Source organism: Salvia hispanica, chromosome 4 (genome assembly GCF_029641045.1).
Source record: "Salvia hispanica isolate PSC_SH4W2 chromosome 4, Shi_PSC_v1, whole genome shotgun sequence".
NCBI classification, from domain to species: Eukaryota; Viridiplantae; Streptophyta; class Magnoliopsida; order Lamiales; family Lamiaceae; genus Salvia; species Salvia hispanica.
This window is the reverse complement of record NC_142695.1, coordinates 3,337,838-3,392,222: the sequence shown is the minus strand read 5'-3', so window position 1 is coordinate 3,392,222 and position 54,385 is coordinate 3,337,838. Positions and strand designations below refer to the sequence as shown.

The 54,385-nt window shown below is 35.3% G+C and overlaps 4 protein-coding genes and 3 pseudogenes across 6 annotated transcripts; 5 read left to right on the top strand and 2 right to left on the bottom strand.

Moving 5' to 3' along the window:
- The first annotated feature begins 848 nt into the window (after positions 1 to 848).
- Positions 849 to 4,940, top strand: LOC148927085 (TATA box-binding protein-associated factor RNA polymerase I subunit B-like). Of its 2 annotated transcripts, XM_089069555.1 has the most exons (6): positions 849 to 1,001; positions 1,121 to 1,677; positions 2,245 to 3,054; positions 3,182 to 3,309; positions 3,996 to 4,297; positions 4,395 to 4,581. In XM_089069555.1, exons 2-6 carry the CDS (start codon positions 1,122 to 1,124, stop codon positions 4,435 to 4,437), a joined length of 1,839 nt encoding a protein of 612 aa, XP_088925681.1. In that variant the 5' UTR covers positions 849 to 1,001; position 1,121; the 3' UTR covers positions 4,438 to 4,581. The 2 variants fall into 2 exon arrangements, with proteins under 2 accessions (XP_088925681.1, XP_088925680.1); XM_089069554.1 differs by having other exon boundaries at positions 3,996 to 4,940.
- A 10,141-nt stretch (positions 4,941 to 15,081) lies between these two features.
- LOC125197004 (TATA box-binding protein-associated factor RNA polymerase I subunit B) lies at positions 15,082 to 19,213 on the top strand. 2 transcript variants are annotated; one of them, XM_048095695.2, is made up of 6 exons: positions 15,082 to 15,230; positions 15,351 to 15,898; positions 16,500 to 17,309; positions 17,437 to 17,564; positions 18,252 to 18,553; positions 18,651 to 18,837. In XM_048095695.2, exons 2-6 carry the CDS (start codon positions 15,352 to 15,354, stop codon positions 18,691 to 18,693), a joined length of 1,830 nt encoding a protein of 609 aa, XP_047951652.2. In that variant the 5' UTR covers positions 15,082 to 15,230; position 15,351; the 3' UTR covers positions 18,694 to 18,837. The 2 variants fall into 2 exon arrangements, with proteins under 2 accessions (XP_047951652.2, XP_047951651.2); XM_048095694.2 differs by having other exon boundaries at positions 18,252 to 19,213.
- Positions 19,214 to 20,402: 1,189 nt separating this feature from the next.
- On the top strand, positions 20,403 to 22,387 carry LOC125193558 (pectinesterase 3-like). The gene is made up of 2 exons (XM_048091382.2): positions 20,403 to 21,027; positions 21,688 to 22,387. The coding sequence occupies exons 1-2, from the start codon at positions 20,478 to 20,480 to the stop codon at positions 22,365 to 22,367; spliced, it is 1,230 nt and encodes a 409-aa protein (XP_047947339.2). The 5' UTR covers positions 20,403 to 20,477; the 3' UTR covers positions 22,368 to 22,387.
- A 15,526-nt stretch (positions 22,388 to 37,913) lies between these two features.
- LOC125191723 (putative pectinesterase/pectinesterase inhibitor 54) lies at positions 37,914 to 40,613 on the top strand. The gene is made up of 3 exons (XM_048089128.2): positions 37,914 to 38,319; positions 38,649 to 39,245; positions 39,738 to 40,613. Exons 1-3 carry the CDS (start codon positions 38,031 to 38,033, stop codon positions 40,424 to 40,426), a joined length of 1,575 nt encoding a protein of 524 aa, XP_047945085.1. The 5' UTR covers positions 37,914 to 38,030; the 3' UTR covers positions 40,427 to 40,613.
- Positions 40,614 to 43,729: 3,116 nt separating this feature from the next.
- Positions 43,730 to 44,908, bottom strand: LOC125193553 (putative disease resistance protein RGA3 pseudogene; annotated as a pseudogene).
- Positions 44,909 to 49,343: 4,435 nt separating this feature from the next.
- On the bottom strand, positions 49,344 to 49,820 carry LOC125193551 (putative disease resistance protein RGA3 pseudogene; annotated as a pseudogene).
- A 1,933-nt stretch (positions 49,821 to 51,753) lies between these two features.
- LOC125193543 (putative pectinesterase/pectinesterase inhibitor 35) lies at positions 51,754 to 52,494 on the top strand (annotated as a pseudogene).
- Positions 52,495 to 54,385: the final 1,891 nt, after the last annotated feature.

Sequence of the window (54,385 nt, the reverse complement as noted above, 5' to 3'; positions counted from 1 at the left end):
TCTATTCCAAAATACTTCCTACATCCCGTAGTGCTGGGTATTCGATCGGTTCGGTTAGAACCAAACCGAATACCCGGTTAACCGAAATAAAATAGAACCGAAATTGAAGAACACGACCAGAACCGAACCGAACCGACCCCGGTTCGATTCGATTCCGATTAACCGAACCGGAACCGAATTTTTCAAAAAAATAAAAATTATTCAGGTATTGATTCTTGGACGTAGCACAAGGAAAATTACCACATTGGCAACCACTTGAGTTGCATTGCGTTTTTAGTATATAAACTTGTAAAAACAATTATGTAGGTATTTTTGTATTAGAAATTAAAAAAATAAAAACATAACCAAATCCTATTGAATCGGTTCTGTCGGTTAATCGGTTATAACCGTCGGTTTTCGGTTCCAAAACCGAGAACTGATCAACGCCTAAAGTCCGAAACCGACACCGACCCGAAACCGAACTTGGCGGTTCTCGGTTAACTGAGATTACTATTTTTCAGTTCGGTCATCGGTTAACCGACTAACCGATGACCGAATAACCAGCGCTAGGCCCCATACAAATATGTGCACTTTCCATTTTTGTCAATTTCACAAAAATATGTGCATTTTATTTTTTAAAAAGTTAGGTTTCATTATCCACTAACACTATTTTATCCATCGTTCTCCTCCTCTCTTTTAAATTACCAATTTTGTTTTAATTCCCATGCCATAACCATTGTCTATATTTTTATGGGACAGAGGGAGTACTACGTGATTACAAGCGATCCAATTGCAATTTTAGAAACCGTTTAGAAATGATATTTTTGGAAATTTTATACTGTTTTAAAATCAGTTAGTAGGAGTATTTTAGTCATTTAGGTTTTGAGAATTAGGACTTCTTCTCCAATTTTTTTGCAAAATCACGAATTGGGGCCGCCAATCGACGACAGCCGCCGCCACCGCGACCCGCTCCCATCCTTCGCAGCCACCCGCCCCTACCGCGCCGGCCCTCTCATTCTCCGGTAAGTTCGCCGCTGCCTATCTTACCTTGTTCTTGGATATTAGCTTTGGCCGTTATATCTCAAGCACGCCACATGTTTGATTAAACTCCCAAACCAATTCATATTTTTCCACATTGTAGAATGGCAAGAAGAGTCGCAGGGGTATGCGATGTTTGCCAAAGCGACGCCGGTTTCACCGAAGAACTCGACGGCTTCTTCTACTGCGTTTACTGCAACTCACAAGCCGAAGACATCCGCGACGCTGGGATCGATGAGGACGGTGTTTACTCTCAATACTCTTCCCGTTTCGCCCGCGCCCGCCCTTCCAGGCCACCTGCTGCTGCTGCTGAACCCGCCTCTCAGGTCAAATCCGCCATGTCTCAGCATCTGGACCGCTCTCACCTTGTGGACAACATTGGAGAAGATATAATTGAGCCTAATGAGCCAACGGACTTTGCCACTTCGCTCAAAGATTATACCTTGGATGATTATTACACAGATATTAGGTCTAGATATTTGAAGGGGCTTCAGTTGATGATGCAATTGCAATCCCAGGCTCTGGTTGAGAAATTTGGTGTTAGCCCTTTGATTGTTGGGCTTGTGGGTCCTCTATGGTTTCGTTATTTGGCTTCGACTAAAGTTCTGGCTGATGGATGGGCACACCGTGCTGTTCATGATTCCGAGACCCAGGTGCAAGGTGCGACTCTCAGTCTATCCTTTTCTTGTTATTGTTATCGAATTAGATTTTCTTGCTGAAAACCTTTTCTTTTGCCTTATTTGTCATGCATGTGGATTGGATATACACTTCGATGCATATATTTGCTGGTTAGATTATGTGGTTCAAACGAAAATTTGTGGAATGTACGTATTCAACATCTTTGTGTACCATTATGTTAGTTGTAGGATGGAATTTATGATGGCTAAAAAGAGAAAATGAATTGGTTGGATTTTTTCGTTGTATCATGTGTTGATTACTTTGGAAACTGAAGGTTATCCAGGTGATCAAAACTCTAGGAAAAAACAGTAGATTATGGCCACTTTGAAGACGGACAAGGCTAATTGGTAGTTTTATATCTATATGCATGTGTATGTGTAATATATCTTGTTCTTTTTGTTTTTCTTCTATTTGGCATTTTTTTTTCTCTATAACATTAACATAATGACAAGGCCAATTCACAGTTATATGTCTATATGCGGCACTGTGTTTCTCTATAATAATAACTTATTTTTATTATGTTTTTGATTCTCCCATCTCATAAACCAGGGGAAGAGGATGAAATTCAGCCCAGTCTTAACCACCCGTGGAAAGAACCTGTTAATATTTTTGGGAAACGCTTAGCATATATATGGTATAAATCTCTGAAAGTTGCATTGCCAATACCTTGTTCTTTAGCTATCTCCCTACTGGTTTGCCATTTGGCTAGGGAGCCAATTTTGCCTACTGACATATTGAAGTGGGCTCATGAGGGTAAGCTTCCATATATTTCTGCATACATTGCGATTGAGAAGCAGCTTGGATCTTGCACCCAGACATGTCCAATCACTGCCAGGCGTATGTTCAGACCTGTGGTAGTAGTGTCATCACAGAAATTGGAAGCAATGGCAGCTGGTATTGCCCGGGAAATTGGATTGAAATTGCCTCCTGTGAATTTCTATTCAATTGCTTCACGCTATCTTAGGAAGTTATCACTTCCAACTGAGAAATTACTTCCTTCAGCCTGCCACATATATGAATGGTCTATGCCTTCTGAGTTGTACTTATCAGCTAATGAGGCTCGGATTCCTACTCGTGCATATGTCATGTCAATACTGATTATTGCTATAAGGAAACACTTTGACATAAATGGGTATGGAGTGTGGGAATCTAGTTTGTCTAATCCCAGCTCCTCATCATCTCGGGTTAAAAATGGAGATAGTGAGTCTTGGAGCCATTTGAATGAGACTGAGACTGCTGATGATGTCTCATCTTCCCACGATGTGAAGCCTTCTGGTACTAAGGATCGTGATTTGAGTGCTATGGAGCTTTTGCAGATTCTCGACGCAAAATATCATGAACTTTCTAATAATACATACGGTAATTGTTTATGAATAGGCAATCTTATCTTGAACCACTGTGTAGTGTTTTAATATTCATTTTCTTTTTCTATAGGATATACCATATTACTTTAGCTAAGCTGGTCTTTTTTGTCTCTTCTTGACAGAATATTCTCGTGACTTGGCTACATACCTCCAATATTGCAAGGATGTGGTTTTCTCACGCCCGTCATTTGAGGATGCTGAAGACGAAAAGCTAATAGACGAGCTCTGGGCGATTTATCAGAAAAACAAGGTACTTCCTCAACATGTTTCCCCATTCAGGAGAGAAAGGTAGCAAATGAGTATGCTTATACTATTGTATATACACTAATATCTCATGTATTCTTTGAAACAATGAATATAACTAAGTCTACTTTCATATCGTGACTGTTGTCTGACTTCTGACTTAAGGAGATGTGGAACTTGGTTGTGGAAGTTCATATTCTGGCAGTATTTTTTATAGATTCTAAGTTTCCAGGTAAAAAAATGACAATAATGCATATGGCTGGAGTTAGAAATTATTATTACTCCCTCCATTCCGCCATAAGCGAGACGTTTCTATTGGGTACACGATTTAAGAAAATAAGGTAATAGAGATTAATTGTGTTATAGTATTTTGCTAAAAGAGAAATTAGTCAGTTTAGGTGATATGTCCCAAAAAGGAATATGAATTGCTTATGGTGGAACGGAGGGGGTACTATTTGAGCTACAGTGGTAGCTGTCGCTCGGTGCTTGTACCGTGGATCCATGCCTGGGTTTTAACTTAATTCCTGCAGTTTTTTGAACTTTTGTCATCTTTGTTATTCGTCAACACATTGTTATGCCTATTTTTGTTTTGTATAGTTAGTAATTTTCGAGGTCCAGTGGATCATTTTACTTTTCACGTATCTGTTTCTTTTTTTGTGCCTTTTTCTGCTATTTGACATCATCCAATTTCAGGGTGCTCAAACACCAGATGAAAACGAGAAATCTAGTGACGACCTCGAAAAGAAGGAAGATGAAGCTAGAAACAGGGGAAGCCAAAGTAGGTGCAGCACATCAAGAAAAAGTGGGGATAGTGACAGCGAAGACGACTGCTCAAAATGCAGCACAGACCGGGTCAACTGTCGTCACCGCGAACAAGATTCAGCATGTAGCAGTCGGATTCCAATAGGGTCCGCCAAGGAGAAGGCGTTGAAGCTACTAAAGGTGGATATGGAAGAGAACCACTTCTGTTATAGACCGCCAAGGAAGAGTATAAGGTGTAGAGACTATGTCCATTACTCTAGGAAAAGGCAGGGTGTGTTTATCTACGCCGTCCATGCTGATTATTACCTATTGGTTCGCTGTTGTGCGAAGGTTGCTGAAGTCGAAATTAGGATCATGCATACCGCAGTTTTGAGGATGGAAAGGAGGTTGAACTGGCTGGAGCATAGAATCGACCGATCATTGTTCTGCCATTCAAATCCAGGTAGTGGTTGTGAATTCTGTGAGGGTGATGTGAAAGATGCTGGGAACGACACTGATTATTCGAACATTTCATGAAATTCGGCTTATCCAAAGCACGTTCCCGCCAACCTATTTCGACAATCTGCCCGCACCGAATGATAAAATGTAATGATAATTAATCAACCGTGTCTTCAACAAAGAGTGAAGCTGAATATCGATGTAGTTATTGTTATTGTTTGAAAATGATCAATTGTGAGAAGAAATTTTGCTTGATTTGAATGTACAATTAATGATAGTTCTACAAAAAAACGAAAGTACTTCAACATTATTAGTGCTCTAGAGCTTCCATTAATTTTTCATTTTAGAGAGAAATGTGATTAGTTATCAAGAACATGTATAAGGGAAAATTTATCAAGAACTGATTAGTTACTCAATCATTGTTACATGTTCTTGTCATTTCGTACATGTTTTACATGTTGATCAAATTTATTCTTTTATTTAATTTGGTTTCACCTCGGAGCTATCGATTTTCTTTACATTATACTATTCATTAGTGTCAACAACCTACAAAGTGGGCTCACAAGAAATAAAGTTAGTATATTTATAATATGGTCTCAATCATAATAGTGACAAATATATATGTCACCAAAAGCACTTGATAAATTGGCATTTGGCATAAAACATACATCGCCTGCAGCTACTAAAAACAAATAATCATTAATATTAAAACCCTAAACTCAATTGAATATAAGAATTTTCCAATTAGGTCATTGCATGCACTAGTGATGGAAAAGTCCTACTCTTTGAAGAGCAATGACTCAATGGAGGAGGAGCGCCACCAGAGAAAGACGCGGAGGCGCCTCATCATCATCGTTGTATCCTCCGCTATCCTGCTGGCGCTCGTGGCCGGAGCCGTCATCCTCTCTACCCGCACCAAGTCGTCTTCCACAAAGGGTCAGCAGTCCATCCTCGAGTCGATATGCAACGTAACATTGTATCAAGAATCATGCTACTCTAGCATCTCCTCCCTCAACCAATCCACCAAAACCGCCAAACAGATCTTCACCCTCTCGTTACAGGTCGCTTTTGTTTGTTTTCCTTTTTAAAGAAGAGTCAATAATGATTCCTCATTTACCTGTAGTGACTCGAATCTCCAATTTATTAGCTAGAGGTGGCCTACCAATTAGACAAACATAGAAAAAAAATGTTGGTAGGCTCTATTACTTCTATAAATATCTAGGCATTAGTTGGGTAAGAGAACTAAAACATTAGTTTATAATTTGCACAAATCTTAAAGTAGTAAATAAAAAAAAAAAAAAAACTATAGGAGCTTAAGCCCCCCCGATACTTCCTTATTAGTAACGAGCGAGCACATAAAAAGCGTTAATAGAGCGCTATTTTTTCTAAATTTTAATTAAAATATACTCCCTCCGTCCACGAATAGGAGTCCCATTCCATTCTGGCACGGATTTTTAGAAATATTAAGAAAAGTGGGTGGAAGAAAGTTAGTGGAATATGAGATCCAATTGTATATATTAGTTTTAAATGATATGTGAGTGGAATGAGTTGGTGGAATGTGGGGTCTATTTACCATTTATAGTAATAATGAACCGAGACTCCTATTCGCGGACGGACTAAAATGGAAAAACGAGACTCCTATTCGCGGACGGAGGGAGTATTTTTGAGTGATACTACTACATTTTATTCAGATCATTAATATGGGCTTTTTTTTCGCGATAATTTACATAAAATTTGAATAAATTTTAAAATTCTATAAAAGGGCTTTAAAGTCTTTTGATCTCTTCCTTTGTGATTGCTAGTGCTTACTAGTCCCACTCATGATACCAAATAAGCTGCGGTTCGTCGTCCTTATTACAGGTAGCTCTAATAGAGCTAACATCCCTAAAATCTTCCATCTTCCCCGAAAACGCCTTGACCCCGAACACATGCCGCCGCCTCATCCAAGACGCCGCGGACCACGTCATCATGTCCGCGGCCTCCCTGAGTTCCGCCACCGCCCACTGGCCCGAGGACGCAAGAACTTGGCTCAGCACCGCGGTGACGGACCAACAAACATGCCTCGAATCCCTAACCGATCCGTCCGCGAACATCTCCGTCTCTGCGCAGACGGAGATCAGAGCGGCGATGGCGAACGCCGCCGTCTTCACCAGCAACAGCTTGGCGATCGTGTCGAAGATCCCAGGCCTCATTCGAGGCCCGACTAATATTTCCAGCCAAAGAAGAATGGGGGAATTTGTTGGACATTATTTATCATCATATATTCAAGATTACATAATTGAATATAAATAAAGCAAGATCTTCGAACATCATGTATTCCACGTAAAACCATAAACATAATAGGATCGAATTATACCTTGGCGATCCACAGCGGAAGCGATTGAGGAAGGAGGAGACGATTTCCTTGAACTCTTTTCGGCGTAGTGGCGCAACTCCAACTCCAAGGATTTGTTTCTCTCTCTTTCCCTCGTTTATGTGTTCTCTTAATGTGTGTGATTTGATGGGATCACCACACTTGTATTTATAGGCAGAGAGAGGACAAACCCTGATTATGAAACCTTAAAAGTCCTTTCCATCAAAGAGGCCCAAAATAATTAGTAAATACGTTTCTTATTGACCAAGAATATAATATTCCGTCTATTAATTTACTAATTGATCACAATCAATTCTAATCAAATCTTAATGATATATACGCACGATTCTTTACTTGATGGCCAATGGAATGAATATTCATTCCATAAAAAGATTATGTAATCAATCTTTTCCATTCATTGGCAATCAATCGGCACATATATATATGAACATATATTCTCTTTGGAGAAATATAATATGATTATTTAATTAATTGATATGTGACAATAATTAATTGATAGTCAATTAATTAGGGTAAAATGTGTCTTATACCAAATAATGTATTATACTAAAATCCAATTCTATTTAGGATTCTATCACATGTCACATATGTGAGACACAAAACTTACATTCTCTCACTTGGCGAACATGTGGGACACAAAATTTTCTATTCTCCCACTTGTCACACTTGACAGAGCCACAGTAAAATAGACATAATAAACATAAAGCGCACATAATATTGGACTTTATAAATACTTTCATCACTGGTAAACATAAGTATTATATTAGAGAGACCACTAATGCGGGTCATGACGGGCGTATATCATTCAATCGATATAGTTCCTTCCATGTACCACATCACCAATATCCACTCTAATATAATCTATAAGTGACATCGCGTCCGTAATTGTCTTATTTCAAGACCTCCTGCATTAATACTAAAAACGAATATATGCATATCAAATAATAAGTATATACAGGAAAAGTGGAAACAACTTTATTGAATTCAAAATATCCATAACTTAAGTGTCTGGACCAACATGGAAACAAAAAGATTAGACGTTTCCAAACCCAAGACCCATTATGTTAACTTATTCCATAAATGTCTTAGGCGGTAACGCCTTAGTCAATGAGTCAGCAACTATAAGCTGTGTGCTTATACATTCTATAGATATTCTTTGTTCCCAAACTTCATCTTTCACGACAAGAAACTTTAATTCCATGTGTTTAGCTCCTTGAATACTTGTCATACTTACAGAAAGATACGATTACACTATCATCACAATATAATTTCAACGGCTTGGATATTGAGGAGACAATACCAAGGCCTGAAATAAAATTTTGCAATCATTAATGCTTCAAAGCAAACCATAAATTTAGCTTTAATGGAAATCCAATAATTTCTAGTTGATCAGATTTCCGTAATGTGAGCATAAAATCTTTTGTTCACTTTAAGTATCTCATTATTATCTTTGCAGTTATCCAATGTTCAACACCAGGGTTACTTTGGTAACGGCCTAGCATTCCAACTGCAAAGCTGATGTCTGGTCTAGTACAGACTTGAGCATACATCAAACTTCCCACAATAGATGCATAAGAAATATTTTCCATATCCTTACGTTCCAATTCAGTTTTTGGACATTGATCCAAACTGAATTTGTCACCTTTATGAATTTGAACAACACTTAGAGAACATGCACTCATGCCATATCTCTCTAAAAGATTCGATCTATGTAGCTTTTATGAGACAATCCAAGAGTCCACGTGATTGATCACAAGATATTTCTGTCATATGACATAGGATGTCTCACACATATCTTTTATGTTGAAATTTTTAGAGAGATAATTTTAGTGCATGTAGTAATCCAATGTCACTATTAGCGAGCAATATATCATCAACATACAAAACCAAAAATATGAACTTGCTCCCACTAACCTTGAGGTATATACACCGATCAACAGTGTTTTCTTTAAAACCAAAAGCAGTAATAGTGTCATGGAATTTAAAATACCATTGTCGAGAAGCTTGTTTCAGTCCATAAATTGATGTCTTAAGTTTGCAGACTAAAAATTTTCATTCCATTTCTTAATGAAGTCTTCAGGTTGTTTCATGTAGACTTCTTCTTACAAATCGCCATTTAGAAAAGCAGTTTTTCACATCCATTTGATGTAGTTCCAAGTCGAAATGGGCTACAAGTGCCAAAATGATTCTAAGTGAGCCCTTCTTTGATACTTGAGAGAAAGTCTGTTTACAATCAATGCTATCTTTTCTGAGTATAACCTTTGGCAACAAGTCTGACTTTAAATCGTTAGATTAAACCATTTATGTCGAATTTGGTCTTGAAGACCCAATTACACCCAATACACTTTTGTTTATCGGGTAATTCGACAAGGTCCCAGACTTTAATCCATGGATTTTAACTCATCTATCATGCATCAATCCATTTATTAGAATTATTACACTTAATGGCTAGTGAATATGAAACTGGATCATTACGTATCCTATATCACATTCAGATTCTTGGAGATATGGCACATAGTCATCAGAAATGGTATTTCTGTAGATGCTTCTTCCACCCATGTTCAATGACTTTGGCATCATCATTAAGTGGTTGGTCATTCAAATATTGTTAGGCTGTTCAACAATATTTGGCACACTTAATTCTTGAGGAAATGAGGGAAGAAGGTTATACCCTTATCTCATTAATGACCGCATTATGAGTGTTAAAACTCCCACTGATCTCACCATTCTCAAAGAATCATATATTTCCAGTTTCCACAATTCTCATGCTATCATTAGGACAATAAAACCTATACCCTTTGGATTTTTCTGGTAACCCATAAAGTAACCACTACCTGCCTAAAATCCAATTTCATTTCTTGCGAAGAGTATACTCTAGTTTCCGTTGGACAACCCCAAACATGAAGGTGCTGCAAACTGAGTTTTCTACCTGTCCAAAGTTCATAAGAGAGTCTTTGGTACAACCTTACTAGAAACCCGGTTTAATACATAAATGGCGGTTCTAAGAGCATAAATTCACAACGATATAGGTAAGGTAGAATTAACATTCTTCTAACCATTCCCATGAGAATTCGGTTTCGTCTCTCAGTAACATCATTCTGCTGAGGCGTACTTGGCATAGTATATTAAGCATAAATGTCATGCTTTTCTAAGTATTTGGCAAAAGGTCCATGTAATTGACTTATTTTAGTGGTACGACCATAAAATTCACCACCTCTAGATCGAATAATTTTCACCTTTCTATTTAATTGCCTTTCAACCTCAGTCACAAAATGTTCAACTGTGCCTGAGATTTTTCTTGCGATAAATAAATTCATAACGCGAAAAAAATAATCAATAAAGGTGATAAAATATTTTTCTCCACCAAAAGTCGAGACATCAAAAGGTCCGCAAATATTTGTATGTATAATTTTATGGAGCTCATTGCTTCTTGTGGCATTTTTACTATTGTGTTTGGTTTGTTTACACTTAATACAATCCACACAAACGGTAATGCTTTGTAAAGTCTAAATTCGAATGAATATTATCCTTTGTAAGCCTCTTAATTCTTTCACTAGAAGTATGATCCAGTTCCTTTATGCCATAAGAATGATAAATTCGAATGAATATTATCCTTTAGACGCTCCTTCAGTTGCAATGTGAGCATGGGATGCACCCATTCCATACTTCTTCATCTTATGCTTCTCCTAGACCAATACATTTCCCAATTCTTTAAGAGTCCACTAATCTTGTATAGTGAATCAATTTGGAATAGTCTATATTAAGGAGGTAAGGAAGTTATGATGAAATGGACAAAGAAATCTTCATTCACCTGTAATCCTAACTTTTCCAGCTTAGAAGAGATGTTATTTATGTTCATCACATGCTCGTACATAGTCATCATATTGCATGCTTATGAGATCCTTCATAAGTTTTTTCTGCAAGAGAGTTATATGCAGTTGTGAAGCGATGCTCAACATTCTACAAACATTCTTTTGCAATGTCAGTCGTTGAGAGGTTTTATCTGCAACGAACATTCTAATGAACTGTAAACTTAGTTCTGTTAGATTTTTCCCTAGCATTATGGGTAATCAGCCAACTACTTTGATCATAAAATAATTGGCTTATCATTCAACAGTGTTAGGTCTAAGTCCATTATTTCAAGAGTGAACTTAAGTTTCTCTTTCCATGCAAAGAAGTTGGTTCCATTAAGTTGGGGAACGTTTGAGGTAAACATACTAGTCGCAAAAAAATATATATTTTTACATTATAGGAGCAATTAAGAAATGAATGCTCACATATAGAAGCTTTGAATAATAACACAAACATTAATTTGAAAACCCATATCATGAGACAATTATGAAAACTCCTTTGGGTAGTCTTCATACAATAATAAAAATCATGCTTTTAATATCCATATCTTAGTTCAATAATTGAGTAATAATAAATTGGCGTTACCTTTGGGTAATCGACACCAATTTATATTATTAACTCCATTAGTGTTCATTATGTCGCAAAGACTATTTCCTTTGGGAATCTAGACCTTTTATGACAAACAAACTATTTAAGATAATGAATAGCCCAACAAGCATGATGATTAATTGCATAAATGGATATTCATATCAACTTGATTATAAACTCTTCTTATTTTACCTCACTTTGGTGATTGCAAAATAAACATAATATAATCAAGAATGTATAGTGATTAATTGCTTAAGCATATTTTCACTTAATTTGATTACAAACTTTATTATTTTACCTCACTTTGGTGATTGCAAAATAAACATAATATAATAAAAAACATATAGTGATTAATTGCTTAAAATTTTTTCATATGAGTTTGATTATAGACTATCCTTATTTTACCTCACTTTGGTGATTGCAAAATAAATATAATATAATCAAAGACCCACCTTAAAACATGAATTGAATTATGTAATCATTCATTCCACCTTCTCGGTAGATTCATAATCATGAAACATTTAATTGAAATCTCAATTCACCAATGCATTTACATACAATATATACACAGTCAATATACCCAAATCTATTCCATATAATAAATCAAATCAACATGGAAACAATATATTTCAAACATAGAAATCATTAATTCTCAGCATACAAATATAATTGACAATTCATCAATTAAAAAAAAATTATCCATAATCAAAACTATGGAAACAAGATTTCGATTTATGAATATACAACATAATCAAAATCAAATCTCAATAAAATATCAATTAATTTCATTCTATACACATACATCACGTGAATATATATCAAATATAGTCACATAGAATGAACAACCATCAATTAATAAAGCAATTGACCAATACAATTCATAATTAAATCATGCGCATCAAATTAAATTTACCAATTCAAATATCTCACTGCCACGACGTGCAAGAACAATAATCCATAAAGACATCAGTCATATGAACTCATTAAATTTGAATACGAGATTCACGAATTGAATCAATTAAACTTAGAATTCACAATTCATTAAAATAAATAGTTAGGCGGAAACAATTTTCCATCAAGAATTGTCGAATCAAAACATAAAAGTTTAACTAGCAATGCATATATTGAAATCACAAATACGTAATGCACAATTTACAAAATATGAATTAATAATATGTTTGAGCATGTTTTAATAACAGTCGGATCATTCATAGCAATTTATCAAAATTAAATTCATAAAGTATGGTTTTCAATAATACGAAAATACATGAGTTCTCAACCATGCTCTGATACCACATGTTGGACATTATTTATCATCATATATTCAAGATTACATAATTGAATATAAATAAAGCAAGATCTTCGAACATCATGTATTTCACGTAAAACTATAAACATAATAGGATCGAATTATACCTTGGAGATCCACAGCGGAAGCGATTGAGGAAGGAGGAGACGATTTCCTTGAACTCTTTTCGGTGTAGTGGCGCAACCCCAACTCCAAGGATGTGTTTCTCTCTCTTTCCCTCGTTTATGTGTTCTCTTAATGTGTGTGATTTGATGGGATCACCACACTTGTATTTATAGGCAGAGAGAGGACAAACCCTAATTATGAAACCTTAAAAGCCCTTTCCATCAAAGAGGCCCAAAATAATTAGTAAATACGTTTCTTATTGAACAAGAATATAATCTTCCGTCTATTAATTTACTAATTGATCACAATCAATTCTAATCAAATCTTAATGATATATACGCACGATTCTTTACTTGATAGCCAATGGAATGAATATTTATTCCATAAAAAGATTATGTAATCAATCTTTTTCAATCATTGGCAATCAATCGGCACATATATATATGAACATATATTCTCTTTGGAGAAATATAATATGATTATTTAATTAATTGATATGTGACAATAATTAATTGATAGTCAATTAATTAGGGTAAAATGTGTCTTATACCAAATAATGTATTATACTAAAATCCAATTTTATTTAGGATTTTATCACATGTCACATATGACACAAAACTTACAGGATTGGCTGCGACGGAGGAGGCGGAATTGAGGCCGAATGCGACGGTGGCGAGAGACGGCAGCGGCGATTACGAGACGATTGGGGAAGCGGTGAGGGCCGTGCCGAAGAGAAGCAAGCGGAGATTCTTCATCTACGTTAAAACAGGGGAGTATGTGGAAAATGTGGAAAGTTCAAATTGTAGTAAGTAATTACTAACTGAAAAGCCATCAGTAAGGAGTCAGTTTTACAAAAATATTCAGCAGTGCATATTCAATTGAGGAAGGCTGAAAGTGCTAGTACAACTGATGAATACATCCAGAGAAGATCACTGCCAGCTCGTAGGCATGTAGCCGTGAATGCCATACCCGGTCTTCCAATTATCCAAGAAAATCACCTTCTTCACGGCCCAGAACGATACGAACAGCACGAAAAGCATCACAACTCTCTGCACAGTCTTGTTCTTCACCCTCACCAATACATGAATCTGATGGGGAAGATGATTGTGTAAAACTTTATCAAATTGGCATATGCAACTATCTATTGACGTTAGACCAATAAAAAACATATATGGATTAATGGATGTAAGCATTCACACATTACTTCCTATCACATTTTTGAGTAATTATATACAGACACTGAGACACGTTTATTAAATAATAAATACTCCATCATATAATTGGATTACGTTAAGATATGTACGCATGATATATTTTTTATGATTTTATTTACAAAATTGGGATTTTTATACTAATACATATCTTATTCAGAATTTCTCAAAAGGTCAACATAAAATAAACAATAGATTTTAGGATAAGGTAAAAATTTTTATTATTAGTATTCATCGTGGTGTATTTCATGACTAGACATTACATAATTTAAATTTATTATGTGGAATGTAAATTATACTCCTACTATGGAGTAACATTAATTTAAGAGTTTTGGGCTCATATAGCTGATTTGTTGTTCAAAATAATAAGCCCATAGATTGGTCCAATTAATTGAAAAAATAACCCTTAGAAGGAGCAATTTCAAAATAAATCATGAGGCGGAGTATATTACTTAAAAAATGGTTTCAACATGTCTATAGATGTATTTGAGTAATTTTATGTTAGTACTTATTTTTTTAAAAAATTTTTATTATCTAATTGCATAATAAGATTTTATAATCTGTTTATACTCTTCTTTCCATAGTAGTAGAGTCATTTTATCATTTTAGTACGTTCCATGGTAATGAATCATTTTTTCTTTTAGTAAAAGTCAACATATTTCTTTTCACTTACTTTTTGCCCTTCTTCTCTCTTTTTCGTTTCTATCTGCATCTCAGAAAAATTTCTTCGTCAACTTCTTCAACCATCAAACATCTCCATAAATCAGCTAATATCTTGCTTCTATCGCAAAATACTTCCTACGTCCCCATACAAATATGTGCACTTTCCATTTTTGTCAATTTCACAAAAATATGTGCATCCCATTTTTTAAAAAATTCGGTCTCATTATCCATTAACACTACTTTCACCATCATTCTCCCCCTATCTCTTACTTTACCGATTTTGTTTTAATTCCCATCCCATAACCATTGTCTATATTTTTATGGGACAGAGGGAGTACGTAATTACAAGAGATCCAATTGCAATTTCTGAAACCGTTTAGAAATTATATTTTTGGAAATTTGTACTGTTTTAAAATAAGTTATTAGGAGTATTTTATTTTTTACTAGTATTAAACTTATTCTAATTAGAATTTAGTCATTTAGGTTTTGAGAATTAGGACTTCTTCTCCATTTTTTTTGCAAAATCACGAATTGGGGCCGCCAATCGACGACAGCCGCCGCCACCGCGACCCGCTCCCATCCTTCGCAGCCACCCGCCCCTACCGCGCCGGCCCTCTCATTCTCCGGTAAGTTCGCCGCTGCCTATGTTACCTTGTTCTTGGATATTAGCTTTGGCGGTTATATTTCAAGCACACCACATGTTTGATTAAAGTCCCAAATCAGTTCATACGTTTTCCACATTGTAGAATGGGAAAAAGAGTCGCAGGGATATGCGATGTTTGCCCAAGCGACGACGGTTTCACCAAAAAACGCGACGGCTTCTTCTACTGCGTTTGGTGCAACTCACAAGCCGAAGACATCCGCGACGCTGGGATCGATGAGGACGGTTTTTACTCTTCCCGTTTCGCCCGCGCCCGCCCTTCCAGGCCACCTGCTGCTGCTACTGAACCCGTCTCTCAGGTCAAATCCGCCATGTCTCAGCATCTGGACCGCTCTCACCTTGTGGACAACACTGGAGAAGATATAATTGAGCCTAATGAGCCAAGGGACTTTGCCACTTCGCTGAAAGATTATACCTTGGATGATTATTACACTGATATTAGGTCTAGATATTTGAAGGGGCTTCAGTTGATGATGCAATTGCAATCCCAGGCTCTGGTTGAGAAATTTGGTGTTAGCCCTTTGATTGTTGGGCTTGTGGGTCCTCTATGGTTTCGTTATTTGGCTTCGACTAAAGTTCTGGCTGATGGATGGGCACACCGTGCTGTTCATGATTCCGAGACCCAGGTGCAAGGTGCGGCTTTCAGTCTATCCCTCATGGAATACATATAAATGATATTGTTATGTATTTTATTGTTATTGAATTAGATTTTCTTGCTGAAAACCTTTTCTTTTGCCTTATTTGTCATGCATGTGGATTGGATATACACTTTGATGCGTATATTTGCTGGTTAGATTATACGGTTCAAAGGGAAATTTGTTGAATGCATTTATTCAACATCTTTGTGTACCATTATGTTAGTTGTAGGATGGAATTTATGATAGCGAAAAAGAGAAAATGAATAGGTTGGATTTTTTCGATGTGTCATGTGTTGATTAATATGGAATCTGAAGGTTATTCTGGTTGATCAAAACTCTAGAAGAAACAAACAGTAGATTATGGCCACTTTGAAGATGGACAAGGCTAATTGGCAGTTTTATATCGATATGCATGTGTGTGTGTAATATATCTTGTTCTTTTTGTTTTTCTTCTATTTGGCATTGTTTTTTCCTCTATAACATTAACATAATGACAAGGCCAATTGACAGTTATATGTCTATATACGGCCCCTGTGTTTCTCTATCGTAATAACTTATTTATATTATGCTTTTCATTCTCCCATCTCATAAACCAGGGGAAGAGGATGAATTTCAGCCCAGTCTTAAAAGCCCGTGGGAAGAACCTGTTAATATTTTTGGGAAACGCTTAGCATATATATGGTATAAATCTCTGAAAGTTGCATTGCCAATACCTTGTTCTTTAGCTATCTCCCTACTGGTTTGCCATTTGGCTAGGGAGCCAATTTTGCCTACTGACATATTGAAGTGGGCTCATGAGGGTAAGCTTCCATATATTTCTGCATACATTGCGATTGAGAAGCAGCTTGGATCTTGCACCCAGACATGTCCAATCACTGCCAGGCGTATGTTCAGACCTGTGGTAGTAGTGTCATCACAGAAATTGGAAGCAATGGCAGCTGGTATTGCCCGGGAAATTGGATTGAAATTGCCTCCTGTGAATTTCTATTCAATTGCTTCACGCTATCTTAGGAAGTTATCACTTCCAACTGAGAAATTACTTCCTTCAGCCTGCCACATATATGAATGGTCTATGCCTTCTGAGTTGTACTTATCAGCTAATGAGGCTCGGATTCCTACTCGTGCATATGTCATGTCAATACTGATTATTGCTATAAGGAAACACTTTGACATAAATGGGTATGGAGTGTGGGAATCTAGTTTGTCTAATCCCAGCTCCTCATCATCTCGGGTTAAAAATGGAGATAGTGAGTCTTGGAGCCATTTGAATGAGACTGAGACTGCTGATGATGTCTCATCTTCCCACGATGTGAAGCCTTCTGGTACTAAGGATCGTGATTTGAGTGCTATGGAGCTTTTGCAGATTCTCGACGCAAAATATCATGAACTTTCTAATAATACATACGGTAATTGTTTATGAATAGGCAATCTTATCTTGAACCACTGTGTAGTGTTTTAATATTCATTTTCTTTTTCTATAGGATATACCATATTACTTTAGCTAAGCTGGTCTTTTTTGTCTCTTCTTGACAGAATATTCTCGTGACTTGGCTACATACCTCCAATATTGCAAGGATGTGGTTTTCTCACGCCCGTCATTTGAGGATGCTGAAGACGAAAAGCTAATAGACGAGCTCTGGGCGATTTATCAGAAAAACAAGGTACTTCCTCAACATGTTTCCCCATTCAGGAGAGAAAGGTAGCAAATGAGTATGCTTATACTATTGTATATACACTAATATCTCATGTATTCTTTGAAACAATGAATATAACTAAGTCTACTTTCATATCGTGACTGTTGTCTGACTTCTGACTTAAGGAGATGTGGAACTTGGTTGTGGAAGTTCATATTCTGGCAGTATTTTTTATAGATTCTAAGTTTCCAGGTAAAAAAATGACAATAATGCATATGGCTGGAGTTAGAAATTATTATTACTCCCTCCATTCCGCCATAAGCGAGACGTTTCTATTGGGTACACGATTTAAGAAAATAAGGTAATAGAGATTAATTGTGTTATAGTATTTTGCTAAAAGAGAAATTAGTCAGTTTAGGTGATATGTCCCAAAAAGGAATATGAATTGCTTATGGTGGAACGGAGGGGGTACTATTTGAGCTACAGTGGTAGCTGTCGCTCGGTGCTTGTACCGTGGATCCATGCCTGGGTTTTAACTTAATTCCTGCAGTTTTTTGAACTTTTGTCATCTTTGTTATTCGTCAACACATTGTTATGCCTATTTTTGTTTTGTATAGTTAGTAATTTTCGAGGTCCAGTGGATCATTTTACTTTTCACGTTTCTGTTTCTTTTTTTTGTGCCTTTTTCTGCTATTTGACATCATCCAATTTCAGGGTGCTCAAACACCAGATGAAAACGAGAAATCTAGTGACGACCTCGAAAAGAAGGAAGATGAAGCTAGAAACAGGGGAAGCCAAAGTAGGTGCAGCACATCAAGAAAAAGTGGGGATAGTGACAGCGAAGATGACTGCTCAAAATGCAGCACAGACCGGCTCAACTGTTGTCACCGCGAACAAGATTCAGCATATAGCAGTCGGATTCCAATAGGGTCCGCCAAGGAGAAGGCGTTGAAGCTACTAAAGCTGGATATGGAAGAGAACCACTTCTGTTATAGACCGCCAAGGAAGAGTATAAGGTGTCGAGACTATGTCCATTACTCTAGGAAAAGGCAGGGTGTGTTTATCTACGCTGTCCATGCTGATTATTACCTTTTGGTTCGCTGTTGTGCGAAGGTTGCTGAAGTCGAAATTAGGATCATGCATACCGCAGTTTTGAGGATAGAAAGGAGGTTGAACTGGCTGGAGCATAGAATCGACCGATCATTGTTCTGCCATTCAAATCCAGGTAGTGGTTGTGAATTCTGTGAGGGTGATGCGAAAGATGCTGGGAACGACACTGATTATTCGAACATTTCATGAAATTTGGCTTATCCAAAGCACGTTTCCGCCAACCTATTTCGACAATCTGCCCGCACCGAACAACTCGCCTGTACAAAATGTAATGATAATTAATCAACCGTGTCTTCAACAAAAAGTGAAGCTGAATATAGATAGATGTGTTTATTGTTATGGTTTGAAAATGATCAATTGTGAGAAGAAATTTTGCTTCATTTGAATGTACAATTAATGATATTTCTACAAAAAAAAAACAAAAGTACTTCAACATTATTAGTGCTCTAGAGCTTCCATTATTTTTTCATTTTAGAGAGAAATGTGATTAGTTATCAAGAACATGTATAAGGGAAAATTTATCAAGAACTGATTAGTTACTCAATCATTGTTACATGTTCTTGTCATTTCGTATATGTTTTATATGTTGATAATCAAATTTATTCTTTTATTTAATTTTCTACTTCTCTGGTTTCACCTCGGAGCTATCGATTTTCTTTACATTATACTATTCATTAGTGTCAACAACCTACAAAGTGGGCTCACAAGAAATAAAGTTAGTATATTTATAATATGGTCTCAATCATAATAGTGACAAATATATATGTCACCAAAAGCACTTGATAAATTGGCATTTGGCATAAAACATACATCGCCTGCAGCTACTAAAAACAAATAATCAATAATAAACCCCAAACAAAATTGAATATAAGAATTTTACATTTAGGTCATTGCATGCATTAGTGATGGAAAAATCCTATTCTTTGAATAGCAATGAATCAAAGGAGGAGGAGCGCCACCGGAGAAAGACGCGGAGGCGCCTCATCATCATCGTTGTATCCTCCGCTATCCTGCTGGCGCTCGTGGCCGGAGCCGTCATCCTCTCTACCCGCACCAAGTCGTCTTCCACAAAGGGTCAGCAGTCCATCCTCGAGTCGATATGCAACGTAACATTGTATCAAGAATCATGCTACTCTAGCATCTCCTCTCTCAACCAATCCACCAAAACCGCCAAACAGATCTTCACCCTCTCGTTACAGGTCGCTTTTGTTAGTTTTCTTTTTTAAAGAAGAGTCAATAATGATTCCTTATTTACCTGTAGTGACTCGAATCTCCAATTTATTAGCTGGAGGTGGCCTACCAATCAGACAAACATAGAAAAAAAAATGTTAGTAGACTCTATTACTTTCATAAATTTCTAAATATTAGTTTGGTAAGAGGACTAAAACACTAGTTTATAATTTGCACAAATCTTAAAGTGAGTAAAAAAAAAAAAAAAACTATAGGAGCTTAAGCCCCTCGGTACTTCCTTACTAGTAATGGGCGAGCAAATAAAAAAGGTTAATAAAGTGCAATTTTTTCTAAATTTTAATTAAATTATATTTTTGAGTGGTACTACTATATTTTATTTAGATTATTAATATGGGCTTTTTTTCGCGATAATTTACATAAAATTCTATAAAATGGCTTTTAAGTCTTTTGATCTCTTCATTTGTGATTGCTAGTGCTTACTAGTCCCACTCGTGATACCAACTAAGCTGTGGTTCGTCGTCCTTATTACAGGTAGCTCTAATAGAGCTAACATCCCTAAAATCTTCCACCTTCCCCGAAAACGCCTTGACCTCGAACACATGCCGCCGCCTCATCGAAGACGCCGCGGACCACGTCAGCATGTCCGCGGCCTCTCTGAGTTCCGCCACCACCCACTGGGCCGAGGACGCAAGAACTTGGCTCAGCACCGCGGTGACGGACCAACAAACATGCCTCGAATCCCTAACCGATCCGTCCGCGAACATCTCCGTCTCTGCGCAGACGGAGATCAGAGCGGCGATGGCGAACGCCGCCATCTTCACCAGCAACAGCTTGGCGATCGTGTCGAAGATCCCCGGCCTCATTCGAGGCCGGGCTAATATTTCCAGCCAAAGAAGAATGGGGGAATTGGCTGCGACGGAGGAGGTGGAATTGAGGCCGAATGCGACGGTGGCGAGAGACGGCAGCGGCGATTACGAGACGATCGGGGAAGCGGTGAGGGCCGTGCCGAAGAGAAGCAAGCGGAGATTCTTCATCTATGTTAAAACAGGGGAGTATGTGGAAAATGTGGTGGTGGGTAAGGATTGTTGGAATTTGGTGATGTACGGAGATGGATCGGAGAAGACGGTGGTTTCCGGCAGCTTGAACTACGTCGACGACGGACTCGGGCCTTTCGATAGTGCCACGTTTAGTAAGTTTCGGGTTTTCTACGAGTTTAGTTTTTTTTTTTTTTTCGGGAAAAAGTCTAGTATCTCGAAATGACTTGAAATTCGCAGATGTCACGAGAAGTCGGCTTAGTAGTTTGAGGGGTTAAAACATCAATTTACTATTTTTTTATTTTTTCTAATTTTTGTTTTAAATCATTTAGGGGTTTTGGTGTGTTTTAGGTCATATAAATAAGTGAAAATAGTTTTTTGAACTTTGGTTACGTTTTTACTTAATTCGGTCATTTTCATAGGGCTTTGGTATCTTTTAAGCTCCCACCAAATTAACCTTTTTGTTATTTTCTCTAATAGGGCACATTATTAGAAAAATTATGAAATTAAATAATATTTTGTCTTATGCAATTTTAAAAATCAAGTTGAAAAATCAAGATTTAACATTTTTTTGCTAATATCCAATGAGCTTTGATTAAAGGAATTTGCATTTCAGCCAAAATTGGAATTTTGTATGTGTATCTCCATTCTAAACATCGTGTTCAAAATCTTTCATACCATATTAATTTGATATATGATTATGATTTTTCGCAGTGTTATAATTGTATACTTTGTTATATTTCATACTAATTTTTAAATTGCGAGAATTTTGACCAAATTTCATGGGTTTTTTTTTAAAACTATACTCCTTGCAGTCGCAGAAGGCCGCGGCTTCGTGGCGATGGACATGGGCTTCAAGAACACCGCGGGCCCGGAAAAGTTCCAAGCCGCGGCCGTCCGTTCCTCGTCCGACCGCTCCATCTTCTACCGGTGCCGGTTCGACGCCTACCAAGACACCCTCTACGCGCACTCCAACCGCCAATTCTACCGCGACTGCAACGTCACGGGCACCATCGACTTCATTTTCGGCAACGCCGCCGCGGTCTTTCAAAACTGCCGCGTCGAGGCACGCCAGCCGATGAGGGGGCAGTACAACACCATCACGGCGCAGAGCAAGTCCGACCCGAACCAGAGCACGGGCTTCGCGATCCACCGCTGCAGCATCGGGCCGCGGGGGAACGTCACGGCCCGGACCTACTTCGGGAGGCCGTGGGAAAATTACTCGACCGCGGTGGTGATGGTGAGCGAGATCGGTGGGGTCATCGATCCCGAGGGGTGGAGCGCGTGGGAGCCCGGGAGCGACGCGCCCGACTCGATATTTTACGGGGAGTATCGGAATGACGGGCCGGGCTCGGGCCTTGGTGGGAGGGTGACGTGGCCCGGGTATCGGCCCGCGATAGAGGATGATGAGGCGGAGGGGTTTTCGGTGGAGAAGTTTATTCAAGGGAGTGAATGGATAGAGGGGTTGAATATTAGGTATGATCCACACATATGATATGAGATTCATTTGTTTTGATTTTGTGTAGCTAATCTCACATTTTTAATGATTTTTTTTGTGTATTTTATGACATAACTTTTGGTTTCAATCTACACCGAAACTTGCAATCCCGGATTAATCGCGTGTGTTTCTAGTGGAGAGCTCTCTGATCTCGAGTACCTTCTTCTATTGAAAAGGCCGATGTTTGAAGAATATGTCAAAATTTCCATATTGACACTTCGACAAAAACGTAACCTTTAATTTGAAAAAAATTGATTTTCGGGATGTTGTACAGGTAGATTATGTTCTTGCGATCAATGACGAAACCATGAATATTTTATAATACTAGTAATAATAAATGATTAAAATGTTTCATTTTACATAAATAGTCTTTATGATTTTTAAGCGACGCCGGATGATAATGATAATGAACATAAATGCAATAAATCTTCATTCTCAAATTCTCTTTAAGATATACTTTTGCCCCCATAGCTTACATATACTTTTTATAAGTATTTCAGATTTTCATTAAAGACTAAAACCTCTCCCTTTTCTCTTCTTCATGTTACATATTTATCTCACGGACACTTCAGGGGCGGTCATTGCGGGATTGGCATGATGTTCGACAAGTCTCGTGTTACGGACTCAATTCCCACATCGTCGCCTGGAGACGGCTTGGTCTGTGCTCATTATAACATCACTTTAATTGTCTGTCGAATTTGCCATACAATTAACACTTAAGACAAACAGATCAGCTTTAATAAGGGGAAAACTTAATTTCATACAAAAAGGTTAGAATATGCCAGATTGAAGTACTTGAAAATAGTTAAAGTGAAAAACCAAAAAATATTAAAATTTCGTGTGTTTGGAGACGCAACCATTTATTATCTTAGAAATGTGCTTCTAGGTGTTATTCCCCAAAACTCTAGCCCGGAAACTGTTTAAACAATAATCATATTGTTTGTATTTCGACAAGTTTTGATTATTTAATGGATAGAATAGTGATATGATTAAGAAATGGACTTTGTGATTCATAAAATAGGGGATACTCCCTCCGTCTATGAATAGGAGTCTCATTTCTATTCGGCACGGGTTTTAAGAAATATTAAGAAAAGTGAGTGGAAGAAAGTTAGTGGAATAAGGGTCCCACTTGTATATATTAGTTCTAAATGATTTGTGGGTGGAATGAGTTAGTAGAATGTGGAGTCTCTTTACCATTTATAGTAATTATGAACCGGGACTCCTATTCATGGACGGACCAAAATAGAAAAACGAGACTCCTATTCGTGGACGGACTAAAATGAAAAAACGAGACTCTATTCATGGACGGAGGGAGTACCATATACCTAAAGTACATTGTTAATTTTGTAGTACCTAAATCAAATTGGAAATAAAAGCCTAACTTTATGACCTTATCTATTTTGATTGGCCCATTGAATCGATTTTTGGTTAGGTTACGACTGGCCGTGGCTTTAAATTTAAGTCATTTTTTCAAATAAAATGTAGTTCGTCGTACATAGTAGTGGAGTACTATATTTCTATTAAATTATTATGGACATTGTTAAATATTGGCTGGGTTGAAATTTATAAAATAGGAAATGGGATAGAGGCCGGCCCACACAAAACAATTAAATTATATATGGGCTTTTTCTATGTTGTCACTATGCTACATGGTTTACACAATTTTTTTAGATTAAGACCACGATACGAATACTAAAAACATTGAAAGACAACTAAATAAAACCGATGAAATGGCCTAGCTAGTGTGCATAGGGTCGCACTAGGGTACCTGGAAAAGCGTTGATGGACATATGACCATACAACCGTTTTAATGGAAATTGTACGAGGTGCTATTCGATTTGATGAATTAGATAGGATTGAGTTTTATGAACATCATTGTTTGGATGGATAAGATTCAATATTTAATTCGATAAAATATCACGTAGAATTAGTCTTGGCTTATGAGTTTTGGTCTTTCTTAATGTCAAAATTGATATAATCTTTGACCAATTCAATTTTGATAATATTGGGATAAGTTTTTCTCGAGCAATAAAGCACATAAAGTAGCGGAAGAACCAATACTTCACTTGTCGAACGATAGAAAAGTGATTTCATATTACTTCTATTGTCCCTAGTACTGTGTGGTGATGAGTTCTCTTTTGATCTTTGGTGATTGTGTTAGTTGACTGTTTCTTTTCATTCGTGCTTTACGTGTTGATGGTAGTAGGCGTGTTTGTCTTTTGATGTTAGTTGTTGCCTATTTGTTACCGGGTTTCTTACCTATTTGCCTATTTCAATCTTTTGTTGTATGTTTTTTTTTTTGGCTGACCTGAATATTGTACTGATGTCGCTCACCCGCTAAGTCCACTATGTGATGAATAATTAATTAGTAATATTATTTATAAATGAAGAAAATGATGAATTGTGTAATAGAAAATGTTGATAAATTAAGAATACTATGCTTTAAATATACATAAATGAACTTTGTTTTTTTGGACCAACTAAAGCAAAAAGGGTATATTTCGTATGGACCGACATAGTATATTATTATACTATATGTAACATCTACAAAAATGGAGAGTACATATTACAAAGCAAAAGCATTGATGATTACATGTGAGTATGCTGGATTTCGAAAATGGATTCGAACCAATCAAAATCTTGCACATAGATTTCATAGTTGTCGACCAAAGTTTTGTCAAATAACTCAATATCCATTGAGCACCACGTTACCTTGAGCTCTCGTTTCTTCCATCGACCTATCATCAAAATTCAATTATTGAATTTATTTATTGATCAATGTCTTTTCTAGACTCCTCACTTGTAGTATTTCATTATATATTTGAAAACGACTTATGATCATCGATCGTTCGTGTCATATATATTAGCATGTTGTGGTGTGGGATGTTCTCTTTCTTATCGGATTTGGATTAATATACAGCAAACATTTTATATTTTCACAATATTATATACACGATTTTATAGGAAAAAGGTTATGCAGTTGGTATACATCAACAATGTAGGAAAAGAGGACAATATAGTGCATTAATTAGTACTAGTATATACTACTATACTATATAAGGCAAATTTGTGGAAAAATGTCTGTCCTATAATTTTAAAAACTAATCGAATGAATCATTGTTGTTGTTGCTCAACATATAAAATTGTATTTGATCTGACAGCTAAAATTATAGTTTTTATATCTTGAATATTCATGCATTTGGTTCATGCTAGCAATTTTAGTTCAGAGCCTTTGTTTTAGCAGAAAGGAGCTTAGACATCAATATATGAGGTGCTGAGTTCGAGCCCTCTTAACCTCAATTGTAATTTCCTCCTCTCTTAGGAGTTTATATATAATATCCTCCTTCATATAGGAGTTTATTTTATTTTATTTTTAAAAAAGCTATACCATCAATTTGAAACATGTATGGGCCATCAACGATATATTAAACGTCAATAACTTGAATATTTTACTGTGAGATAATTGCGAACAATGTTAAACTTCATTTTTTATTATTATTATTATTGATTTTCATAGTGATGAAACAACTCAAATTTTAACCAAATTTCATGATATTTTTTTGACAATTTATCTATATATATCAAATTCTAACATTATGATACTATTCCAAAAGAAGCCAAACAAATAGACAATATAACGTACACGGTACGCTTAAATATTGTAACTTGGTGAGAAAAGTAAATTGTGTAAGCATACACATTATATGTTGATAAAAAACAGATATACTAAAAATTAGGAAAATATCTTATAATAGTACTAATCAATTGGACAACTTTTGTCTTTTGGCTAGTGCCATCAAATTACCCATATTAAAAAAGTACTAATTAATCGATTCAAAGGCTATATCACCTAGTCACATGATTTGTAAATGTGACTAATAACCAAGAAACATTGATCAATCATGAAAAGATATGCCACGGATTAGAGTAATATTCGAAAAAAAATCTTAAGCTCATTAAAGTAATAATGCAATCAAAAAAGCAAATGTATTTTTGATTTCACTCCAAAAAAATGGCAAAAGAAAAACTAGCTTTCCATACACGTGCAATTCTATCCCATTCCATTTTAACACAAAGATGGTAAACTACACATATTAGGCTATAACATGAAAAAAAGGAATGGTGTAATGACACACACAATGTTCAATACACTATCGATCTATAAGAACCGAAAAACTGTAAAAATTTCAGACTTTGAAGCTACTTCTGATCTTACCATGCAACAACTTCGTTCCACCTTTTAAGACTGAAGTTCACTTTCATTTTTCGTTCGTGATTCATTGTTAGCGACACCTATGCCATAATCTTTGTCTTTGGAATGATGTACCCCTCCGTCTATTATTTTGTCAATTTTGGATGTCCATAATTACAAACATTTTTTAGTAGACCATGCATTCGACTATATCACTACTCTCTCATTCCATTATAAAACTAATGTATAAAACGAGATTCATATTTGACTAATTCTTTTACACTCTGGATTGGGTCAAAATGGGACATTATACAGAAGGGAATATATGATAAGGACCTACTCTAACATTAATACTCCCTCCGTCCCAGATAATTCGATCCAATATTCCATTTCGGGCCGTCCCACATAATTTGTCCCACTTCACTTTTACCATTTTTGGTAGTGGCATCATATTCCACTAACTCATTCCTATTCACATTTTATTATAAAACTAATACTTTAAAAGTAGGACCCACATCCCACCAACTTTTTCAACTCACTTACCATTAGATTTCTTAAAATCGTGCCGGGTCAAAGTGTCCCGAATTATCTGGAACGGAGGGAGTAGTCATTATATCATAAATTCATAACCAATGCATCTTGAAATCACGTTTCTACGCACACAATGACATGTTATAATCTAGAGTTTGAGTGAGATTATTGTGTATATAATAAATAAGACGGTCTTTTTCGAGTAATTAGGTTGAAAATGTCATCATTAAATTAATGATTACTTTATACTTGCGTTGGTATTTTATGGTGTAACTATTATCAAAAAATTTAAGATGGTGTATCACTAATCATAAATTCATGATGTATCACCAATATTATTCATTGATGTGTTGCGGTCAATTTATTAGTTTTGGCGCTGCATATTTCATTCACTTTTGATTAATGCACTTATTGAGTCAACTGATTACTAAAAGACAATTAAGTAATTATTAGAAGACAATTAAATGGAGTATATTTTATTTATATACTTTTTTTTCCGTTTCCCCGTTTTATTTTGCCAGAACTCGGGAAATTCTAGAATTTTGAATAATTAAATTAGTATAAATTGTTACAAATTACAATAACTATTCATTCACAATAGTCCAGAGCCTTTGTTCTAGCGACAAAGAACTTAGATATTATTGTACGAGATGCCGAGTTTGAACCCTCTTAACATCACTTGTAATTTCCTCTTTTATATAGGAGTTTATCTAAAAAAAACTATTCATTCACGATAAAGGATGATATTAAAAAAAAAATATTTCAGTATTTCACTGCAGAAAGTTTAAAAATTTCAAAGCCACAGCAAAAAGTTAGTTTGAATGGCCCGAAAAGTAATACTAGCCCAAGTCCGACAGAATATGGTCCCTACCAATTTCCCTTGCTAGAAGTGAGGTTTAGGTCCACTATTAAATTGAAAGATGGCAAAGTAGTATTTGGTGACTTATAAAAATGGTATTGAATTTTTAAATTCGGTAAAAAAAATATTTTGACCTTTGTTACTAGAAGAAAACTGTCCTATTAAAGAATGCATTTTTAGACGAAAAGAGAAATAAAAAAAAAAAAAAAACATAAGGACACTAAGTCAAATGTCCTAAGACTCGACCGTGCAACTCAACAACAAACTAACAAAGCCGAAAACAAGAAAAGTGTAGAAAAGTCTCGCTGATGAAGTTGGTATTCTTAAGATCAAATGTCTCATATTTGAATTTTCAATGACACTTTTTAGATCGAAATCGTCACTTAATATTTTAAGCATATAGGTTACAAAATGGTAGTTTGCCCGGCATGCATGATGAGCACGTGAATGATGAACGGAGTGATGTCAGAGAATGGACATACTCAGGGAATCGTCGACGATGCATATGTTCTAAAATCTCACTTGCCATCATACATGTTTTGTTGGCGTTGTCTTGATTTGAAGTTCTTTGCAAGGTTTGCTGCTTGATTTGGTGTTGCTAGTTTTGTTATGATTTGTTACTCAAGGTGTCCCTCTATTTCTAATGTCATAATGTTTTAGCTCGCCGTTTCTTAGCTTGTACAAGTACTTTTTTTGCATCGAAAAGAAAAATCCAATATGCACTTCGGAAAACAGTCTAATACACATGAAAAATAAAAACCTATGTCAAGATATATAGTTCATTGATTTTTTTTCTATACTTTGTATTCATGATCGGTGTAAGTCACTATAGAAGTCCATGTCTTGTAATTCCCTAATCCTTGCACAACACTTTCCTTCAAGTCATTGCTCCACATATACATCGAGTGTTACACTTGAAAAAAGGTATTAATAGCATGTGAAGAAAAATAAGCCAAGAAATTTCCTAGTTAATTTCGACCACTAAAAAACTTATGAAAATGAGTTATTAGCCACATATATGCACACAAGTGGGATGCACTTTATTTAATTACGATAACCAAGTATTTAATTATAGATAGTACATGATTTAGACATTATAATAAAGTCACTTTTTATGATTGTTTTTTAGAAAACAGGATTTAATTCAGCAATCAATTATCCAGAATGCGAATGGTATTGCTTAGCTAGAATGTGGATTCCTTGTCAACAACTAGACAGTTGGATTAAGACATATTTAGCATAACCTTTATGTTTAGTTGCTAATCACCATTGGTCCACGTGGCTCTATTATGAAATCGTCAAATTAAATTTGTCAAAATTAGATTGGTTAATTAAGCTTAACATTAGTCGAATAAATATGTACTTAGTATTATACGTTATTATTCATTTCAAACTCTTTTGTGTTAAGTTATTTATTAATTGTTTCTTATGCATCAAATATATGGATCGATATAATTGAAGATAATATATATGTATCGAAATGTTTGTTTAAATTATGACAACGGTGGACCATTTAAAATCAATTCTTGGTATTGATTTTGAGTTAACTCAAGGAACAAGGCTTTAGGTTTTATTTAGGCTACTTAAGTGTGATTAAGTCATGTTATATTTAAAAATCTATTGCTCGTTTTTCTTGGCTAGAGCGTTATAATTAACTGAAAAAAATGAATTTCTAACTACTTGTAGATAAAAGTTTTCATTAGAGTATGTATTTTTGTGTATGTATAAATTAGAGAGTTATAAAGAGACACTAAATAGGAGACCAGATTATGACCAAAGTCTTCGCATGCAAGTTTTTTAGGGGTCCATAAATGGACATCATTGTTCTTTTCGATCTTGGTTATTTTGATAACTTTATAGTATTATTAGAAATATTCAAACAATAGTTAAATGTATACTATGATCAGTTATATATATATTTTTTATTTGAATACGTATTCAAGAAAAAGTAGTACTAGTATGTACCACAAATAACAATCCGAAGTTCAATATAACATAATCTTATGCTAATGAGAAAATATTGAAAAGATTTCTCAATTATTGTATTTTTTGAAGAACGTTTTCTTTAATAAACTTAATATTTATGAATTAATAAAGGAAGTGTTCGATTGGATATGACCCTTTACCACATTACTCGTAGCCACACAAATTGAGGACACCCTCTACCTAGCAATTAAGGCCTTCCATTGACTTTATAATTAAGTTAAAGAATTGTTTCTACACCATATGCTTTATCTATATTAACATCATAATTTTATTTATTTATATATATTTTTTTTCAAGACTTTAAATATTATTATCGACATCATTATTTTTTTACTGATTATATAAAAATACAATAATGATATTTTATTTCATTTTTAAAATTATAAAAAATGATTTTGACCGTATTTTAATTATAATTCCCCATATTCTTGCTTTATTTAATTTTTTCTTAAGATTTACTTTATTTCCCCAAATGATCATAGGAATGAGATACTCTATCTTACAATCTTTTGTGTTTCATGATAATTAAAACATTTTAAAACTATGGTATATATCAGTTTTAAAAATTCAATAATTCTTTTATAGATTTACCCGTGTGACTAATTATGTTATAAAATTTATTTTTATGACAAAGGTTGTCATACTAATGAAATTATTTCTTTTTCCAAATTCATAGTATTAATAATACATGATTCTTCTAAATCTATGTTTTGACAAAAGTATTCATATAGCAAAGGATCAAATGGGTCCTCTAATTACCCGCAATAATTTTACCACATCATACGTATAAAATTATTGAATTCGTTGTACTTATAATTTATTGAATTAAAAAATAGCAAAATTATATATCGGATTCAATAATTATAGCAACTCATGAACTCACCATAAAAAAAGGAAATACAACCAACCTCTCTATGTACATATAGTATGATTTGACAAGTTTGGTCTTATGAACAAGATTAAGTTTGGTGTACCAAGATATAAACATAAGTTGCAGTTACATGTGACCAATAGGTACTAATATAAAATATTGTTCTTTTCATGCAAGTTAAAAATTAGTTAATGTTCGCATTGTCCATAGGATTTTGTATTATAGTAATATGATGGGTTATTTTAGCATAAAATAATTTTATTTCATTCTTCGATTTTACTTTTAGTTATCAATATTAAAAATCGAATTATTCAAGGAATTATGACTCATTCCTTTTGGGTAGAATGTTATTTATGATTCAAACTTTTAGAATTATTTGTAAAAATAATGTAGTCAACTCTTTAAAGTACTATGACATAAATTTTAATTAAACTGTTAAAATGACCATATTTCTATAATACAAATAAATAGCCTAGCCTTACAAAATTTTGAGATCTTCCAAACATAATTTGATATGTAGGTAAAAATTAGGTGTTTCATCAAATCCTATCGGTTAACATGTAAAACATAGATTTTCTCTATTAGGTTATGACTTAAAATGTCATCACAAGCTAGCTTAACTACGTAATTAAATTTGAGAGAGTTCTTAGCAGAAACACTTAATGAGATTATATTTTTTTTAATGCTCCAAATTTTTCTAATTTTCCTTACTCACAGATGCATTTTTTTTTAATGCTGGTGCCATTTTTACAACTTCTACGAAAATCAGATACAGTACTGTTTTTATATTTTATATTCCATACTATTTTTCAAACATTTGAAAGTTTATGCCATTTTAAAAAAAAATTTAAAAGCGCACGTCATTTAGTAAAAAAAAAACCTTAAAAAAGAGACCATAAATCACAATTAATTCTTCGTTTGTATATTTTCTATAAATATGCTTAATCACATAAATCATCTTAGATTCATCATTCTTTTTCACCAACATTAATACATTTAATCGCACCAAGTAATGATCCATTTCTCGTTTCCAATTATTTTTTAATTTTACTATTATAATCACGCTAAACGATTTTTAAAAAGTACTCCGTACTCATTTTCAAATTAATTTATGCCTCGAACTAATCACATAAATAAAATAAAAAGGTGTGCTGAAAATAGAAGTTTCTAAGAGCATCCTCACCCGTGCTTTTAGCTAAGAGCACAGAAGTGGGTCCGGACCCACTTTTACTCCTTGTCCTTAGCTAAGAGCATAACACCCACATCCGTGCTCTTAGCTAAGGACAAGTTCAAGAGTCCCACCATTCTATTATTTAATTTAAATACTTCAATTACTAAAAATATTTCTACATTATAAAAATACATTAAAAATAAATATTACATAATTAAAATCCTAAAAAATAAAAATTACATAATTAAAATACTAAAAAATAAAAATACATAATTAAAATCCTAGAAAATAAAAAAATGGAGTACATAATTAAAATATGATTTTTTGGGGAAATCCTAGAATGTGATTTTTTTTGTGTTGAATTGGGGGTATTTATAAATGAAAATGTTAATTTTGGGGAAAAAAATTGAAAAATAAATTAAAAGTCGGTAGAAAACGGATATATTTTTTTGGGAAGTGGGAAAATATTTTTTTTATTTAAAAACATTTTTTTTTAATTAATTTCGCATTTAAAATAAAAATAAAAATAAAATTTGAATAAGCCAGCGGCTATGCCGTTGGCGAATAAGAAGCCGCCACGTGTGCTGCTCAGCGGCACGGACGTGCTCTTAGCTAAGAGCAGCGCCGTGCCGCTGGCAAGGACGGATGAGCTCCAGCAGCGGACGGACGACGCCTGCTCAGCGGCACGGACGGACGGACGTAAATTTTTCCACCGCTGCGGATGCTCTAACGTACTTATAAAGTAGTACTCCCTCCGTCCCGCTTTAGGAGTCCCGGTTGATCAATTTTAGGCGTCCCGCTTTAGGAGTCCCGGTTGAGATAAATTAATAAAAAATACCTACAAAGTGTTAAAAGTGGATCCCAACATCCACTACAACTAATAAAAAAGTGTTAAAAGTGGGTCCCAACATCCACTACAACATTTATTTATTGGACACTCAATTAAAAGTTGGTCCCAACATCCACTAGAACATTTATTTATTACACATTCAAACACTTTTTTCTTAAAACATGTGCCCGACTCAACCGGGACTCCTAAAGCGGGACGGAGAGAGTAGTACGGAGTAGTTAGTTCCAACGATTAAGAGTATCCCATCGCCGCTCGCCCCGAAGGACGACGTCCGTGCCAGCGGCTCGATACACCCTCGTCCGCCGCTGCGCTCGCGCCAACTGCACGACGCTGCTTAATAATAATAGCATGTCCGTGCCGCTGAGCAGGGTGACGTGGCGTTGCATGATTGGCTCGTTTTTATTCCGTTAATTTATTATTTTTAAAAAATTTATAAAAATAAAAAATAATCCGAAAAAAAGAAAAAAATATTTTTGAATTCCCAAAAATATAGCTGTCTTTTTATCGTTTTTCTTTCAATTTTTCTTTTAATTTTTTTTTAAAAATTTATTCCAAAATTATCTATAAATACTCACATTCATCATCTATTTTTTATATCAAATTATCTCTTATTTTTACTTCAATTTTTCGTGTATTTTAAATGCATTTTAATATTATAAAAATGCTTTTATTTAAATTGAATAATAGAATAATGAGACCCTTAAGCATATTCTTGCATAAGAATATGAATGTGGATGGATCCACGCCCAGGTATGCTCTAAATAAGCCTACAAAAATTTAAAAGGTATGAGTAGTATCGTTTTAAGTCGATAATTTATGAATATTAAAAGCAAATGAACTTTTCATGCCAGTCACACATTATTCCACAAAGCAGTTTATTTTGTTTTTTTCTTTAAAAGCCATGTATGAAAATGGCCTTAGTGGGTCCTAATTGTCTAATTGATGCTTGTCACAATTAATTAAGTCCTCTTCCACGGCAATAATATTATTATATTGGGGCAATTATGTATTCAATTTTATATTATACTATTATGCATTATAATACCAAATTTAAATATTTACAAATTGTGCTCCTTACATAATTACTCTGTATATTGTCATCAAATTTTATTACTATTTTGTTTATATACTTATCAATCAAATTACTCTGTATATATTTACTGGTATTTTACTAGTATATATTATAAATCACATAAATTTTGAAGATCGTAATCTTCTTTTGGTAAAAATTCTGAAATTGTGTTGTAAATCATAAAAAGAAACAAAAGAATACTATCATATAAAATTTAAAAAAATTCACTTTTGGGTGTACACATACTGTATACCTGCAGTTGACTTGACCCTCAAATAATAATGTCTTTACTTCCAACAGAATAAATCAACATAGGCTAAATTCATGTGTATATTAAATAACTATTATATTATATTAATATTTATGCGACCATATATTAATTACTATAATTCTGCATTAGTAAATCGTTTCTATTTAACATAAAAGTCTCATATAGATTTAGCCTTTTATTAGAGCCAAGATTATAGTATTAAATCTTGAAAGAAAAACATTTTTTATTTGGATCAGGATGAAGTGATGAACCTGTTCATCCGAGGATAATTTTCAACCATAATAGATTATTAGTAGTCAATTGACTCAATTCTTAATATTTAATTATTAGTTCATTCTTAATCTTAATGTTGTTATCAAATTGGGATGAATTATTCAAATAGTAATTAATCTATTTATATATATACATACATACAATTTCAGCTCTATATGGAATGTTTTTGCATTTGTCTCGAGTGGCGTCGAATCAAATCAACAATAACACAATTTAGTTAACTCATTTAAATCTAGAAATTTTTTTATTAATAAATAAAATTATTGTCTCATCAAGTATTCAATTATGCTAATCAAGACCATACACGTGTATCAACAACCACCCCATATCGTCAAGGTTTCTGTCGAAGACATGGACACAAATAAATGACTAATATAACAATTGTTTTTCCCAATTAATTTTATGTATATCTTCCCATCCCAATCCTTATAAATTGTACTACTATGATTTTATTCATAACTTACTAAATTCACACAAATATAATTGGTCAATTATAATATCTATAAGTCTTTTATAGTGTATCTGATAAAAAAGAATCCACAAACCCCAACAAAGCATTCGTCAAGAATATCTAAAGTGACTAATCTATTAATTAATCCCCATACGTTTGAAACTTAATAAAGTCATTATCAAAGAAAAAGAGATTAACATTCTTAACATAATCATGACATTTTCACGTGTTTAAAATCAACTGCAACATCATTATATCTTTCACTGATAGGAGGTGGATGAAATAATAACAAAAATTACAAACTTCGTAATTTATATTTTAATTTGTTAAAATGTATTTGACAGACCATAATTTGACCATTTTTATGATTTATTTGGCTAATAATAATATCATAAAGAAAATTGGGTTCCAATATTAAGTTTCTTGTCCCGTTTATTTTACTTGGATGTACATAAAGAATCAAAGATACGAGTTTTTGATTATTCAAGATTAACTTGTTTGGGGATTATCTTTGCCCAATCAAAAACCGTTGTGATTAATTTTATTTCATTGTAAGGTAACAATCATAATTATTTAGGAAAAAACTATTGGTCAGATTATGTATAATCTCCCAAAGCCCTTTCTACATCGAAATCGTTATCAAGGCAACTACTAATATAGAGAAATTAATATGAAAAAAACAAGTAAAAGTAGTTGACAAGTCAAGCTCTTATTTAGAAGAGATGAAAAGCAATGCAATTACGCAAAGGGAGATTAAAAACGTGTTTGCATGACTACTTGGATTAGGACATTTTAGTACTACTTCGGTACTATATTAAAAGAGTTGGAATTATAACTCTCATTGAATTGATAAGTAGATAAGTATTTCACTTCAATTATACCACATTTGAGTCTATTCTGCTCGGATTGCGGGTTAATTGAGTTCGAATTTCAAGTAATTGACATGATAAGTAGATAAATTGTACTTTTTCTTACGTGTTAAATAATCTAATTTATGATTTATAATATTAAAAATGAAATATAAATACATTTAACTATTTTTTAAATATGTTATCAAAATATTTCTTATTGTGAACTTGTTCATTTATATAATAATAAAAGTAATGCATAGTTATATTATACTAAATATAAATTAGAAGGCTTATTATTTTTTGTATAATTATTTATTTTAATAAAAATACTCTCTCCGTCCTTCATTAATTTAATTTTGTCTCATCATAGTATAACTAAAGAGGGTAATTATAGTATAATAATAGTACTATAGTAAATTACATGTATTTAATTTTAATTACTACGATATTTCATAATAGAAACTTCAACATCATATGATAGATAAGAATACTACTTTATTGTGATGCGTCAATTTCCGTAGACATTATATTGTAGTCAAGTGTGATTGCTGGGTCAAATGGTACCCAAATTTCTACGACCCTCTCTTTATTGTCTACACTTTATTAATTATTGGCATGGATTTAACTGATCATCCAGGTTTAATACCATCCATTAATTTTCATTTGTTACAATCGACTCAATGATATTAGGCTATTGACATGACTTCGAATTAAAAAATTAAAGAATGTGACTACGAAAATGACTCTACTCATTAATATTGATAATTTTAGGTGATAATATTGTTTATTTCAATTCAATTTGTGTTGATCTTAATATACAGGAAATTTGTAATTACTCCGTATTTAATAAAAAGAACATGAAGGTTAATATTAACTCACGATGATATACAATTTAGTTGGTAAGACGTTTCTCATCTAATTATCAATGAAAACGAAAACCTAATTATGTTCTTGTAGTTTAAATTAAGTTAATAGTGTGATATTTATCTGAAAGACAAATTGAAAACAAAAATCTCCATTATCATGGATGAGACAAGACAATTTTATCTACAAGTTTTCAACCATTTTGAATTAGGATGAGCACTGAATTATATAAATTGGAAAAAGCAAATTGGATGCAATGGAACTAGCTAGAGTGATAGGGTCAGGTTGGAGGTGATATTTTTAGTAAATACTATATTATAATAATAGTATTCTGGCAATTAAAAATTAAATTTATTTATTCTCTTAGAATAAATAAAATTCAACCGAGTCTTATTTTATAAGATTGACGATTGCCATAATAAGAAACATTATCAGAATCATTAATATCCATAATAGAAACACCTTTCAGTGTATAATAAAAAATATTATGTGCGTGGTTAATTTAATATTTTGAGGAGATGGGGGAGTGTATAATACTACTAATGTATGTGTGCATGATTTGGAATTTAATGTGTAGCCGGTATAAGAAATACAAATGGTCCTCACTAATAAATGCTAATTAATTTGATTCCCTTAATGCTTAATCTACTTTTTCATCAAATAATTATCGTAGAAAATATCATTCATAATTTCATAGTGGAGAAGCAAAATACAAAAATTAGGCAGGTTGGCTAATTCAATAAGATTTGAAATTAAACAAGGCGAGGCAGGCAGGTCCCATAATCTGGTTTTTTCTTTAAGCAATGAATCACTAATTTAGTAAAACATGTCCCACCATTATTTCCCCAAATTAATATTGTAATGCCAGCTAGCTTACATGTAAAATCAAAAAAAGGCCCATATCTCATTTTATTCTATTGCCTTATACACATATTCAACATGCGTTAATAATATCAAAAATTGAAAAAGAGTATCTGAATTAATAATGAAATAAGTAATAAATCACTAAAAACGGGGTTTAGCAAGCACCGAAGTGCTCGCTAGACACCAAATTAAGTGCTCGTTGCAGAGTGAACATGTCGTACGTGCTCGCGAGATCCTGTTTATAGTACAAACAAGTTGGCTAAAGTTAATTAATAATGTAACATGCAATATTAAAGTAGTTAACTAAGCAAGGACAAGGGAGCTTTTCCAAAATGGATAACTATAAGTGGAGTGTGATGACATGAACTAACAAATTGACCCCTAAACCACCTCTCCATGCAGCCTTCCTCTATCTCTATAAAATCCCCCATATTCCTAACCATATATCACACACATTCATAAAATCATCACACATCAATCCTAGCTACTTTATACACTCTCATCAATCAAGAAACCCTAAATTCCACCTCTCTTTAAATTTTTGTAGCATCCCAATGGAATCCCAAAAGTGCATTATTTTGTGGGTTTTGTTGATCTCGAATTTGAGCATAGTGTGCTTGGGAAAAGATGCCACGTTGGATGAGAAAGTTAGAACACAATGTGGGTTCACTAGGTATCCTACGTTGTGTGTCCAAACCTTGACAGGGTCAGGGTCAAGTGTAGATCTCTTGTCTGTCCTTGTCAACTCCACCATGTCCCAAACCAATTTGCCCAATTCCAATTTCGAAGTCCTAAGCTCCCATTTCATCTCTCCTCAAGCTCAACAAGCCCGAATCGCCATCGGTAACCGCACCCTTCTTTTCATCATTATTATTGTTGTTCATTAAATAAAAACAGTATTTATCGAACACTGAAATAGTCTGTATCAAACAAAAGTGCTCGATAAAGACAAAATACCAGCACTTTTTGAGCACAAAATGTGCTTAGTAAAAGGTTTGTTAGGTAAATTTGCGAGCACTTTTTACCGTACTCGAAAAGTGCTACTCGAAAAGTGCAACATTTTTTCGACGTTTCCTATTACTACCATCTATCACAAAAGGTAGTTGCTTGGTAAAGTCCGTATTTTGTAGATTTTTTCTTAAAATTTTTGGTCTCGTGTTTTGTTTCATCAGACTACTGCCACGACCTAATGAGCATGTCGCGGAAACGGCTCAACCAAGCCCTGGACGCCTTAAAAAAGTCGCCCGAGAAACACAAGGACGACATCCAGACGTGGCTGAGCGCCGCCCTCACGTTCCAGCAGACGTGCAAGGACTCGGTCGAGGCCCATGCCAACTCAAACGCATACGTGGAAGAGATAACAAAGAAAATGGACTTTTTGTCTGAACTAGGCAGCAACCCTCTGGCCCTGGCCAACCGGATCGTCGTCGGGAAGTCTCCGGCCCCCAGCCGGAAACTCCTCGGACGGGAGAATTTTCCGAGGTGGGTGTCCGCCGGCGACCGGAAACTGCTCCAGAGCACGGCGATCAAGGCGAATGCGGTGGTGGCGAAGGACGGGAGCGGCCACTACACGACGGTGTCGGCGGCGATCGCGGCGGCCGGCGGCGGCAGGTTTGTGATTTATGTGAAGGCGGGGACTTATAATGAGAAGATTAATACTAATAAAGATGGGATTACGCTAATTGGGGATGGGAAATATTCTACTATTATCACCGCCGCCGGCAGCGTTGGCAAAGGCGGCTCTTCTCTTCGTGGATCAGCTACCTTTAGTGAGCTTTCTCTCTCTCTTTCTTGATTTTTGTTGAGAAAAGTGACGTCGATTTTATTGGATTATTCTTATGTCTAAGAATCAACAACTTTTTTGTGTATTAATTTAGGCTGATTAATTGGCTACTTTTAGTAAGACTAATGACTAATTAATTAAAAAGTGGGAAAATGTTAGATGCTTCCATTTTAGTGTCGGTTGCCAATTATGTTGCAATTAGAATATGCTTAGGGATGTCTTTATGTCATAAATTATTAAATCATACATCTAATTAATTTGGTATTTATGTTGAATTTCATGAATTAGCTATTGCAATTGACAATTAAGTAAAATTGTACTGAAAACTAAATAAATCAAGTAAACTTATGTGATTTTGATTTTGATTTTCAGAATATTTTATCCACTAACAATATTTCAATTATTTTTTTTTCTCTTACTAACAATTTAACTAGTGTCGTTTCAAAAGTTTTTTATTTAACGTTTACAATGTGATCAGCTATTACTGGCGACGGGTTCATAGCGCGGGACATCGGGTTCCAGAACACGGCGGGGCCGAACGCGGAGCAGGCGGTGGCGCTAACGATCGCGTCCGACCGGTCGGTGCTGTACCGGTGCAGCATCGCGGGTTACCAGGACACGCTGTACGCGCTGTCCCTCCGCCAGTTCTACCGCGAGTGCGACATCTACGGGACGGTCGACTTCATCTTCGGCAACGCGGCCGCAGTGTTCCAGAGCTGCGGCCTCTACCTCCGCCGGCCCCGCGGCGGAGGGGCCTACAACGTGATCCTGGCGAACGGACGGAGCGACCCGGGCCAGAACACGGGTTTCTCCGTCCAGAACTGCCGGATCACGGGGGCCGCGGACTACTCGTCGGCCCAGAAGTCGTACCTGGGCCGGCCGTGGAAGGCCTACTCGAGGGCGGTGGTGATGCAGTCGAACATCGACCGCGCCATCGCCTCGAGGGGGTGGGTGGAGTGGCCCGGGGCGGGCGGTGGGACCTACAAGTCGTTGTATTTCGCGGAGTATGCCAACATGGGGGGCGGCGCGGCGACGTCGGGCCGGGTGGGGTGGGCCGGGTTCAAGGTGCTCGGGGCCGCGGAGGCGGGGAAGTTCACGGTTGCGAATTTCATCGGAGGGAACTCGTGGCTGCCGTCGACGGGGGTGACGTTTGATTCCGGGCTTTGAAGGTTATTTGGTTTTGTATATAAGTTGAATGAAACCAAGTTAAGTAAAAAAAAAAGTGATGATGAATTTCGATTGATGTATTTTTAATTTGTTAGAAATGGTGAAGTGATTGTAACGTGTATCTTGAGAATAATATGTAAATGTAAAATGCATCTTTGATTTCGATGAATTTATTCTCCTTTTGATACGATTTTCACTACTAGCGTTGATGACTATAACGAATAGTGGATCAGAAACGTTGTAACCGATTAAAGGGTGGAAACCAACGTTCCAATGAATTGAACTTTGGAGAACCATATATATAATTTTCATCACATTCCTTTCAAAATGTAGGCACATTACAAATTAGAGTTTATTAGTCATAATTTTAACGTCGATAGTTTGAGAATTCGTGCATGGTATTATAGTTATAAATAAGGAATTACTATTAACCTTATATAGAGACAACCGCCAACCATTTGATAGGACTAATGCTACATCAATTGATGATTTGATTAACAAATGAAAAAGGATAAATTAAGTGCTAGTATTACTATAGATATTATGGTAATTGTCATTATCAAGTTGTTTCTTGTTGTGATTGACAATATAGAAAAGCAGATATAATCATCCTTATCCATAACTAAATAAAGTACCTAATTCTCAATCACTTGTTTCACAAATGTAGAGTGTCTAGAGACCCCATGATAATGATAATCCAAACACCAGCTTGAGATAATTATTTCTACTTTTCTCGCTATGTTTTTGGCATTATGAAAGTTGGAATAATTATTTTTTTGGCTGAGAAAAATTGTGATATCATAGTGGATCACTTAAATGTTTGTTTTCATCTATCCTTTTTAATAAGTCGTGCGATGCGACATTTAATTGATTTCCACTTTAAAAAATTAAACAAAATGTTCAAGTAGGGGTAAAATTAATATTTTAGCTTTAATTTCATTATCAAGTAAGAGAGCCATTAATTAAAAGAGGTCCAATCATAACATATATACTAATCAAATGATAGATTCATTATCAAATTATAGATCCATTAATCAACTGGTCATATAACGAAAAAGTTATTTGTTTCAATTTTTAGAAACAACTTTTATTTTTGATTGAGAAAATGTCCACATTTTTCAATATCTAAGAGAAATTAAGTTGATGTAACACGTAATTAAAAAGTTGGTATAATCAAATTTGATGCATCCCTCAAAAACTCACTCCAATGGAGACTTAAACAACTATTCCTTATAATTAGCACCATGGTATATTTGACAATGATATGATTAAGATATGAGTATTATTTATTAATATATTGCTATTAATTTTATTTATGTTTGGCTACAAGCTAATTATAGGTCTTTATCAAAGCATTAATATTGGTAGTTGATTGGCATAGCCTTTTAAAACTCCCATTATAGGAAAAATCATGTGGTTTCAAAACTCTACACAAAAACTAGAAATCATACTTTGTAGTACTTTCTTTTTTATTTTTAGAACTTACAAACAGTGGCGGAGCCAGACTTTTAGCGATGGGGGGCCCAAACAACTACTCCCTTCATCCATAAAAAATAATCACATTTATGGACGACAAAGAGTTTTAATGAGAAAATGATAAAGTAAAAGAAATAATGTATAAAAATATGGATAAAGTAAGAGAGATGAGAGAAAAAGAGGTAATAAAGTATGAGAGGAAAATTTTCCATTTTTATAAATGGTACTCCCTTTGTCCCACAAAAGATGTCACACTTGTGGGACGGCACGAGATTTTAGGAGATTTTGTTTTGTGTGTTAAATGGAGAGAGAAAATATATTTCTTATATTCACGTGAGAGAGAACTTTTTCCAAAAAGGAAAATGTGACATCTTTTGTGGAACAAACTAAAAAGGAAAGTGTGACATCTTTTGTGGGATGAAGGGAGTACTATGTTTTGTGGACATTCCAAAATGGCAAAATGGAACTTTTTTCTTGAATGGAGGGAGTATTAAAATTTATTGAGTATGTTCAATATTCGGAAATCACTCGAACATAAGCTATAGAAAAGTTGTGCGTAAGAAATAGATAATAAGAAAAATATGAATATATTTTTTAGGACATTGCATTGATATTAATATTAATAATATTATAATATAATATTATATATTTACATGTTTATAGAATTATGTTTATTCTTAGAGGAAATATCATTTTTTATGAAAAAAAATTTAAATCATTTATGCAAAATTACTAGAGAGAAAATCAATAAAAATAGTAGTGTGAGAAAATCAGTAAATACTATAAATGAATATGATAAAATCATTACTACCGTAAACAATTATCTACCTTTTTTTTAGAAAATCTCAAAAAACACACACATCAGTTAAGAGAATGAAAGCAGCAACAGGATTCGATCTTGGGACCACGCAAATGAGAGGCTGGAACTCACGCCAACTCGGCTAACTACTGATATTGCTTATGTCGCATACATATAATATATATAGTAAATGTTCAAACGGCTGGGGGGTCCAAGGGCCCCCCCGGCCCCACCGTGGCTCCGCCACTGCTTACAAAACAGATTCAACTTTTATCAATACGGAATCATTATACAATCCATGTTAAATTAAATGAGCCTTAGAATTTATCAGTTCAAATTTATTAACCACGTTGAAAAAGGGCCAATGCAATTTAATAAAGAATTCCTATTTAATAAACGATTGCCCATGCTACATATTGTTAGAGCCCATGAATGAAGCCCAAGGCCCAAGCCCAAGTTAGAGGTTATTACTACTCCTAGCAGTGTTTTTAAGTCTTCATACTATCATCAAAAAAGAGGTTAGACAAAGGGGAAATGAATGGTTTATTATTTTATTTTATTTTTCACTATTTTGGGTTATATATCCAAGAAAAAGAAGTCAAAACAATAACATTTATAAATTTCGTTAACAAGAAAACACATTCAAGTATACGAATTTACAAAAGGACGAGTGATATAAGTCTTTAATAAATACGCATTTTACATGTTTATTTTACATAAAAGCAAAATTTCTAAATAAGAGAGAGATAAACTTAATGTATTTTGGGCAGAGTTGGAACAAAAAAAACATAGATCGAGCAGTGAACAATCCACTAAAATCCACATATTCCAAGTAGTACAAATCATAATAGCAAATATGACAATTTGAGCAAGACAAAGCTAAACCTAAATAGTTCGACTCTCGTACTCTGATTCGAGAAAGAACCATAAAGAAAACCCGAAAGGAAATCAAAGCTAAACTCGACTCTATACAGGAATAACAAAACATAAGCGTTAAACCTAGAATATAATAAATGTACAGGTCCCTATCAGAATCTCAACTGCAGGTTGTGTAATTCGTCCTCTTTCACATATAACCATTCCTCGCGCGTCCTCTTAAACCGAAGAATTCCTCCTAGAGCCTCAGCAATGAGGGGCACGCCAACACACTTCTTCACAATCTCCTTCCCAATTATTTCCAGATGCGGAGATACCTCTTCGTTAGGGCCGAAGGCTCGAGACCTGAGCAACATCCAACAATTCTCATCAGAAAGTCTCTTGAGGCGATGAGCTGGAAGTGTCCCCATTATATGAGCAACCTTATTTTGGCGTGCGGTGACAATGATGGATGCACCAGTTGAGCCACATGATAGAATATTTTTCAACTTAAACCATTTCTCCTGGTCTTCATTCCAAACATCATCAAGTACAATCAAATATCTTTTTTGACTCAACAACTTCCGAAGCTCACGTTGTAAAACATCCAACTGACCCAAAGCTACTGCGCTCCCTGTTGCATCTTCGATCATAGCCTTCAACAAAGTTTTCAATTCGAAATTTTTGGATACATAAACCCAAATTCTTATATCATAGTGTTCTCCCACCCGCGGATCGTTATAGACTAACTTAGCCAGAGTTGTCTTGCCAATACCACCGACACCAATGATTGGCAACACAGATATACCCTTATCTTCCTTTACATCATTCACCAATATCTGCACAATCTTTTCTTTATCTTCTTCTCTATCATAGATCTGATCATATTGGGTTAACAGGGAAATAGTTTCACGGGAGGGAGGAACAACAACTTCTCTAGGCTTATCAGCAGGCATTTGAAATTTAGCGCTCTCTGTAGCAAATTTAGCGCTCTCTGTAGCAACAACCTCTAGTTTCTCCGTGACTCGTTTCATCCTCCCCCGGATAATGCGACTATAAAACATATTCCGGGGGCTGTAGCGACTGAGTTTGTTGAGTTTGGAGCCATGAGTATTGCACTCATCCAATATGTCATCGATCTTATAAGCAAGGGCGCCGAGCTTTTGCACCCAATCTCGGAAGGATCTGTTTACGATTTGCTTGATTTCAGTATCTTTCAATTCGGCTTGAAGGGTAATGAGGGTGTTTGAAAGCTTCTTCATCTCCTTGTCAACGCCCAAGATCAGTCCGACCTCCTCCGTAATAAGTGATCTCAGCTTATCGAGAATGTCTTTAAGAAACGCCTCTGCCATAGTGCGATAACAAAAATTCGGGATGCTTTACTGTAAAAAAACTAAGAAATCAGTTTCCTATTAACGAATGAGATATGGAGATATGACAATACTCAATGCACGAAAACTAAAGATAGAAGCACTCTTGGAAGTAAGATGGCTTTTTATAAGTGACAAAATTTACTCTAATCCTAATATATATTGGAGGTAAACCCTAACCTTTAAGATGTAGATGACCAATCCTAATCTCATATGGAGATATTATATAATGTGATAAACATGGAAAAAAATCAAAACTAAACTAAAACAATTCAACCGAATATATTATATTAAAATCCATCTATCTCAATCTTCGAACTCTTGCTCTTTCGAGAATCCAGCCCATAGGTGGGTTCATGGGAGGTCCATGAATCAATTACCTTTCAGAAAGCAATATATAAATATGTGAATTTAATTATACGTCAACATGTGAATCAATTATGTTCTATTGTGTGGAAATTGGTTGATAGTTGATAAATATGAAAATAATTGATATTATTTTAATCGCATTGACTTCTCATAGTCAATACGAGTATTATTTTATGAAAATCTTTATTAACTCCAGTTAGTCTACTATTAGATCCAAATTCAATTATATACTATATGAAGTTTCTAAAGAAAAACTAGCTGAGGAAACCATGAACTGAAATCATGTACTATACCAATCACGTTTCCAAAGAAAACTAAGTAACGAAAAAATCATAAATTTTTATGTTGTAGTCATTTTCTATGGTATGATCTGAAATCAATTTCAGCATATCCTGGCTGGAGATTATGTTTTCTTCAAAGTATTCCCATCGAAAGGGATAATGAGATTTGGCGTAAAGGACTTGAAGCCGCGATTTGTTGGGCCTTAAGAAGTTCTCGAGGGAGTAGGTCCCGTAGCCTGTAGATTGGCGCAACGCAACCACCAAGCCTTGGAAACGTGCACAACGTGATCAGAACACATGATCCACAACAAAGAGGTCGCTGATAGGCTAGTTTTCGTCACTCGGATTAGATCACTTTTCGGACTTCTTAGTTGAATATTTGCATGATAAGATGTTATTTTGGCAGGGAATTGAGCTTATGGATCGGAGGCATTATAGAAAGGCATTTATAGTGGAGTGATGCAAAAAGGAGGCAAAAAGTGCAAGAATTTGAAGAAAATCAGAAAAATGGCAAACTGCCCAAGCTGGACCCGACAGAAAACTGCATGAAGCCACTTGAGCACAATTACAAGACTGCTTCCCATTGCAACACGTGTCCACCTCCGTCTAAGGCATGAGAAGAGGGAAATATCTTTTGTTAAATGAGAGATATGTAAAAAAGTACTTAACTTAGCTTGGGACCAACTACCAAGACATTCCATCTATTATACTCCCTCCGTCCCACATTTATAGTAACATTTAGTTATGGCACGGGTTTTAAGGAATTGGTGGAGTGTGTAATTAATGAAGTGAGAGATGGAGTGTGTAATAAATGAAGTGAGATGATGAAGTGTGTAATAAATGAAGTGAGTTGGTTGAAGGTGGTCCCTCTTTGACTTTTTGATTTTTTATTTTTGTTTAGATTTATTTTAATATAGATAATGGCATTTGGGTGTAATTTTAGTGAATAATGGGGTAAAATTTTATGTGCAAATATGGTAAATTCTAAATGTTACTCCAAATGTGGGACGGACTTTTATGGCAAAATGTTACTACAAATCTGGGACGGAGGGAGTATTTAGTTTTAGTTTAGCTAACTCTCTCTCTCTCTAGAAAATACTCTCTTTCATTGCAGAACAGCCACCATCTTTTGCTCACTATGGGATGAAGTTGTAGTTTGTTTGTAGTATTTGAATGCTCTAGCTCTTTTGTAGCACTTGGTTTGGTTGTACTCTTGCTAGCATCTTAACTCCATAGTTAAGAGTGTTGGCCTTATTTTGTTGCATATTGAAATAGTATTTATTGCTCTAAGTTCTTGTGTATTTATTACTCTTGTTGTTTAGTTGTGTTTGTTAGCTAGTTGCTTAGTGTATTTAATTTTCGTTTTCATTGTTATAATTTAGTTGTTAGCTTGAGTTTATATTACGTCTAAGTTTTATTTTCAGTTTGTGTTCAAGTATTTTGAAGAAAAAGAAAGCACCAAAAAATATTTTAAGTTTAGTTCTTGTTTGAATGTTTAGGCTTAGCTTGTTATTTAGCTCTAGTGTTTGTTGCTTTCTTGTTAGTTAAAACTTATTTCAAGCTTTAAAATCAGTTTCTCTAAGCTCGTTTCCTTGATTGTGTTCGAATTTTTGTGGAAGAAAATGGAAAGGAAAAACGTTTGTGCAAGATTGGCGGTTGGTTTCGTGATTTTCGCTGTCTAGCCGGGGTCGATTTGTATGTTTTTGCATGGTTCATGTTGGTCTCCTTTTTCAGCATTTTTTTCATCATGTTTAAGTGTTGTTAAGCTTCTTTATCTTCTTCATTGAGCTTTTAATTTTCATCTTTTAATTTGATGTTTTCTATGCAGGTTTTGGTTGGTTTAATTGATGATTTTGTTTTTCCAAGGTTTAATTAACTGTGTGGCAGCCATTACTCTTCTTTCCTCATTTCTTGCGTGTGATGAGAGTGAGATTAGAGAGTTAGGATTTACCTTTTAGAAGTTAAGTTGTTTAACCATTAGTTGAAAGGTTTTGTCCATAGGGTTTGCACATTGGATAATAGGGATTAGGGGACACAAAGTACAGCACCTTTTCTCATCTAGTTTCTCTCTCCTTTCTCACTAATTAGGATCTGATTTAGTACACTCTTTCACCACTTCACATGCCACTTTAGCTTCCATTTCAGTTTCAGCTTTTAGACCACATTTTAGGGGTCATATTCCTAGTTTTTATAGCATTTTCTAGCTTCCCTTTAGGAGTTCCTTTTAGTTTAATTCTTCCTTACTTTTAATCCTTTTGCTTCTGAACTTAGTAACACTCATGCATTCCAGTTTGTCACTTTGCTGCTCTGTTTTATTTTTGTAGAGTTCTAATTTTCGTCATTGTCTAAGTTGGCCAGTTTGTCACCTTGGCCAGTCTGCATTCCAGTTTATTTGCTTAATCTTAAGTTCGTTGTTGCTTTTATTTTACTTTATTTTCTAGTTCCCACTTTGTTCGTAAGTATGGTTTAATTTCCATAGTTTAATTTTCTTTCCCTCCTAAATTAAAGCGTGGCGGCATCGCCAAACTCTTGTGTTGAATTACATAACAAATACGACCGTTCCTCGTGGGATCGATGTCCGACTTACCACATACTAATTAATAGTATTTTGGAAAGTGGGAACATATAAGTATTGTTGAATAGGAAGAACACGCGACTACGACACGCGTGCAAAATTCTTTCCTTTCAGTCGCCTAAACCCGGACTTGAGCTGCAAGGAGAGACCGAAATCTGTTTTGGATTGAAAGGTCCAAAAAATAAAATAAAAACCTATACCCTCCGTGTAAGTACTTTGGAGGAATTATGGGCACGAAGAAGCCACATGGGTTTAGGCGGTTCCGGCCGCGGTTCAGCGATTTGACCTCTTTCTTTTGACATTTTAGTCTTTATTTATCTATGAAATGTGCGTAAATAAAATTCAAACAATAACGATGAAATTTTCAATTTAATTGATATAAATTTAAACGAGACAATATGTTACAACAATTACAATTACAAAAGACTTGAAGTCTTAAATAATAAATTTAAATATACTTGTAAATTTTGAAGAGACTACACCGAAGCTATTTACAAATTACAAAAAACACTTGAAGTTTTGAACAATAAATTTATAATTAGTATATACTCTTAGCCGGCGAAGGAGAATTAACTAAATTGAGGACACCTAAAGTAATTCAACCTTAAATTCGAGTTGACATTTAATTTATGAAAGAACGGAAAGTAAAGCACGAAACATAACTTGTAATCGAAGCGACGACTCGGCAGCGGCGGATTGGTGACGTTGTTAGCAAGGGGTTTCTTAGTATGGAATTTAGGGAAGATGAAGTAGAGAGAGACACGAAAGTGGGAGTATACATTTTGATAACTAAATCCTTCCATTTTTGTTTATATACTCTTTTATTTTTGTTTTGACGTTTGTTTTATTTATTAGATTGGGGCCAAATTCTTTTGACTTAGTTTCAAGTTTCGAAAATTTATAAGATCAAGAAAAGAATTTCAAAGCCTTAGGAGGCATACATACGAATTATTTGATAAAGAAATGAACAATTCTCTCAAATCCACATATTCCAAGTAGCACAAAATCATAATAGCAAATATGACAATTTGAGCAAGACAAAGCTAAACCTAAATAGTTCGACTCTCATACTCTGATTCGAGAAAGAACCATAAAGAAAACCCGAATGGAAATCAAAGCTAAACTCGACTCTATACAGGAATAACAAAACATAATCGTTAGACCTAGAAAATAATAAATGTATAGGTCCCTATCAGAATCTCAACTGTAGGTTGTGTAATTCGTCCTCTTTCACATATAACCATTCCTCGCGCGTCCTCTTAAACCGAAGAATTCCTCCTAGTGCCTCAGCAATGAGGGGTACGCCAGCACACTTCTTCACAATCTCCTTCCCAATTATTTCCAGATGCAGAGATACCTCTTCGTTAGGGCCGAAGGCTCGAGACCTGAGCAACATCCAACAATTCTCATCAGAAAGTCTCTTGATGCGATGAGCTGGAAGTGTCCCCATTATATGAGCTACCTTATTTTGGCGTGCGGTGACAATGATGGATGCACCAGTTGAACCACATGATAGAATATTTTTCAACTTAAACCATTTCTCTTGGTCTTCGTTCCAAACATCATCAAGTACAATCAAATATCTTTTTTGACTCAACAACTTCCGAAGCACACGTTGTAAAACATCCAACAAACCCACAGCTACTGGCCAGTCAACAATACCTCCCATTTTCTCATCGCTTTCCACAATCACAATCACAATCATTCCTGGTGCGACGAAGTGTGGTGTTGAGGATGTTGAGAAGGTTAAATCGGATGGAATGAATGTTTGAAACTCTAAGTGTAGTTGTGTCTTCATACATGGCTTCACTTTCTCTTGGTCTGCTTCCGCTGAAACTTTTAGAAAACTTATTATCTTTTGAAATTGTTTGAATCTTATTTTCTTAGAGTCGTGATCGCTTTGGGATGTCATGTTTTGTTGGAATACGTTGAACTCTTGACTTTTGAGCCTAGCCTAAATTATTTATGAATTCTTGATTCTCTTTGGTTAGCCGTTGACTTTTTGCCTTGACAGCTCATTAAATACTTGGTCAAACCCCTTTAAATGAAACCCTAGTCTATGTCTTGTTGCCTTTAAGTTCCGCCATAGTAGCAGTCGCGGTATTTATTGTACCCTAGAAATACGGGCTGTTACAATCTCAATCTTCGAACTCTTACTCTTTCGAGAATCCAGCCCATAATTAATTACCTTTCAGAAAGCAATATGATAATATGTGAATTTAATTATACGTCAACATGTGAATCAATTATGTTCTATTGTGGACATTGGTTGATAGTTGATACATATGAAAATAATTGACATTATTTTAATCGCATTGACTTCTGATAGTAAATACGAGTACTATTTTATGAAAATCTTTATTAGCTCCAGTTAGTCTACTAGTAGATCCAAATTCAATTATATAGTAGTATGAAGTATTTTCAGCTCCAGTTAGTCTACTAGTAGATCCAAATTCAATTATATAGTAGTATGAAGTTTCTAAAGAAAAACTAGTTAACGAAAGCATGAACTGAAATCATGTACTATACCAATCACGTTTCCAAAGAAAACTAAGTAACGAAAAAATCATAAATTTTTATGTTGCAGTAATTTTCTATGGTAAGATCTGAAGTCAATTTCAGCATATCCAAGCTGGAGATAGTGTTTTCTTGGAAGTATTCCCATCGAAAGGAATAATGAGATTTGGTGTAAAGGAAAAATTGAAGTCTGATTTGTTGGGCCTTACGAAGTTCTCGAGGGAGTAGGTCCTGTAGCATGTAGATTGGCGCAACGCAACCACCAAGCCTTGGAAACATGCACAATGTGATCAAAACACATGATCCACTACAAAGAGGTCGCCTAAGCCCGAACTTGAGCTGCAAGGAGAGACCTGAATCTATTTTGGATCGAAAGGTCCAAAAAATTAAATAAAAACCTATACCCTCCGTGAAAGTACTTTGGAGGAATTATGGGCACAAAGAAGTCACAATGTAATGCCCTGCTTTTTGAACTCTAATTTTTGAAACCTAACCCTATGTAATTTAATGCTTTTAAATGCCGTGATATCTTTGAAATAAATGCAAGTGTGTGCGTGCGCGAGGTTTATTCTCGCAAATTTGACTGTGTGGTTTGACTTTGTGCGAACGGCGATATTGGTACTTGTGTGTTTCGAACAAAATGGAATTTTAAATTGTTGGTTAAGTGCTGAGGAAATCATAACTTGAGTTTAATAATTCTTTTTTCTTTTGGGATTATTTATTGGACTCAATTTCATATTAAGTACTCCTCCATTCCATAATAAGAATTCTATTTGCCATTTCGGTCTGTTCCATATTAAGAATCTTATTTTACTTTTAACATAAATGATAAGTAGACCACACATTCCAGCAACTTATTCCACTCACATTTTATTACTACCTCCGGCCACCAAAATTGTCCCATTTTTCCATATCTGTCAGTCCCCCATTTGTCTCATTTCACTTTTACCATTTTTTGGTAGTGTACTCCATATTCCACTAACTCATTCCTATTCACATTTTATTATAAAACTAATATATAGAAGTAGGACTCACAATTCACTAACTTTTTAAGTAGTGTTATTTCAAATGTTGCTATTTTTACGATGTTATCAGCTATTACTGGCGGTGGGTTCATTGCGCGGGACATCGGTTTCCAGAACAAAGCGGGGCCGAGCGCGGAGTAGGCGGTGGCGCTGATGATCGCGTCCGACCGGTCGGTGCTGTACCGGTGCAGCATCGCGGGTTACCAGGACACGCTCTATGTGCTGTCCCTCCGCCAGTTCTACCGCGAGTGCGACATCTATGGGACCGTCGACTTCATCTTCGGCAACGCGGCCGCAGTATTCCAGAGCTGCGGCCTCTACCTCCGCCGGCCCCGCGGCGGAGGGGCCTACAACGTGATCCTGGCGAACGGACAGAGCGACCCGGGCCAGAACACGGGTTTCTCCGTCTAGAACTGCCGGATCACGGGGGCCGCGGACTACTCGTCGGCCCAGAAGTCGTACCTGGGCCGGCCGTGGAAGGCCTACTCGAGGGCGGTGGTGATGCAGTCGAACATCGACCGCGCCATCGCCTCGAGGGGGTGGGTGGAGTGGCCCGGGGCCGGCGGTGGGACCTACAAGTCGTTGTATTTCTCCGAGTATGCCAACATGGGGGGCGGCGCGGCGACATCGGGCCGGGTGGGGTGGGCCGGGTTCAAGGTGCTCGGGGCCGCGGAGGCAGGGAAGTTCACGGTGGCAAATTTCATCGGAGGGAACTCGTGGCTGCCGTCGACGGGTGTGACGTTTGATTCCGGGCTTTGAAGGATATTTGGTTTTGTATATAAGTTGAATGAAAACAGGTTATTAGAAATGGGACACTCACCCCTCAAAAGGCCTCATAAGGGGGAGGGTTATCCAAACTTATATAGATTAGATTGGATCATCACCAAATCGATGTGGGACAGAATTGAGAGAATTTAACACGCCCCCTCACGTGTGGGCCAGAAAGGACATCGGTCTTCCACTCGTGAGGTAGATAAAAGACAAAGAGAAATCCATCATTGACTTGGGCCCACTCTGATACCATATTAGAAATGGGCCACTTACCCCTTAAAAGGCCTCATAAGGGGGAGGGAGGGTTATCCACACTTATATAGAGAAGCTAGGATCATCACCAAGACGATGTGGGACAAGATATTAGAATTTTAACACGCCCCCTCACGTGTGGGCCGGAATGATACATCGGACTTCCATCACGTGGGTATGCAAGAGAAGAGATAAAGAAATAAACTCCATCATCGGCTTGGGCCCTGCTCTGATACCATATTAGAAATGGGTCACTCACCCCTTAAAAGGCCTCATAAGGGGGAGGGTTATCCACACTTATATAGATTAGATTGGATCATCACCAAATCGATGTGGGACAGAATTGAGAGAATTTAACATAGGCTTGATTGCGATTGTTCATCGCTATAGGAGAAGTTCGATCGGAGAAGATCGAGATATGAGAGAAATCAGAGAGAGATTGCGGAAGCTTTTGTCACTGATACCATGTAAAAATATGTAGAATTGAATAGGAATGGAGAAACCTCCATGGAAGGAGGAAGATGAAAAGCGTCGATTGTGAGAGAGGAGAGAAAAGGAGAATTTGTTTATTGACTACATTTTGGAAAGTATTGACTACAATTTACAATAAAATGCCTTATATATAGGCTAGAAATAAAGGGTAAACTAAAACCTAATTACAATTTATTTTCCAATTCTAATACAACTTAAGTAAAAAAAAAGTGATTGATGAATTTCGATTGATGTATTTTTAATTTGTTAGAAATGGTAAATTGATTGTAATGTGTATCTTGAGAATAATATGTAAATGTAATATGCGTCTTTGATTTCTATGAATTTAAAGCTACCACCAATATAATTGATGATTTATTTGATTAACAAATGAAAAAGGAGAAATTAAGCGCTAGTATTACTCTAGGTATTATGGTAATTGTCATTAGCAAGTTGTTTCTTGTAATGATCGACAATATAGAAAGGCAGATATCTCTGCATCAAAAATTTAATCATCATTAATAAAAGACTTATTTCTCAATCACTTGTTTCACAAATGTAGAGTGTCTAGAGACCCCATGATAATCATATTCCAAACACCAGCTTGAAATAATTATTTCTACTTTCCTCACTATGTTTTTGGCATTATCAAAGTTGAAATAATTATTTTTTTGGCTGAGAATAATTGTGATATCATAAATTTATGTTGGACCACTTAAATGTTTGTTTTCGTCTATCCTTTTTAATAAGTCGTGCGATGCGACATTTGATTGATTTCCACTTTAAAATATTAAACAAAATGTTCAAGTAGGGGTGAAATTAATATTTTAGCTTTAGTTTCATTATCAAGTAATAGAGCCATTAATCAAAAGAGGTCCTTTCTCAAACATACTTATTAGTCAAATGACAGTTTCATTATCAAACTATAGACCCATCAACTGGTCATATAACGAAAAAGCTATTTCTTTCATTTTTAAGTCAAATGACAGTTTCATTATCAAACTATAGACCCATCAACTGGTCATATAACGAAAAAGCTATTTCTTTCATTTTTAAGAAACATTTTTTTTATTTTTGATTTAGAGAATGTCCACATTTTTCAATATCTAAGAGAAAATAAGTTGATGTAACACGTAACTAAAAGTTGTATTAATCAAATTTGATACATCCCTTAAATACTCACTCCAATGGAGACTAA

Bases quoted from the DNA above. Each gene is read 5' to 3' on its own strand.
- LOC148927085 (XM_089069554.1), top strand. From the start codon at position 1,122: ATGGCAAGAAGAGTCGCAGGGGTATGCGATGTTTGCCAAAGCGACGCC. The intron at 1,678-2,244 runs GTGCGACTCTCA...CTCATAAACCAG, and splicing joins TTCCGAGACCCAGGTGCAAG to GGGAAGAGGATGAAATTCAG. The intron at 3,055-3,181 runs GTAATTGTTTAT...TCTTCTTGACAG, and splicing joins ACTTTCTAATAATACATACG to AATATTCTCGTGACTTGGCT.
- LOC125197004 (XM_048095694.2), top strand. From the start codon at position 15,352: ATGGGAAAAAGAGTCGCAGGGATATGCGATGTTTGCCCAAGCGACGAC. The intron at 15,899-16,499 runs GTGCGGCTTTCA...CTCATAAACCAG, and splicing joins TTCCGAGACCCAGGTGCAAG to GGGAAGAGGATGAATTTCAG. The intron at 17,565-18,251 runs GTACTTCCTCAA...ATCCAATTTCAG, and splicing joins CGATTTATCAGAAAAACAAG to GGTGCTCAAACACCAGATGA.
- LOC125191723 (XM_048089128.2), top strand. From the start codon at position 38,031: ATGGAATCCCAAAAGTGCATTATTTTGTGGGTTTTGTTGATCTCGAAT. The intron at 38,320-38,648 runs GTAACCGCACCC...TTGTTTCATCAG, and splicing joins ACAAGCCCGAATCGCCATCG to ACTACTGCCACGACCTAATG. The intron at 39,246-39,737 runs GTGAGCTTTCTC...CAATGTGATCAG, and splicing joins TCGTGGATCAGCTACCTTTA to CTATTACTGGCGACGGGTTC.
- LOC125193558 (XM_048091382.2), top strand. From the start codon at position 20,478: ATGTCCGCGGCCTCTCTGAGTTCCGCCACCACCCACTGGGCCGAGGAC. The intron at 21,028-21,687 runs GTAAGTTTCGGG...TACTCCTTGCAG, and splicing joins TTTCGATAGTGCCACGTTTA to TCGCAGAAGGCCGCGGCTTC.